This window comes from Megascapheus bottae, chromosome 5, assembly GCF_031878675.1.
Source record: "Megascapheus bottae isolate mThoBot1 chromosome 5, mThoBot2.hap1, whole genome shotgun sequence".
Classification (NCBI taxonomy): Eukaryota; Metazoa; Chordata; class Mammalia; order Rodentia; family Geomyidae; genus Megascapheus; species Megascapheus bottae.
The window spans coordinates 75,004,707-75,069,347 of NC_143513.1; the positions used below are offsets into that span (position 1 = coordinate 75,004,707).

The 64,641-nt window shown below is 43.9% G+C and overlaps 2 protein-coding genes and 1 non-coding gene across 4 annotated transcripts; 1 reads left to right on the forward strand and 2 right to left on the reverse strand.

Annotated features, from left to right (window-relative positions):
• Nucleotides 1-6,712: 6,712 nt before the first annotated feature.
• Nucleotides 6,713-10,569, reverse strand: Zc3hav1l (ZC3HAV1 like). Its single transcript, XM_090332407.1, has 4 exons — nucleotides 10,196-10,569; nucleotides 9,046-9,181; nucleotides 7,880-8,141; nucleotides 6,713-7,509 (listed from the first exon to the last, which is right to left on the reverse strand). The coding sequence occupies exons 1-4, from the start codon at nucleotides 10,567-10,569 to the stop codon at nucleotides 7,373-7,375; spliced, it is 909 nt and encodes a 302-aa protein (XP_090188533.1). The 3' UTR covers nucleotides 6,713-7,372.
• LOC150063645 (small nucleolar RNA SNORA33) lies at nucleotides 9,487-9,617 on the forward strand. The gene has a single exon (XR_016535755.1). It is a non-coding gene; the product is annotated as a small nucleolar RNA SNORA33 (small nucleolar RNA).
• Nucleotides 10,570-17,829: 7,260 nt separating the features above from the next.
• Zc3hav1 (zinc finger CCCH-type containing, antiviral 1) lies at nucleotides 17,830-54,751 on the reverse strand. Of its 2 annotated transcripts, XM_090333383.1 has the most exons (14): nucleotides 54,172-54,751; nucleotides 42,551-42,686; nucleotides 38,704-38,956; nucleotides 36,169-36,846; nucleotides 35,816-36,058; nucleotides 34,628-34,726; nucleotides 33,338-33,461; nucleotides 30,733-30,910; nucleotides 29,754-29,874; nucleotides 28,503-28,605; nucleotides 25,233-25,323; nucleotides 23,290-23,420; nucleotides 21,376-21,509; nucleotides 17,830-19,049 (listed from the first exon to the last, which is right to left on the reverse strand). In XM_090333383.1, exons 1-14 carry the CDS (start codon nucleotides 54,477-54,479, stop codon nucleotides 18,787-18,789), a joined length of 2,862 nt encoding a protein of 953 aa, XP_090189509.1. In that variant the 5' UTR covers nucleotides 54,480-54,751; the 3' UTR covers nucleotides 17,830-18,786. The 2 variants fall into 2 exon arrangements, with proteins under 2 accessions (XP_090189509.1, XP_090189510.1); XM_090333384.1 differs by lacking the exon at nucleotides 21,376-21,509 and having other exon boundaries at nucleotides 18,912-19,049.
• Nucleotides 54,752-64,641: the final 9,890 nt, after the last annotated feature.

Below are 64,641 nucleotides of genomic sequence, written 5' to 3' on the forward strand. Positions count from 1 at the left end.
CAGAACTCAAAAAGTTCTGCCAGGGGCTGGGAGTTTGGCCTAGTGTTAGAGTGCTTGCTTAGCATGCACGAAGACCCAGGTTCAATTCCTCTGTATCACATACATAGAAAAAAACCTGGAAGTGGTGCTGTGGCTCAAGTGGTAGAGCTCTAGCCTTGAGAAAGCCCAAGGACTGTGCTTAGACCTTTGAGTTCAAGCTGGGCTTGGTGGCTCATGCCTGTAATCCTAGCTATTCAGGAAGCTGAGATCTGAAGATTATGGTTCAAAGCCAGCCCAGATAGGAAAGTCAGACTCTTATCTTCAATTAACCACACTCTAAAAATAAAAATAAAAAATAAACCCATGGAAGTGGAGCTGTGGTAAGCACTCTACCACTAAGCCACATTCCCAGACTGTTACTTTTACTTTTGAAATAATATATCTATTAACAAATTCATTCCTAGTTATTGCCAGTTGCCATATACGGTTCTTTGAATTCTAGAAACCAGCTTTGACTTCTCACTGTTCTTTACATATGAGCTATAGGAAAATTCTTGGTTCTGAGTTGGAGGCTTGGCTCAGTTGGTAGAGCACTAGCCAATGAGTGGAAATGGCCACAGGTATTGAGTTTGAATCCTGGTCTCAGACCAAGAAAAAAAAAGAAATGTTCAAAAAGAAATATACTCATTACCTGATTTATGTAATTGTAACCTCTCTGTACATCACCTATACAATAAAAATAAATTTTTAAAAAGCAGCATGTATATATATTAAAATTGAAATGATTAGCATAGTGCCTGCACAGCAATAACACACAAATTCATGAAGCATTCCATATTTTTACAAGTTTAAGTTAATCCTTTTTCAAAAAGAAAGAAAGAAAAATCCTTGGCTCAGGTTCATTTTGTTTTTACCATTTTACTTAAATATTGCATTATAATGATATATTACACTTAGTTATATATAACATATAATTACTCAATTCAACTATAATTATTTATAATTGTATAATTACATTATAAATGTTGCAAATATATTATAAATATATAATCATTTTATAGCTATCACATAATTATATAGCATGTTATGTACAATGTAGTATTATGTGTATTATGATATATCATATGTGATGTATTAGTATTCTATTCTACAAAGTGATACTGCCAATTGAAGGCACAACCAGAACTCAAACTCAGATTCCAGTCCAGACTAGTTCTTCTGTAAGACTATACTGCCCCCTACCAACTAGTTTGCTTTATAGGTGTCAGTCTGAACTTGCACTTTGCCAAGTTTGCCCCACCAGAGTTGTGAATGAATAATCAGGTTCAAGCAGGAAAGGCCTGTTTGCCTGGCTGTGGCAGAGGCTGCACTGTTTCAGCATCTGCGGGGAGACAGCATGGTGGTGAAGAGCAGGTGGCAGATCAAAGTTGCTCACCTCACAGAGGCCAGGAGACAGAAGGGAGCAGGGGGCAGGGGACCAAGAGGTCAAAGTTGGGGATGGGTAGGGACCAGGAGCCAATATCCCCAGTGACCTTCTGCTTCCAGTAAGGCTCCACAGCCTCACGGTCCCATTCACCCTCAGTAGCCCACGAGTGTGAACCGGTAAGTGGCTTCCTGTTGGGAAGACCAATCTCTCCCAGAGGCCCCATCTTTCACCACCACTGCACTGGGCACAGAATCTGCCAACACTCACTAAGGTGGCTAGAGAATTCAGATGCGAACCTGCCAGCTGTATTTTCTAAAACTTACAAAATTATGTATTTTAGAGAAAAGTATTATATAATTCATAGCATTATATATTACTGTATTTAAAAAAAAACCTTTGGAAACACATTCCTCAATAATAACAAGGAAGCTTTAAAACAGAGAATATATTATTCTGAAAATAAGAATTGTATTCTGAATCAATTTACAATACTTCAAATACTGCTTAGAATACTATGCCCATCCATCAGTAAAAATTAAAAAGAGGGTGCCAGGAGTGTGGCCTGGTGATGGAGTGCTTGCCTAGCATGCATGAAGACCCAGGTTCAATTCCTTGGTACCACTTACATAGAAAAAAGCCAGAAGTGGTGCGGTGGCTCAAGTGTAGAGTTGGAGCCTTGAGAAAGCCCAAGGACACTGCTCAGGCCCTGAGCTCAAGGTCTGGGACTGGCAATAAATAAATAAAATAAATAAAAAGAGGGGCTGAAACAGGGCATCGTAGGTCACGCCTGTGATCCTAGCTACTCAGGAGGCTGAGATCTGAAGATCAAAGTTCAAAGCCAGCCCGGGCATTAAACTCCCTGAGATTCTTTTTTTTTCATTGTAATTAATAGAAGGGTTACATTATATTCACCAGATAGAAGGTGCATTACTTCACATACATTGATACCCTTTCTCATGTCTTGGTCCCCATTTCCCCCGAGATTCTTATCTCCAATTAACCACTAGAAAATCGGAAGTGGCTCCAGGAGTACAGCGGTAGCCTTGAGCTGAAGAGTTCAGGGATAGTGCCCAGGCCCAGAGTTCAAGCCCCATGACCAACAAAATAAATGAATAAATAAACAAATAAAGAGAGGGGCCGAAAGCGTAGCCTAGAGGTAGGGTGTTTGCCTTCCATGCATAAAGCCCTGGGTTTGATTCCTTGGTACCACATACATAGGAAAAGCCAGAAGTGGTGCTGTGGCTCAAATGGTAGAGTACTAGCTTTGAGAAAGTCCAAGGACACTTCTCAGACCCTGAGTTCAAGCCCCAGGACTGGCAAAAAAAAAAAATTAAAAAGACATTACTACAGATACTATAAAATACAAGTAAATTTTATTTATAAATGTATAAGAAAAAAACATCAAAAGTATACAATCAGGGAGATTAAATTTCAGGAATTTGAGGATGTTTTACTATCATGGATACCTTTAATATAATCAATCATATTAGTGATTTAAATATAAAAATGTTATTATATCAAGATACCAATTCATTTGATCAAACTTTTAGCTTTGAATAAACAAAAATAGTTATTATTTCTCTATTTTAAAATACCCATGTAAAACCAACTGACTTCATATTTAATGAAGAAATGCAAAAATAATCTTTCACCACATTGTATTTTAAGCAAAATAGCCAAAATACATGAGAGAAAACCCTTTCCACCTATAATTTTATATTAGAAAAATAAACTGGCCACCTACAAGTATAAGAACAAATATAAATTGCCAAAAGCTAAAAAATTAACAGCATTTTAAAGATAGACATAAAACACCCAAAAAAGCATAAACATAACAGATTATATGACAAAAGTAAGAAAACAAGCATTATGAAAATGAGTACAATAAAAAAGCCACATATTAGCAGAGACTTAAGCTTTAATAGAAAATAATTAGTATCTACAAACTTTAAAGAGTTCATTTTAGAACTAGACCATTCAACCAAAGTACTTTAAAAATATTTATATAATACATCAATAGGAGGAAAAATAGAATATTAAAAAAGTAAGTAGGAATGGAAGACCAATATGATTCTGATTCAAACATTCAAATACAGAGTTTAATTCAGTATTCATTTTTAAATTATTTTAAGTTAACCTCCAAGTATTAGAATTACCAAGAATAATACATGTTTTCACTCAAAGGTCAAGCATTGGAATAAAACAGGGTAAGTCCTATGCCGGTACTCTAAGAATTCTCAAATAGCCATCTCTAGAGGTCAGGAAAGGTTAATTATTACTTTAAAAACTGTAATTTTGCCAGGTTTTGAGGCAGGCAAAGAAATGGTATAATGGCACTTGTAAAAGCAGTAACACCACTTATAGAAACACAGAGTCACAAGACAAAATAGCACATTCCTCAAGTTGCAGATGGGTTAATAACAAACAGAACTGGTCTGTATTTTAAAGTCAATTTACCCTCCTTGAAAACTTGTTTGTTAAACTTGTCATTTAAAATATGAGGTAAAAATCAACATTAATAAATTCTTTAATTAAAAAAAGTCAATTTAATCATCAGAAAGCTTCTGACAAAATTCTGGATTTTCAGCTTCTTCAGAAAAACTAGACAGGATGAGAAACAGAGAAGGGAAATAAGGAAATCAATGAAATCCTCTCAATCTAATTACATTAAAATTTAAAGTGAAGCTACCATCATCAAAGTGGGGACTACCTAGCATTTCCTGCAAATGAAAAAAGAATCCCAAAGCACCTGACTCAAAAACCACTGAGTTAGGGCTGGGAGTGTGGCCTAGTGGTAGAGTGCTTGTATAGCATGCAAAAAGACCCAGGTTCGATCCCTTGGTACCACATACATAGAAAAAGCCAGAAGTGGTGCAGTGTCTCAAGTGGTAGCGTGTTAGCCTTGGGAAAGCCAGAGGACATTGCTGAGGTCCTGAGATTAAGCCCCAGGACTAGCACCCCCCCACACACACCAGTTATATCAGTACCTACAGTCCCCAGAACCAGTACCCAAACCAAACAAAATTCTTCTCTGCCTCACTCAACCCCTGGACGCTAGATATCACTAGCCCATTGCTGGGTAAGCAGCCAGACTTAGCCTCCTAACACTTAGATGAAGTCATTTTACAGAATACCAACAGAACTTTCCTTAAAGTGGAATATTATACAATTGAATAAATTTCAACAAAGATTATAGTGTACCAATAACTTCAGTATAACAAATAGAAGAGCAAACTCTAAAGAGACACAAAAGCACAAAATGCAAGTCTGCCAAGCCTTTTAATGTTAAGGATTCACTTTTATTTACCGTTACATAAGGGTTGCAACAGAAATGTATATGATAAAATGATAAAGTAAGCCGGGCGCAGTGGCTCACGCCTGTAATCCTAGCTACTCAGGAGACTGAGGTCTGTGGTTCAAAGCCAACTGGGTCACAAAAGACCATGAGACTCTTATCTCCAATTAACCACCAGAAAACCAGAAGTAGTTATTTGAGCAACAGCCTTGAAATGAAGAGCTCAGAGACAGCACCAGACCCAGAGTTTGAGCCCCACAACTGACCCCCCCAAAAAAAGATAAAGTAAATAATAATATGTAAAGACATATTTTTTAAGGAAGTTAACACCAAAGTTTGGGTACAGCTTAGTGGTAGAGCACTTTGTCTAGTATGCATTAAAGCCCTGGATTTGGCCAGGTGTGGTGTCTCACACCTACAATCCTAACTATTCAAGTGGCTGAGATCTGAGGATCATGGTTCAAAGCCAACCCAGGCACGAAAGAGTCTACGAGACTCTTATCTTCAATTAACCACCAGAAAACCAGAAGTGGCACTGTGGCTCAAGGGGTAGGGTGGTAGCCTTGAGCTGAAGAGCTCAGGGGCAATGCCCAGGCCCATAGTTCAAGTCCCACAACCTAACAAAAAAAAATAAAAACAAAACAACAACAAAAAGAAGCCCTGGGTTTGATCCCCAGTACCATTAAAATAAAAAAAGGAAATTAGCACCTGGAAAACTCAGAGTGAGGGAAAAAATAAACTACAGAAAATAGCCAGCACTGGTGGCTTACATCTGTAATCCTAGCTACTCAAGGAGGCTGAAATTTGAGGATGGTGATTCAAAGCCAACGTGGGAAGGAAAGTTTATTATGAGTCTCTTATCTCCAATGAACTACCAAAAAGCTGGAAATGGACCTATTGCTGGAGTGGTAGAATGCTAACTATCCTTCAGCAAAAAAGATAACAACCAAGCTGGTTGTGGTGGTTCATGCCCAGGCCCAGAATTCAAGCCCTACAAAAATAAAAAAATCCAGCAGTAGAACTTGAGCAGTGGCTCAAGTGGTAGAATGATAGTGAAAAAACTCAGGGACAGCACCTAGGCCCTGAGGAAAGAAAGAAAGAGAGAGAGAGAGAGAGAGAGAGAGAGAGAGAGAGAGAGAGAGAGAGAGAGAGAGGAAAGAAAGAAAGAAAGAAAGGGAAAGAAAAGAAAGAAAGAAGGAAAGAAAGAAGGAAGGAAAGCAAGCAAGCAAGCAAAAAAAAAAGGGGGGGGGGCCTGGAGTTTGGCCTAGTGGAAGAGTGGCTTGCCTAGCATGCACAAGGACCCGGGTCCAATTCCTTGGTACCATATACATAGAAAAAAGCCAGAAGTGGTGCTGAGGCTCAAGTAGTAGAGCTCTAGCCTTGAGAAAGTCCAAGGACAGGGCTCAGGCCCTAAGTTCATGGCCCAGGACTGGCAAAAAAAAAAACAAAAAAAAAAAAAAAAACAATAGGGATAGCAGCCTAGGTACTGAATTCAAGCCCTAGGATTAGTACCAAAATAAATAAAGTAAAATAAAATAAAAACCAAGGCATTGAGTCAGCAGTTACAGAGATCTAGCCATTCACACATATATTTAAAGAAATGCAAATTAAAAGACAGTATCATTTAGCATGTATAAGCTAAGCAAGAGTCGAAGAATGACTTTTACAATTCAATAATATGAAAATTTTACAAAGAGACCTATTCTAGGTCTTATTCAAAAGAACTGAAATCTTCCAGAATAAGGGAGATAGTTCAACTATGATAATATATATATATATATATATATTTTTTTTTTTTTTGCCAGTTTTGAGCTTTGAATTCAGAGCCTGAGCACTGTCCTTGGACTTTCTCAAGGCTAGAGCTCTACCACTTGAGCCACAGCACCATTTCTGGCTTTTTCTATGTATGTGGTACTGAGTAATCGAACCCAGGTCTTTGTGTATGCTAGGCAAGCACGCTACCTCTAGGCCAAACTCCTGGCCCCGATAATATTTTTAAGATGTGCAAAAAAAAAAAAGGATTGTGTATGACAAATGCTTATGAAACAGCTAAATAAAAACTGTGTAGAAAATGCATATGCATTGATGATCACAATGGAAACCAGCAAGCACTGGCAGGACCACAAAAGCCAGCCAGTCCTTCGCGTGGGGCAGGCACTCAGGAAGTACAGGTAGGAACGGCATGGCAGGATCTGCACTAGACTCTCCCCCTCTAGACTTAGTGCTTTGTGTTCTCTGTTTCTTGCCATCCTGGGGCTGGAACTCAGGGCCTGGGCACTGTCCCTGAGCTACTGTTGTTCAAGGCTAGCACTCTACCACTTGAGCCACAGCATCACTTCTGGCTTTTTCTGTGCATGTGGTACTGAGGAATCGAACCCAGGGCTTCATGTATGCTAGGCAAGCACTCTACCACTAAGCCATATTCCTAGGCCCTAAAATCAGAGTTTACCTTCTATTTGCTTGTTCCATGTCCAACTCCATGTCCAACTTTTTCCTCCCAGGCTGACATTTTCTCCTTTTCCATCTTTAATTTCCACAGGCTGTGAGGTAGGCATTATTATGAACATCGTTCATAAATGATGACATGAATAAACTGTTCTAAAGGAAAGCTCAGCAAAGCCGTGCTTTTGATGCTTCCAAGATGGCCGAACTTCTCACTTCTCCCTTTTCCTTTAAGGTTTACCTGAGCAGGGCTTGCTGGCTGACAGAGCCGGGACAGGGACAACAGGCCTGGCTTCTGCTGTCCCAGGCTTGTATGCTCCTTGTTTCTCAAGGCCCTGTGAATGCTCAGTAGAAGAAGCTGAGTTATCTAGAAGGAAGAATAAAGAAATGAACTTTCTGGGCCAGAGTTTAGCCTAGTGGTAGAGTGCTTGCCTAGCATGCATGAAGCCCTGGGTTCAATTCCTTGGTACCACATACACAGAAAAAGCCGAAAGTGGCTCCTACTTGAGTCATACTCCCACTTCCAGCTTTTTGCTGGTTAACTGGTGATTGCCTCTCAGGTTTGTGTGGCTGGGCTGGCTTCAAGCCAGGATTCTCAGATCTCAGCCTCAAATAGGATTACAGGCATGCGCCCCCACCAGTGCCTGGCTCTCAAGTGAGTTTTCCTTCCTTTTACAGTATAGACTCTCCGAAGTACCTCACTCCAGGTCATTCCCAGCCACCTCGGAGATACCTACCTTTACTCTCAACCATCTGGTGCAACTCCGCATGCTTATAGGCAGAGATGATCTGAAAATTCACAACACTTGAAACACTCAGTCCTTGGTCCTCCAGCCACTGGAGGGTGGCAGCATGGATGAGCTGATGGGACCGTTTGCAGGTCTGAAGTGTGCACTTTCCACGCACAAAGTTCTTGCACACGTGGAACTTGGTACATTTCTCCTTGAGGTTGCAGTACCCATAGGGGGGGTGACCGCCTTTGTTGTACAGCAAACAGACCTGGAGCAGAAAAGGGGGCGCATTTCAAGTCTGACAGTTCATTGCCTTGTTTTTATTTTTTTCATGTGGGTATAGGGACTTGAACTCACTATCTCATGCTTTCAGTGAGTTTCCTTGCTCATGGTTGGCTCACTACCACTTTGAGCTACATCTCTAGTTCACTTTTCTCCTTTTCCTTCCTTCCTTTCCCTCTGCTTTCTTTCTTTCTTTCTTTCCTCCTTTCTTTCTTTCTTTCTTTCTTTCTTTCTTTCTTTCTTTCTTTCTTTCTCTCAGGGCCTAGGTGCTGTCCCTGAGTTTTTTCACTATCATTCTACCACTTGAGCCACAGTTCCACTGCTGGATTTTTTATTTTCTTGCCAGTTCTGGGCTTGGGCTCGGGGCCTAAGCATTGTCCTTGGGATTTCTCAAGGCTAGAGCTCTACCACTTGAGCCACAGCACCATTTTCGGCTTTTTTCTATGTATGTGGTACTGAGGAATCGAACCCAGGTCTTTGTGCATGCTAGGCAAGCACTCTACCACTAGGCCAAACTCCCGGCCCTCACTGCTGGATTTTTGAGACTAGCCTGAGCAAAAAGTTCATGAGACCTCATCTCAATCAATGTGTGATGGCAGAGAGTACTATTATTTCTTCTGCATTGGAATAAAAAAGAAAAGGCTCTTCATTTTAGTAGAATAACTAAAGTGAAAAAGAAAAAAAAAAAGCTGGGGGTATGGGTTAAGTCAATGCATCTTTTTTTAACAAGAATGAGGCCCTACCTCCCTGGCAAACCCAAATAACCCATGCATACAAAACTGAACCCAACTCCCATAGCTTTGAAGCAACTAGAATTCTGATCTAAAGCCAAAGAGGCAAAGAGTAACCACCCTGTAAGAATGCAGTGGGGAGAGTTCAAGGTGACTCACCTCTGGTAAAAGGCCCGGGTCATTCTGCAAAAGCAGGATGCGAAGCTGGGCCTCATTGAGGCCAAAGAGCCCATGGTTTTTCAGGACTTGGATGTTGACCGGGGTGTGGATGTCATGGGAAAGGGTACACATGGACCTAGGAGAGTACAACAGCCTTGGTCAGACGCCCAAGTGAAGCAGGGGAGGTGAGTGCAAGTCCCTTACCAGGGTAGCTTCTAGCTACTGCAATGATAAAAATAAAAATGCTGACTTGGCCAGATATGGTGACTCATGCCTGTAAACCCAGTTACTGGGGATGATGAGATCTGATGATCTTGGTCTTGGGATAGGCATATCCAAAAGCCTCTTCATCTCCAATTAACCAGCAAAGAGCCAGACATGGAGGTGTGGCTTAAGTGGTAGAGCACTTGAGCAAAACGAAGCTAAGTAAAATCATAAGGCCGGCCAGCCACAGAGTCCGCTTACCTAAAAGTGTTTATGCAGGAATTTAGATAAAGCTGACAATAATAGCATTATGATAAGAGCCTAAAGGACAATCGAAGTCATCAAAGTCCCTGAGAATGGCTACAACTAATTTTATTATTGGGAAACATTTTTGCAAGACCTCACTCACAACAAATTATGCTAAGAATTTAAATGAAAATGTTAGCACATTGCACATCACCTTTTTTGAAGGACTATGGCCAAGGATATCCTGTAAAGACTACAAATAAACAAAAAAAAGTTGACGATTGGAAAGAAAAGTGCTCCAGGAAATGGAAACAAAAGGTGTGTGCTCCCTTTGTTGCAGTTTCCATCGTTTTTTTTGGTTTGTTTGTTGGTTGGTTGGTTGGTTTTTTTCTTGTTTGTTCCTTTATCAGTCTTTGGGAGGGTAAGAGGAGGCACAGCAAAAGAGAGGCCCTCTCGACTTATGTAACTGTAGCCCCCTGTATGTCACCTTAATAATTACCATAAAATAACTTTAAAAAAGTAAAATAAAGCGCAAGGCCCTGAGTTCAAGGACCAGGGTCTGAAGACACACACACACACACACACACACACACACACACACACACACACACACACACACACGCGTGCGTGCGCGCAGGGACCCCGCACCCCGCATGGGGCGGCCTCGGGGGGTCCCGGGCCCCCTCCCCGAGCCCCTCACCAGCAGTCGCGGTGAGGGCACCGGCCCAGCATGTGGCGGCGGCAGAGGTGCAGCTGGTCGCAGGCCGGGCACTCGCCGCGCTGGTAGCGGGCGCAGAGGCGCGCGGCGGTGACAGCCACCACCCTGCAGGCCTCGGCCGGGGCGTCCGCGCCGCCCCGCGCGCCGCCCGCCGCCGCCTCGGCCTCCGCGTCCCGGCCGCCCGGCCGCGCGTCCACCGCCTGCAGCAGGAAGCGCTCGGGCCCGGCCCGCAGCAGCACCGCCCGCAGCTGGGCCTCCGACAGCTCCACGTGGCCGCGCAGGTCCCGCAGGAGCATGCGGCCGCCGTGCGCGCACAGCACCTTGCTGAGGAACGAGCACAGCGTGGGGTCCGCCATGGCCCCGGCCCCGCGCCCCAGACTCCTCTCCGGCACATCCGCCCCAGCCGGCCGGGGGGCGGGCCAGGAGGCCCAGCCACGGGGTCTGGATCTCCTGGGGGGAAGCCGGGGACCCTGTGCCGCCCCTCCAGTGAGCTGGGGAGGGGTGTGGGGAGTCGTGGCTGAGCTCACCTGGCCGCAGAGCAGGCCAAACCGAGCTGTGCGCCTGTGTGTGTGTGTGTGTGAGTGTGTGTGTGTGTGTGTGCTGGCGCGCGTGTGTGGCTAGACGTGTGTGTGTGTGTGTGTGAGTGTGTGTGTGTGTGTGAGTGTGTGTGTGCACGCGCGCTCATCCTGGAGCTTGAACTCGGGGCCTAGGCCAGACCCCTGACCTCTACCACTTGCGAAAACAGCTCCATTTCCAGCTTTTTGGTGGCTCATTGGAGTTTCTGACCAGGCCGCCTTCAAACCGTAATCCTTAGATCTCAGCCCCTGGAGTAGCTAGGATTCTAGAGATGACCACAAGACCTTTTTGGTTGGCCAGAGGTGGGGCTTGCACCCAAAGTCTGAGCATTGTCCTTGGACTTTTCTCAAGGTCAGAGTTTTACCACTTGAGCCACAGCACCACTTCCAGCATTTTTTTTTCTTTTTTTCTTTTTTTGGCCAGTCCTGGGCTTGAGCTCAGGGCCTGAGCCCTGTCCTTGGATTTTCTCAAGGTTAGAGCTCTACCACTTGAGCCTCAGCACCACTTCTGGCTTTTTTCTATGTACGTGGTACCAAGGAATTGAACCAGAGTCTGAGTGCATGCTAGGCAAGCACTCTACCACTAGGCCAAACTCCCAGCCCCTACAAAACCTTTTTAAATCTTACTCATTACAGCATCTCATCACCTGTGTCCAGCCATTTGGCAGGACAGATGGGTGTGTCTGTGTGTGCACTTGAGTGTGCACGCGTGAGACAGAGACAGTGACAGAGAGAATGTTTGGAGGTCTTGTGGGTGCTAGTCAAGAAATGTACACTGTCCAGACAGTACAAGAGCGAGGACTCTATTTGCATACCCAATGCTATGGACATGGTACTGGAAATATAAACACAACTACATAGACATGAAAACTTATGACTCTATAGATATAATGTTTTATTACAAAAATTAATATGTATCTATGCCATACAAACCCTCGGCCTAATTTTGATTATGTTCTAAAATCTAAGTGCCAGTGATTGTATATAGAGATTCCCTTCTTGAATACTTGTTTGTTAAACACAGCATTTGAAATATGATGTAAAAATCAGTTAATAAATTCTTTAATAAAGTAACTGTATACTGACCTATATCCTTAACCCATAGCTATTTTAAAATAGCTAGCAGTAATGTTTCTAGAAAACAAGATAAGTAGTCAGGAAAAACAGGCTTGAGGAGCTAAAAGCCTGTATTTTATTGTGCTTGCAGTGAACATTCTAAGGTAAACGGCTCGTGCATAGTCACATTTTATGTAAGGTATAGTGGAGATTCAAAGCTACTCAAGCAAGATCCAGAGGCAGAACCTCAAGTTTGAGGCCAGGCAGGATGGACATTATTACAACCCTGTCACTGGTGGCAAGCCAGGGTTTGTGAAGATTCCTTTAAAAGAGGAAGGCCAGGCACTCACTGGTGGCTCAAGTCAGTAATCCTAGCTTCTCAGGAGGCTGAGACCTGAGGATCACAGTTGGAAGCCAGCCCTGTGAAGGCCTCATTTTCTCTGATCTATCTCCAAGCTCCAGGACTGATTCCATCCCCCACCCCACCCCCACTCACCCCAAAAGGACTCTCCATTCAGGGCTTTTGTCCTGGGACAAGTACAATGGTAAGAAAAGTTGACAGAACTTTTTTGTGCAAACATAAAAAGAGGCATGCTCTAGCAGGTAGCGCGGGGTGCTCACAGGAGACACCTCCAGTTGTTTTGACATCAGTGGTATTTATGGCTAAAAGAAAGTAGAATTGGGATCTGGTTCCTAGTCACCCCATGGGCACAAGTTTCTTTTTGTTCTAACACCTGGTAACATTTTCTCATCCTTGATGTTACAGCATTTATCACTTACACCAAGAGACCTCAAGGTTAGCCTGCTAGACTTGGTTGTGTTGCCCTTGAGTTTTTTAAACAAAAGCTTGAGTCACTGATGTCTGGAATTTTTTTTTTTTTTTTTTTGCAGATAAAGGGTAGGTTCTTCACACATTCCTGTCAAGACAGGTGTCTCTCCTGAAGATAAATATTAACAAATACTTTTTTGTGTGTGCCCCAAAGGGATCATTTTCCAAGAATAAGTGTCTGAAATTTTCTTGCTCAGTCAGGGAGCTTGCCAGTTAGCTGGACACTCAAGCAAGGTCAGAGGGAAAGAGCTGTTCTAGTTTTTCTTTTTTTCTTTTAACTGACTGCTGCTGTTTATGAGGGAACACAGGCTTAAGGCAAAAGTAGTGCTTCTGTGTCTTTGTTTTTAATCAAGCTCTTGACCAATGCAGTGTTTGTCTCTAAATTCCTGGCTGCTCAATCCAAGAACTCATTTTCTCTGATCTATCTTACCTCAACCCTATCTCAAAAAGAAAATAGTATGCCATAAGATTCAGTCCCTCAGGTGAGGCATGAGAAGAGAAAGGATATAGATAACTTTTGAGGGATAGAGTAGTAGGCAACAAAAGCTGTGAAATTTAAGTGCGAAGAACATTATTGGGGGCAGGGAAGGTGTCTCAGTGGTAATGTTTGTCTAGCATGCATGAAGCCCTGGGTCCAATTCCTTAGTACCACATATACAGAAAAAGACAAAAGTGGTGCTGTGGCTCTAGCAGTAGAGTGCTAGCCTTGAGCAAAAGCAGCTCAGGGTAGCTGGGTATGGTGCACGCCTGTAATCCAAGCTACTCAGGAGGCTGAGATCTGAGGTTCAAAGCCTTCTGGGCACAAAGGACCTGAGACTCTTCTCTCCAATTAACCTCTAGAAAACGGGAAGTGGGGCTTGGCTCAAGGGTAGCCTTCAGTTGAAGAGCTCAGGTACAGTGTCCAGGTTGAGTACAAGCCCCATGACCCCTCCCCAAAGAAAAAAAAAGGAAAAAAAAAAAAAGAGAGAAAGCTCAGGATGATGCCCAGGCCCTGAGTTTAATCCCTAGGACTGGCCAAATAAAAAACATCATTAAAGAAGCAGATGTTCGGGGCCTGGAGTTTGGCCTAGTGGTAGAGTGCTTGCCTTGCATGCACGAAGACCCAGGTTCAATTCCTCGATACCACATACATAGAAAAAAGCTGGAAGTGGTGCTGAGGCTCAAGTGGTAGAGCTCTAGCCTTGAGAAAGTCCAAGGACAGTGCTCAGGCCCTGAGCACAAGCCCAGGACTGGCAAAAAAAAAAAAAGCAGATGTTCACATCTGTAATGCTAGCTACTCAGGATCGATATCTGACAATCAACGTTTCCAAGCCAGTGAGGGCAGAAAAGTCCTACAGAGTCTTATCTCTGACTAGCAAAACTGGAAGTGGAGCTGTGGCTCAATGATAGAATTCCAGTCTGGAGAGAGAAAAAATGAAAGGACAGTGCCCGGACCCTGAGTTCAAGCCCCAGTACACATACACACACCATTTCCCCCCCCCCCAATAACTACTCAGTTAATTTTTTTTTGTTGTTTTTGCCAGTTCTGCCTGGCTCAAGCTCAGGGCCTGAGCACTGTCCTTGGGCTTTCTCAAGGCTAGAGCCTTACCACTTGAGCCACAGAACCACTTCCGGCTTTTTGCCTATGTATGTGGTACCAAGGAATAGAACCCGGGTCCCCCTGCATTCTAGGCAAGAACTCTACCACTAGGCTAAACTCCCAACCCTTTTTGTGTCACAGGGTTACCCTGCAGCCACCCCCGGGGCCAGAAGAAGGTATGTTAATTAATGGCTTCCAATCTTTCTCTTCCTAAGTCCATAAGTAAAGATGTGCCCATGCCCTTTCGGTCTCCAACATTACCAGTCCTGCCCTGCCCTGCCCTGGTAGTGTGCCAGGAATTAGGAAGCCAAGAGAGGCAAATCACATCATCTTTTTTTTTTTTTGCCCAGTCCTGGGACTTGAATTCAGAGCCTGGGCAGTGTCCCTGAGCTTCTCTAACTCAAGGCTAATACTCTATCATTTGAGCCACAGTGCCACTTCTGGTTTTTTCCGTTTATGGGGTACCAAAGAATTGAACCTTGAGCTTCATGCATGCTAGGCAAGCTTTCTACCACTAAGCCACATTCCCAGCCCAACATCTTCTTTTGAATAAACCAGTATCTATAGTCAATTATCTTTTTGAAGATACCAACAGAGCAAATAAATGCAGCCAAACCAAATCAATTATTTTTTTATTAAGCAATTTCTCAAATTAAGCAAATAAGAGAAAACATTAATAACAGTGTATTCAATAGAAATCAACCAACATTATCAGTAAATCAAGCGAAACTAACAGATTGGCTAATAAGAAAAGCTGACTATTTAATGCTGGATAGATGCTAAAAATAGACAAATGAAGGCATAAGAGTTTGTTTTTGTTTTGCCTTTTTTTTTTTTGGCTGGTCCTGAGACACAAACTCTGTCTGGGCCTACGTAACTGAGCTCCTTTTGCTCAAGGCTGGTGCTCTACTACTATGAGCCACAGTGCCCCTTCTGGCTTTTTCTGTGATTTAATTGGAAATAAAGAGTCTCACAGACTTTCCTGCCCAGGCTGGCTTCGAACCCTGATCCTCAGATCTCAGCCACCTGAGTAGCTGGGAATTATAGGCATGAACTACTGACACATAACTCACAAAAGCATTTTTAAAACCAGAGGTTTGACAGGTTGGAAAGGACCTGAAGGAATGGACAGTTGAGTTAAACTAAGGGTGCCGGATACCACTAGGGCAGTCGGTTCTGGTATATGGGAATTCGATCCCAAGATACAGAGAAACCACATTCTGCGAGGTTGAATCGGGACTCTTTATTACAAAGCCGGCAACTGAGAGCATATTCATGTCTCAAAGAAACTCAGTGCAGTTAATACAAAGCTTATAGAGACAAACACTACATGATTGGTTTAAGGAAGTAAACCTAGCAAAAGCGTTCACAGAAGCAAAACAAGCTAGGGGGAACAGTTAGATGCAATCGAGGGCAAGCATTCTCTATAGCAAGGCTTTCCTGGAGTCAAACAACCCAGAATACTGCTACAGTTCAAAGAATGACCCCATTTCACTGCTAGAAAGTTTTCCAAAGTGGGTGAAAAGTTCCCATCATTGATTAAGAAGCCACTATGGCATTATTTAGACCCGGTATCCACATTTTAGTTCTCACTGTAGAATATCAGAAAGTGATGGCTTGTTGGCTTTGTGGTAACTGAGAACTGTATGGGCACTGAGGAGATGCTGCCAGATACAGAACAGACATCCCCCAGGAGGAGGGATTGTTCTGCACCTGCACGACTGTCTAATGTCCTCCTGGACATTTACGTAGGATCTAGCACTTGTCTGAGAGATGTGCAATTCATTTGCTTTCTCTGAGACAATCCGTAATGTGTCCTGTGCTATTGTATTACCCTTGCTATAGGTACGGTAACTACAGACTTTCCTTTACCATGGACAGTTAAGGTATGTGGTGTGTTACGATTTACTCGAATACTGGTTTTCATTCTAATGTTATCCACATCTCTAATCTCTCACTTTCCATGAATGTCTTTACAGGAAGTTGGCCTTCCTTAACTCTTCAACAAAACACCCATTCAGAGCAAGAGTAAATGTCTGTCTCATGGCTTCTAACGGAGTCATACCTGAGCATTGATATATTGAATTTCATCTTATTTTCATTATAAATATGTATGTGTGTGTATGTGTGTGTGTGGGAACTCAGGCCTCACACTCTCTCATTTGGCTTTTTCACTGAAGGCTGGTGCTCTACCATTTAAGCCACAGCTCCATTTTTGGCTTTTTGCTCTTTAACTGGAGATTAAGGGTCTCTTGAATTTGTGTATCGGGGCTGGCTTCAAACTGTGATCCTCAGATCTTACCCACCCCTACCTTAGGAATAGGCATGAGCCGTGAGCATGCAGCTTTATTACAAATTTCTTCCCTTCCATGTTTCCGTTGTAATAGACTATTCAGTTGAATTTTTTAAAAAGATATTCATGTGTGCCAATTGTACTACCTATGAATCATCTCAGCATAGCAAAAGAGAGAATGCAAAACAGCTGTTTGGGGTAAAGGGTAAGCAGGTCTTGGGGTTTACGCTGGTCTCCTTAGAGACGGGGTTTCAGGGGGCTGGGTGCAATTAGCATTTTGCATGTGAGAATCAAGTATGCTGAACATCAAGCAATACACTGGATGTTTCCCACAAATAGCAATCATTTTGCACCCTATACGAATTTTGAATGTCTCTCTAGACATTCGTGTAAGACTCACAGCTTGTTCGACAACAGTATACTTCATTTTCTGTCTCGACAATCTGTAAATTCTCTTGTACAGAATATTTCAAAAGTTCTTTCGTTCCTATCATATATACATCAGTGCTATCATTTGCAAGCAAGTTATCTCATGACTTTCTATCCTAACTCTGTTCTCGTTGCTGGGTTTTCATGGTCTCTGCACACCATAGCTTTTGACTGCTCCTCCTCCTGAGTTACTATGTATTCACTATAAACAGGTATAGGCATCGGACGTCTTATATTTTCTAGTACTATAAACGTGTGCCCAAGCGGATGTGCCTTTTATTTCCCTTTCATTCTTTTGTTAGTTTTGTCAAATTTTCCATTTATTTCTAGAATGGCATGGGGTTAGTATATTTATCTCCGACTTGCATTTAAAGATTGCAAAGCAGATGTTGCTAAGGATGTGTCATTTAAACAGGGAAAAAGGCAGAAAGGAGCCATTGAGAACTACTGAACTAGGCCTAAAGGAACTATGAGAGAAGGAAGGAAGGAAGGAAGGAAGGAAGGAAGGAAGGAAGGAAGGAAGGAAGGAAGGAAGGAAGGAAGGAAGGGAGGGAAGACTGTTGTTGGGTCTAGGAAAACAAAAGAAAGAAGATCATCTTTTCATTTGTTGCATATTTCAACCAAGAAATTCAGAAGCTTTAAATACTAATGTAAAAATCTCACAAGTAGAAATACCAACTCAGGTGGAACTGGAACTGGAAATCTGGGCAACTGGCATGGGTTGGTGAGGAAGGAAAACACTTGAATCATAATAGAAAAGGACATATTGGGCCAGTCATCCATGTGCTCCTAAGATGAACTCTAATGCCATTTAATCTGCCCTACATACAAAAAGAAGACCCCAACAGGGACAAGGTGTTACACACAATTTTCATTTCTGCTTCTACATATACCAGAAAACAAAGCTGGTGCCCTAAAGGGTCTGAGGATGGCCCTTTTCATTTCTTTATATCACCAAAGCAAGCCACTATGGCAGCATTTGGGTTTATCAACCAGGCTTGTATGAATCTGGTTAGTGCAATTTAGCCCTCCTAAAATACTGACATTTCCATGAAATCTTGATCTGAGAAATCAGTCTCTGTATTCACACTAATTACAGCACAAATGGCTTCTTTGCCATACATAATCCAGTCAAAGACCCAAACGGGCAGGTTATTTCAGTTGTATCTCTTCATACTATTGCATCTGAGCCAAGCCCCTTGAGTTTTCTAATGAAATATAAAGACAGGGAGATGTGTAACTCACATCAGCTCACTAGGAAGACACTGAACCCTATTTAACTCTGTAGTAATACTTACATTTAACTCTTTTTAGTTTTGTTTGGGGCCTCAGCAAATATTCTACCCAAGATGCAATGTCTAAAGTCCTGATTTCAATGGATATAATTCCATGCCAGTGATTCATTTCAATGATTCCAATGGATATAATTTTCTTGCAACTAACCCCAAACAAAACCACCCTATGCTATCCAGTAAACTAAAGAAGTAGACAGAGAAACATTGATGGAATTGACAAAACTTAGCAATCAAGTTATGTCGAAGACAACGCAAATTCTCCAAAACATTGGAATTATGGGGAGACCTTTAAAAACTAGCTCTGCGAAATGATCACCCTCAGAAGGAATGACTCAACTGGGAAGGAGAGCAAGCTGGGCAGTGGAAATTTTGTATAGCAAAGCTTGGAAGCTACTAAGCTGCTACTTATTTTAAGGCCTTAGGTCAGCTGGCAAGGAAATACCAAAGTCTATTATCTGAGTCGATTTGGTCCTGTAAGAAAATAAAGTGGTTAGGTATCATTAATATTCGCCATTCCTTAACTAATCACACAAGCTTTATCTGATTCCACATATTCGATCAGGTATGCTGGGTAAATCTGACTTTTCTGGAAGATGACATAGACAGTAGGATTCAACTGTGTATCCACACAGCTGTCATACGTGGAAGGAGGGCTCGTGTACGTCATATTTCCTTCAATGGAATCTCCAACAAGGACTCTGGCTACAAACATCACGGTATTTTTGGCATCACATGCGTATCTCTTGTGGGAATAGATGGCTTCTTTTGTAAAGTAATTGCCTAGATATAATCAGAAAAAGATTGAGAATATGATTATAGCAAATCAGATGAGAGCCAGGAGTGTGGCCTAGTGGTAGAGTGTTCACCCAGCATGCATGAAGCCCTGGGTTTGATTCCTCGGTGCCACATACTCAGAAGAGACTGGAAATGGTGCTGTGGTTCAAGTGGTAGCACAATAGCCCTTAGCAAAAAGTGTCCAAGGACAGTGCCCAGGCCCTGAGTTCAAGCCCCAGGATTGGTAGAAAAGAAAGAGAGAGAGAGAGAGAGAGAGAGGGGGGGGGAGGAAAGGGAAATCAGATGATAAGGGACTGTGTCCCAATATCTTACAAATATTTAGGCTAATGCCTATAATCCTAGCTACTCAGTAGGCTGAGATCTGAGGATCATAGTTCAAAGCCAGTCTAGGCAAGAAAGTTCATGAGATCCTTATCTCCAATTGACCACCATAAAACCAGAAGTGACACTGTGACTCAAAGTGGTAGAGTGTTAGCCTTGAGCAGAAGAGCTCAGGAACAGTGCCCTGGCCCTGACTTCAAGCCCCACAGCTGAAAAAGAAAAAAAAAAAAAAAAAAGTGTCTGTATTTCATAGATTCTTTCCCCTATTACCCATGAAAAATCTATTATCATCCTCTAGCATAGCATCTAGGCTCCATTTCAAATCTGCTAGGCTCAGAAACAACAAACTTCTCTAAGATAATATTGCCAAAAATAATATGCCCTTAGTATGGTGATGTATGCCTGTAATTCCAACACTAAGTAGGTAGAGGCAAAAAGATCACAAGTTCAAGGTCAACCTGGGATACATAGTGTGATTCTTGATTCAAAAATAAACAAAGTAAAATTGCTTTTTTTCTAATTGGGGAGGGGAAGAGAACTCCTTATATATAACCACATATATAATTATTTAATTATTTATAACTATTCTTTTATTTAACCATATACATATACATATATATATATATAATTTTTTTATAGGTCACAGGGCCTGAACACGGCCTAGGCACTGTCCCTGAGCTCTTCCACCTACCCCTGAGCCAAGCTCCACTTCCCCTCTTTTCTAGAGGTTAACTGGAGATAAGAGTCTCTGGTCCTTTTGTGCCTGGGCTGGCTTTGAACCTTGATCCTCAGATCTCAGCCTCTGTAGTAGCTAGGATTACAGGTGTGAGCCACCATGCCGGCTTAGCCAGACATATTTAGAAGAGGCTAGTACCAGAACTTAAACTCAGGGCCTGGCCTCCAGCCTTAGCTGGATAGATTTTGCCTCAAGAATTATAATTATTGGAAGGAACATAAAAAGAAAGACAGAATCATGATCCAACTTATAATGATCAAAACAGGATTTGGCAATTCATTGCAGAAACCAACAGGCTTTGCCAACTAGAATAATGAAGGACATGGCTGTAATGGAGGAAGGAGCCCTTCCCAGGCTGAGTTCACATGGCCACAATGGCCGCTACCCCAGGCAGTCATCTGGGAACTCCAGGTCAAAGGCATAGCAAACTGCTATTGCATAGAGGCCAGGGAAGAGGAAGCACACAGGAAGCCAGGCCTATTTTCTGGGTAATATCAAAATTGAGTTCTTTATGGATTATTTTGGGTTTTCGTTTCTTTTCTTTCTTTCTTTTTTTTGCCAGTCCAAGGGCTTGAATTCAGGGCTTGAACACTGTTCTTGGCTTTCTCAAGGACAGAGCTCTACCACTTGAGCCACAGCACCATTTCCAGCTTTTTTCTATGCATGTGGTAACAAGGAATCAAACCTGGGTCTTTGTGCATGCTGGGCAAGCACTCTACCACTAGGCAAACTCCTGGCCCTTATTTTGGGTTTTCACCAGAGACATTTCTGTTACCTCCAGAAATGATCTTTATTATTATTATTATTTTTTTTAAATCTCTACCAAGAGGCCAGGAGCATAGCCTAGTGGTAGAGTGCTCACCTACCATACACGAAGCCCTGGTTCAATTCCTTGGTACCACATACACAGAAAAAGCCAGAACTGCCGGGTGCAGTGGTTCATGCCTGTAATCCTAGCTACTCAGGAGGCTGAGATCTGAGGATCAAAGTTCAAAGTCAACCGGGCTCAGGCCAAGTGTAAGGCGAGAGAGAGAGAGAGAGAGAGAGAGAGAGAGAGAGAGAGAGAGAGAGAGAGAGAGAGAGAGAGTGAGTGTCTTAACAAACAGAAATTCAGCCCTAGATCAGCGAGACCATTATAATACATGTCTTTAAAGGGGCTGTGAACTTATTTTCCCTACTTGTCTACTAACTCAGAAGCATGTATAGACCTAGACTGTGACTCTGCTAGTTAGCTTTCTCTGTTCCAGTACAAACCTTTTCCATATTTGATTTCATGAGCTCCTTGTAAGATGTAGTCAAAATTATTTTCACAGATAGAATCTACGTGGGCCTGGCTTGTGGCATAAAAGAGAAGTTTCTCTTCTCTCTTCTTCATCGTCCATTTCTTCCTAAGATAAGGAAATACAAGATTTAATACCAAGAACATTCCCTTTCCTCTAGTTAATAACATCAGTCCTGAATATGGTCTAATTATCTTGAAATCATCTTAAATCAGCTTCTTTCAAAATGGAAAAGTGAGAATGCAATCAAGAAATCATTGTAGGGCCAGAAGCGTGGCCTACTTGGTAGCGTGATCCATTAGCATACATGAAGCCCTGGGCTCAATTCCCCAGAACCACATACACAGAAAAGGCTGGAAGTGGTGCTGGGGCTCAACTGGCAGAGTGCTAGCCTTGAGCAAAAAGTGTCCAAGGACAGTGTCCAGGCCCTGAGTTCCAGCCCCAGGACTGGCAAAAAAAAAAAAAAAAAAAAAAAGACATCACTGTATACATTCTAAAATTAAAAGTAAGGAAAACCTGATGCCAATGGCTCACACCTATAATCCTACCTACTTAGGAGGTTGAGATCTAAGAATCAGGGTTCAAAGCCAGCCCACACAGTAAAGTCCATTGGACCACGGTCAAATTAACTCCCCAAAACAGCCAGACGTGGAACTGTGGGCTCACATGGTAGAATGCTAGCCTTGAACACGAAAGCTCAGGGATGTGTCCAGCTCCTGATTTCAAGCCATAGTTAGTACCAGCACCAAAAGAAAGAAAAGAAAACAAAGGGAAAAGGTAGGCTGAATCGGGGTAAGAATGTCAAAGGAGGTGACATGACACTGACCAAGACGTCTTGTAGTCACAAACTGCTTTGCTAAGTACACCTCCCATGGACAACTACTTGAACATAACTTAATAATATGAAAAAGTGGCTGGGTGCCAGTGGCTCACGCCTATAATCCTAGCTACTCAGGAGGCTGAGATCTGAGGATTGTGGTTCAAAGCCAGCCCAGGCAAGAAATTCCATGAAACTCTAATTTCCAATTAACCACCAGAAAACCACTGGAAGTGGCACTCTGGCTCAGTGTGGTAGAGCGTTAGCTCTAAGCTGAAGAGCTCAGGAAAACCACCTGGGCCCAGAGTTCAAGCCCCACGACCAAAAAAAAAAAAAAAGTAAAGACCATAGCTATAAAATAATAAAACTGTGGAAAAAATTTTTTTGCCGGTCCTGGGGCTTGGACTCAGGGCTTGGGCACTGTCCTTGGGTTTTCTCAAGGCTAGAGCTCTACCATTTGAGCCTCAGCACCACTTCTGGCTTTTTTCTACATATGTGGTATCGAGGAATGGATCCAGGGTCTTTGTACATGCTAGGCAAGCACTCTACCACTGGCCCAAACTCCCGGCCCAAAACTGAAAACTTTTTAAAGGCACATAAAAATCATTGACTTGTAAAGTTTACAAACTGACAGAGGGAAACTCAAATTCAAATTTATACAATGGAAAAACCACTAGAGGCAGAAAAAACTGTTGGCTACTCAAATAAAACAGTAAATATAAAATGAACAGATCTTAGCCAATCCCAACTTTCTGTAAAGAAATCCCATGATGTAGCTGGGCACTGGTGGCTCATGCTTGTAATCCTAGCTACTCAAAAGGCTGAGATCTGAAGATTACAGTTCAAAGCTGGCTCTGGCAGACCAATCTGGGAGGCTGATCTCCAGTTAACTAATTAACCACCAAAAGGTTCAAAGTGGAATTGTGGCAACTGGTAGAGTACCAGGTTTGAATAAAAAAGCTAAGTGAAATCATAAAGCCCTTAATTCAAGCCCCAGTGCCAGCACCAAAACAGTAAGAATAACTACAATAACAAACCAACAAAAACCCAACCCAAAACATGGCCACCAACCTTTCAAAAGCATCCAAGAGTTTTGCGTTCATGATCTTCTTTATCTTTGTAATCTTGAAATTTTTCATAGTCGTCTTAAAAGTCTCACTAATCATTATATATTCCTGACAGCAGCTATTGAGCTCCAACAACTAGAACAAATGGGAAGCGTGTGAATGGGAAGCAGGAAACTGAGCGAGCCTGAAGCATGCACATGTGTGCCCTTCCCCGTCCCTGCCAGGCTTGGGGCAGCAGGTAGAACAGGCTGACTTTGGGTGTCCAGAGCCTGATCTCTTCACATTTGTGGCTAACAAAGATTAGGCCTAAGGACAAAAGAACATCTCATGGCCAACCAGAGACCTGGCAAGTTATTTGCCTAAAGCGCCAAAACCAACACATGGACACAGGAAGCAGCGATACCACACAGCCATAGCAGATCTCCGTACAAGAGCTGAAGTAAGATGGTCTAGGCGTAGTCTTGCTACCACCAGGCTAGGTGAGATACACAAAGCCAAATCACTGTTACTTCTGAATTTTCTCATCTGTGAAACAGAGGTGTTCCGGGGTGTGCAGTGACTCACACCTGTACTCCTAGCTACTCAGGAGGCTGAGATCTGACAATCAAAGTTTGAAGCCAGCCTGGGCAGAAAAGTCCCTGTGAGATTCTTTTCTCCAGTAAACCACTCAAAAACTGGAAATAGTGTTGTGGCTCAAAGTAGTGAGTGCTACTCTTTTGTGTGTGTGTGTGTGTGTGTGTGTGTGTGTGTGTGTGTGTGTGTCTCTGCTCAAGGCTATATCGCCCTACCTTTTAAGCCACCGCATCACTTCCAAGAGTGCTAGTTTTGAGCAAAAGAGCTTAGGGATAGTGCTCAGGACCCAAGTTCAAGCCAACAACTGATCAAAAAAAAAGCTGAAGTGGATCAAGTGGTAGAGCACCAGACTTGAGTGGAAAAAGGCAAGAATTCAAGCACTAGTAGTGGCACAAAACAAAACAACTAAAGAAAACAAACAAATAATTAAAAACAAACAAACAGGGCTGGGAGTTTGGCCTAGTGGTTAAAGTGCTTGCCTAGCATGCACGAAGACCCAGGTTCGACTCCTTGGTACCACATACATACAAAAAAAGCCGCAAGTGGTGCTGAGGCTCAAGTGGTAGAGCTCTAGCCTTGAGAAAGTCCAAGGACAGTGCTCAGGCCCTGAGCTCAAGCCCAGGACTGGCAAAAGACAAAAAACAAAAAACAAAAAAACAAAGTCGGGAGCATGACCTAGTGGAAGAGTGCTTGCCTAGACTCAGGTTGAATTTCTCGGCACCACATACATAGAAAAAGCCAAAAGTGATGCTGTGGCTCAAATGGTAGAAATCTAGCCTTGAGAAAGCCCAAGGACAGGCCCTGAGTTCAGGCCCCAGGACTGCCAAACCAATAACACAAACAAATGGAAACATGGATTTTTGTTGGTGATGGTGGTAGTGCTGGTGTTTGTTTTAGCTTTTTTTTTCTCCTGGTGGGATAAAGGGGGTGAAAGAAAGGGAGGAAGGGAGGATGAACAAATTCAATCATGCTATTCAGTATGCATTAAGTGAAAAATGACCTGTGTAACTTGTAGGCAGGGATAGAACAAGGAAACTGGGTGAAAATAAAGGGATGACACTGTCCAAAAATAAAATGAAACATATTCATTATCTGACATAAAATATCAGTCCCTCTGTACAACACCTTAATAACACTAATAAAATTATTTTAAAAAATTATAACCCAGGATATGATAAGGACACCTGCTAGCTGTTCATGGAAAACCAACAGGTACATTTCAGGTCTGCCTTTGAGCAGACCTGTGCTCAAAAGTCTACATCCCAGTGATTTACAGAGTGCATTGACTCATTCAAACAGACAAGCACATGGGTATCAGGAAGTCCTTTCCCAATCTCACAGGATTCCTCCACCAATCAGAGAAAACCCACATACCTCATAAGCACTGGAGGGGAGGGAGTTAGCTGCCTGCTGAGGATGAGATTGCCAAGTTGAAGCTTCTGGCTTGCTCACCTGAGAATGATAGCTACAAAGAAGGTAGAGAGAATTCAGTTGGCTCCCATTCCATAATCCCAAATGATATTCTAACCTAACTTCCAGCCATGAAGCCAAAGTTTCCTAGAGAAAAGCACAAATTGTTGTATTCTTTATTTATGTATTTATTTTTGATTAAACATCCTTGCACATCCTGGTGGAATTATACCGGTAATCAGGTTGGTTTTGTTTTGGTTGTTTGTGCCAGTACTAGAGCTTGAACTTAGGGCCTCATGTTCTTGCTTGGCTTTTTTGCTCAAGGGTGGCACACTATTACCTGAGCCACTTCCACTTCTGGCTTTTCATCACTGGTTAACTGGACAGGAGAGAATAAGAGAGTCCCATGGCCTTTTCTGCCTAAACTGGCAGTCTTCAGATCCCAGTCTTCTGCGTAGCTAAGATGACAGGTGTGGGCTACCAGTGTCTTTTTCTTTTTTTTGTGTGAGCCTTGGGGCTTGAACTAAGGGTCTGGGCACTGTCCTGGGGCTTTTCTCAAGGCTGTGGTCTACAAGTTGAGTCATAGGAGTTCCTGCCTTTGTGTGTGTGTGTTTGGGGGGGGGGGATCATGGGGCTTAAACTTGGCCTGGGCGCTGCCCCTGAGCATTTCAGCTCAAGGTTACCACCCTACTCTTGAGCCAAATCCCACTTCTCATTTTCTAGAGGTTAATTGAAGATAAGAGTCTCAGGTCCTTTTGTGCCCGGGCTGGCTTTGGACCTTGATCCTCAGATCTCAGTCTCCTGAGTAGCTAGGATTACAGGCGTGAACCACTATACCCCAGCTGCAAATCAAAACAATTCTGAGATTTAGATTGGCCACCATCAAGAATTGCTGTACCAACAGTGCCCAGGCCCTCAGTTCAAGCTCTAGGAGTCACACGCACGCACGTACGCACACACACACACACACACACACATAAAACAACTGAAGGATGATTGTAAGTCCAAAGCTAGCCTGGGTTAAATAGTGAAGCTCTGTCTCAAACTCCTACCCCCCCCAAAAAAAAGTATAACAGGAAAAATCTGTCCTTGTATTAAAATAAGATTTCCTATTTATCTTGTTAAAAACCTGTGGTTTAAATTGTGGTTTTTTTTTTGTTGTTGTTGGCCAAGGAACATGAAACCCAGAGCAGGAGGTGTATGTCTGCTTTTCCTTTGGAGTTCTGTGAATGTGTTGCATGAATTGTTCTTAAGAAACTGTTGTTTCCTATTTTGAGATTTTTTTTATTATTTAAAGCTTTCTTTAATACATTAAATGGTGCTAAGTAAAAGAAAAAAAATTGCTATAGAAATGTGGGGGAAAAGGAACCCTATTACACTGTTGGCGAGAATGCAAACCAATACAAACCACTCTGGACAACAATCTGGTAATTCCTCAAAAAACTAAAGAACTTCCCAATGGCCCAGCCATCCCACTCCCGGGCATCTACCCAGAACATGACAAGTCAGGATATAGCAAAGACATCTGAACATCCATGTTCACGGCTACACTATTCACAATAGGCAAGTTATGAAAACAGCCCTACAATTGATGAGTAGATCAATACAATGTGATATACATACTGACATTTTACTCATCCATTTGAAAGAATGAGACTGTCATTTGAAGGGAAATGGCTGGACTTAGGATGGTTAGAACAAACCATCCTAAGTGAGGTAAGCCAAGCTCAGAGAAGCAAACAGCACAAGTTTTCTCTCATATGAGCAAGTTAGAGCTAAAATATAACTAACTGGACATGATCACCTATATAGAACTCCAAGCATTCACACACAGAGAAAAGGAGGGGAAGAACCCAAAGAGGTAACTCTCTACCATTTAAAATACTATTTATCAAGACAAATATCAAGAAGTAGAAACACGGGGGGTGGGAGTTTAGCCTACTGGTAGAATGCTTGCCTAGTATGCATGAAGACCCTGGTTCGATTCCTCAGTACCACATATGTAGAAAAGTCAGAGGTGGTATTGTGGCTCAAGTGGTAGAGTGTTAGACTTGAGGAAAGCCCCAGGACAGTGCTTAGGCCCTGAGTTCAAGCCCCAGAACTGGATAAAAAACAAAAACCCCTAAATTTGCCAGGAGCAGTGGCTCACGCCTGTAATCCTTCCTACTCCAAAGGCTGAGATCTGAGGATCACAGATCAAAGCCAGACTGAGCATGAAAGTCCGAAAGTCTGTGAGACTCTTATCTCCAGTTAACTACTAGTAAACCAGAAGTGCCACTGTGGCTCAAGGAGTAGGGCAGTAGCTTTGAGCTGAAGAGCTACAGAACAAAGCCAAGGCTCAGACTTCCCACAACTGACAAAAAAAAGCAAGCAAGCAAGCAAGACAGACATAGAAACTTGGGGGTTTTTTGTTGTTGGTTGTAATGGTGCTTATTTTTTGTTTTGTTTTCTTTTTCATTTTTTGGAGTTATAGAAAGGGAAAGAGGGAGGAAAGGTGAAGAAATGCAATCATGCAATTCAGTGTATACTATATGGGAATTGAACAATGTACCTTATGGCAGGGATGGAAGGGAGAAATTGAGGGGAAATGAAGGAAAGGGTGACAGTGTTCAAGCAAAGAAAGACAGTCATTACCTGACTTATGAAATGGTAGCACCTCCGTACAACACCTTAACAATAAAATTATATTTAAAAAAATTCAAGGGTTGGTTGGGCCAGGAGTTTGGCCTAGTGGTTAAAGTGCTTGCCTAGCATGCATGAAGACCCGGGTTCGATTCCTTGGTACCACATACATAGAAAAAAGCCGGAAGTGGTGCTGAGGCTCAAGTGGTAGAGCTCTAGCCTTGAGAAAGTCCAAGGACAGTGCTCAGGCCCTGAGCTCAAGCCCAGGACTGGCAAAAAAAAAAAAAAAAAAAAAATTCAAGGGTTGGGAGTTTGGCCTAGTGATAAAGTAATTGCTTGGCATTCATGAAGGCCGGGGTTTGATTCCTTGGTACCACATATACAGAAAAGGCCAGAAATGGTGCTGTGGTTCAAGTGGTAAAGTGCTAGCTTTGAGAAAGCTCAAGCACAATGCCCAAACCCTGAGTTCAAGCCCCAGGATTTGCAAAAAAAAAAAAAAAAAAAAGGAAATTATAGTGGAATGAAATCAGATTTCCCAGACCATAGGATGATCCAGATGCCAGAAGCACTTGATGACGAGGCCGCAGACATCACGAACTTCTGAAGACTTACACAGCTGCTCTTTTCATCCGTATCACATCCAGCGAAGAAACAAACACTGGCCTTCTGACCACGTCCGTTTGCGTCTTGGAAGCAACATTTGTTTGAATCATCCCTTAAGAAACAAAAATCAAAAATCAGTCTTAAAAAAATTAAAACTGGGCCAGGCATTGGTGGCTCATGCTTGTAATCCCAGCTACTCAAGAGGCTGAGATCTGACGATCGCAGTTCAAAGCCAGCCAGGGCACTAAAGACCGTGAAACTCTTATCTCCAATTAACCACCAGAAAACCAGTAGTGGTGCTATGGTTTAAGTGGCAGTGTGCTAGCCTTGAGCTAAAGAGCTCAGGGACAGCCCCCTAGCCCAGAGTTCAAGCCCTATGATGGGAACAACAAAAAAAAGGGCTGGGAATTTGGCTTTGTGACAGAGTCCTTGCCTAGCATGTATGAAGCCCTGGGTTCAACTCTTCAGTACCACATAAACACAAGAGGCTGGAATTGGCACTGTGGCTCAATTGGTAGAGTGCTAGCCTTACACTAAAGAAGCTCAGGGACAGTTTCCAGACCCTGAGTTTAAGCCCCAGGACTGGCAAGATAGGCAGATAGGCAGGTAGGCAGGTAGGTAGGCAGGCAGACAGGCAGACAGGCATGTAGACAGACATGCAGAGAGACAGACAGATGGTTCTTTTTTCAGAAGTTATTGTACAACTGTTCTCCAGGGCTACAATGTATTTACATAAGTAAATGAAAATTGTTGGTTAAGAACTTGTATCCTGGGCTGGGAATGTGGCTTAGTGATAGAATGCTTGCCTAACATTCATGAAGCCCTGGGTTTGATTCCTCAGTACCACATAAACAGAAAAAAACCAGAAGTGGCGCTGTGGTTCAAGTAATAGAATATGCTGGCCTTGAGCAAAAGCAGCTCTGGACAGTGCTCAGGCCCAGAGTTCAAGCCCCAAGACTGGCAAAAAAAAAAAAAAAAAAAAAGAACAAGAAGTGGTACGGCTCAAGTGGTGAAGTGTCAGCATTGAGTACATAAATATCAAGGGCAATGCTCAGGTCCTGAGTTCAAGCCCTAGGACTAATGTGAGTGTGAGTGTGTGGGTACGTGCACACGCATACACACACACACACGAACTTTTACACCCCATGTGTGCATGACCCTGAGTATGGCCAGGACCCTGGGTGTAGCCAGGACCATGAACCACCTGTTCGCTCTCCCACAGACACAGCATGTTCTGGTTTCCTATGATGCATAACTCACCTTGGAAACTCAGCTCGTAGTTCTCTGAACCCTTCTGAAATGGCAAAACTCCCCTGGGACAGGACTGATAAAAGGACTCCAGGTAGGAAGAGTCGATGTCCGAACTCGGCTGGTTGTCACACTGGTTTAATTAAATTAAACAGAAACAATGAAGGGGAAAGGTGAAGGATGGCATCTAGGCAATCTCCGCTGTTCTAGCTTGTAGTTTTATTTTTGCCAAAGGATTTGAACAGGAGTGTGTCTCACGTCCCAAGTCAGATTTTGAGGGCTTTTAGAAAGAAGAACATGCATCTATTTTTATTAGTGAATGTGTAGAGGCTCCCCACCCAGGACTGACATATGCCAAAAAAGTATTTTATAAGAAATATGACCTGGAGCTGGGCACTATGACTCAAGCCTGTAATCCTAGCTACTCAGGAGGCTGAGATCTGAGGATCAAGGTTCAAAGCCAGCCTGGGCACTAAAAAGTCTGAGAGACTCTTATCTCCAATTAATCACCAAAAACTAGAAGTGGCGCTGTGGCTCAAGGGGTATGGCAGTAGCCTTGAGCTGAAGAGCTCAGAGATAGCACCCAGGGCCAGAGTTCAAGCACCAGGACAGAGTTCAAGCACCATGACCCACACACAAAAAAAAAAAAAAAAAAAAAAAAAAAAGAAAAAAAAACGACCTGAGCTAGTCATGCCTGTAAAACCACCTACTCAGGAGGCTGGGATCTAAGTGAAAAAAGAGACAGTGTTTACAACTGCGTTAAAACACTAGTACCAGCCCGCGCGCACACGCACAGAGCAATTTACCTGTTTGTTTCCCAAGCCTACTGGAGTATAGGGAAAAAGACAAATATGTGTTTTCCTCCATGTCCACTTTCCAAGTGGAGGCATATTGACTTCAAATATTTTGTTAGTAGTTGCTTGGTTTCATTTATTTTTTCAAATGTTGGCAAGTGTAAACAAGGGCTTCTTGCAGTAGGAACGGCACTCACCACTTCTCCATATTGAATCCACTGACCCGATTTGTGCCTCCAATACCAAAGCCATTTGGTGGTAAGGATGGAATTGGCCAGTTCTGGAATGGCAGCAGAAGGTGTGGAAAGGCGCCGGATAGGATGAAAATCACAAAGCATCTTCTGGAAATCAATTTCACGGTTTCCTACTGAAATGCTGAGAGAAAAGCAGAAGATAATGAAAGATTCCACAGGCTGCACAGGCCTTACTTTTTCAGTCCTGTATTTTGCTCTCCTCTAATGGAATTAAATTTTTAGGGCTGAAAAAGATGTTTACATTTTCTGTCTTTTCTCTCTACTCTCTCTCTCTCTTTTTTTTTTTTTTGTATGTGCAAGGGCTTGAACTTGGGGCCTAGTTCTCAACTACCTGAGCTCCAATACTGACCCTTTTGGTGGTTTTCTTGAAGACTATTTACCATTTACTACTGGACTGGCCTGGACCATGATCCTCCAATTCAGGTTTTCCATGTAGCACAAATGACAGGTGTACACCACCACATTCAGCTTTTACTGGTTGAGATAAAGGGTTCACAATCCCACCCCAGGCTGGCTTTAAGCCAAGGATAACAGGTGTGAGACACAGTTTAATTTTTTTTTAACACAATAGCTATAATTCACATAAGTAGAAAATCATTGGGTTCTGCAGTACATTTTAAGAATGTTATAGGTTAGCACAGTGGTTTATACCTGTAAATCTTAGCACTCTAGAGTCCCAGGCAGGAAGATCTTAAGTTCAAGGCCAACCCAGGCTACAAACTATAGCTCTAGCTATCTTACAAACAAACCAAACAAGAAAGAAAGACAAAAAAAAGAGTTCGATGAAGAAGTCTGGGGATTACTGCTCTACTGAACATTGGGTACAGGGAAATAGGTACAGGGAGGATGACGCTTGCTAGGATAAGCAGATGCCAGCTCTCACCAGAGAGAGTGCAGCGGAGAGTCACACCTGTAATTCTAGCTACTCAGGAGACTGAGACCTAAGGGTTGTGGCTCAAAGTCAGCTCAGGCATGAAAGTCCGTGAGACTCTTATCTCCAGTTAACCACCAGAAAACCAGTGCTGTGGCTCAAAGTGGTAAGTATTAGCTTTGAGCTGCAGAGCTAAGGGTCAGCACCCAGGTCCTGAGTTCAAGCCCTACAGCTGAAACACACACACACACACACACACACATACACACACGCACGCACGCACAAATTGGAAGTAGAGTTGTGGTTCAAGTGGAAGAGCTTTTTTTTTTTTTTTTTTTTTGCCAGTCGTGGGTTTGAGCTCAGGGCCTGAGCACTGTCCTTGGATTTTCTCAAGGTTAGAGCTCTACCACTTGAGCCTCAGCATCATTTCTGGCTTTTTTCTATGTATGTGGTACCAAGGAATCGAATCTGGGTCTTCGTGCATGCTAGGCAAGCACTCTACCACTAGGCCAAACTCCCAGCCCCAAGTGGAAGAGCTTTGAGTGAAAAAGCTAAGGGGCAGTACAAGGCCCTGAATTCATGCCTCAAGATGATAGATAGATAGATAGATAGATAGATAGATAGATAGATAGCCTGGAAAGGAGAGCACATCCAATGCTACCCTCTACTGGTAACATTTGGCAACGTCTCTCTACCCAAAGTTGATTCAATTTTGTCAGACTGGTCCTGAAAATCAAAAACAAAATACAAAGGACTAGGGTTATAGTTTAAGAGGGAGAGGGAGAGGGAAAAGGAGAGGAAGAGGGAAAGGGGAAGGGCAAAGGGAAAGGGAAAAGGGAGGGGGAAGGGGAAGCCTGGCACAGTGGTTCACTCCTGTAATCCTAGCTACTCAGGAGGCTGAGATCTGAGGATCAAGGTTCAAAGCCAGCCTGGGCACACAAGGACCTGAGACTCTTATCTCCAATTTACCTCGAGAAAACAGGAAGTGGAGCTTGGCTCAAGGGTAGGGTGGTAGCCTTGAGCTGAGGAAGTAAGGACAGGGAAGAAAAGAGAGACAGGCAACAAATTCCTGTATTAGAACATGGAATTATTCAAATCATCTGCTCTTTATTTTGTGGAGGGGAGAGGAATACTAAGGTTTCAACTCAGGGTTTCTCACTTGTTTAGCGGGTGCTCTACCACTTGAGCCACATGTCCAACTCAAATCATGTTTTAAAAGTATGCAATTAAGTCAAAGGTTCTTTCATTCAAAATCACTCCGTAAGATTTTTTTCCCTTTCCTTTTTTAAATTTTTTCTTGCAGGACGTTTGAATTCTGGTCCTAATATACCACTTGAGACATGCCACTCCCCCACCTATTTTTTGCTTCAGCCATTTCTCAGATAAGGTCTTCTCTCCCGGGTCTTCTCTCCCAGGCCATCTTGGACTAAGCCCTACTGACATGATGGTTCTTGTCATCTCCGGTTCTCTTCCTCTACCTCCCACGTAGCTGGGATGAAGGGCAGACCACCTAAGCACAGTTGTTGACAGAGACAGGGTCTCTTTCTCTAACTTTTTTTTTGTGGGTCATGGGACTTGAACTCTGGGCCTGGGCACTGTCCCTGAGCTCGCTCTTTAGCTCAAAGGTAGGGCGCCATAAGCCTAGCACTATGCTTGGATTTCCAGTCACTAACTTACACGTGCTTTTGAGGGTCACAATAAGCCTCCTCAATCTGCTCCATGGCCTGGAAATCCACCCAGGTGTTGGAAACCAGCATCTGCCACTGGTAGGGCAGGTGAAAGTGGATTTTGTTGCAGTCGCCTAGAAAGAGACCAGAAGGAAGTCTGTAGGTGAAGACAAAATTCAACCAAGTTCACTGCTGGCTCCCAAAGGCGTGCCCTCCTCACTCTGCCAACATTTCCCTTCTTTCTGTGGCTTTGTGGCTCAGCTTGTATGCCCCATGGAATAGCAGCTAGCTTTGAAAGGAACAATAACTCAAAACTCAGGATCCTGCCATGGAAATTCATCAGAAAATAAAAATTCTGCTGGGCTCACACCTGTAAACCCCTGGCTACTCAGGAGGCTGAGATGGGAAGATCTCATTCCCCAATTTATAGTTACCTTTTCTGGCTCCCTCCCCCTCTCCCGCAGCCGCCCTGCCCTCCACCAAATCCCTCCCAGAACGATAGCTTAGAAAAAAGATCGCATCCTTGTCTAGCTTCTGTCCCCTTTGTGTGACCGGTATGGGTCCAGTCATGAGGGGTGGGGTTGGGGAATGCTATTCAATGAAACTAAAAAATGAGTTAGATGTTAGAGGCCCCTGGTATAGGAATATAGAAAGAAAGAAAAAAAAAAAAGCTCTTTGGGCAAAAGATACATGACTGATTACAAAAAGGTACTACGGGGAAACCCCCCAAACAGGCAGTTAAAGTGGGGGCTGGTTCAGTAGTACGTAAGTATCCATCCCTATAATTAGAAAATGGAGAGAGGCTAAGTAGAAGAGGGAGAAGAACAGGAAATAGGAAAGAAAAGGGGGAAGGGAAGAGAGAAAGGAAAAAGAGAAGAAAAGGGAGGACTAGGGGAGAGAGGGGGGAGGGGAAGAGGGGAAAAGAGAGGGAGAGAGAGGGGGACCGAGGGGGACAGAGGGAGAGGCCTATACTAAGTACGCTTTCTTCTTTTTCTTTCATTCCATCCAGGCCTAGCCCTGGGCAGCCTTTCCTCCCAAGTTAATCCTCTCTGGAAATGGCTTGCCATCTCAGGGGCAGAAGCAGAAGTGTGTCTTACTTCTCCTTGGTGCTCATAAGCAATGTGAACCCTGTACACTGTACGTGGGAATGAAGAATGCCTCATCCACTACGGAAAATGGGTTTCCTAAAATGAAATATCTAATTACCAATTACCTGTCTGGGTATTTACCTAAAAGATGTGAAAGCAAAGTCCTGAGGAAATACTGGCATACCTCTGGTCATAGCAGCTTTGTCACTTACCATGGAGTTTACAACCCATATACAGATGGTCTAGACAGATTTCCTTTGGTCCAACATTCTTCACTGCAGATGTGATACTTGAGACCCCAGACACAGAATCTGTACAGCAAGAGTATGAGTATTTTACATTTAAATAACAATAAAAAATACAACAAGGGGGCTGGGCTGGGAGCATGGCCTAGTGGTAGAGTGCATGCCTTGCATGCAGAAAGCCCTGGGGTCTATTCCTTGGCACCACATACACAGAAAAAGCCATAAGTGGTGTTGTGGTCCAAGGGTAGAGCAATAGCCTTGAGAAAGCTCAAGGACTGTGCCCAGACCCTGAGTTTAAGCCCCAGGGCTGGCAAAAACAAATACAAAAAAAAAAAAACCCAAGGTAACAAAAGAAAGAAAGAAAGAAACATTGATTCCCTGTTGCCTCTCACAACCTGGGACAGTACAATGGGATACTGGAGCCAAAGAAATAAGACCAAACAGAGAGAATGGAGCAAGCAGGGGCCAAGGCTCAAGGTTCAAGACTCATTGGCTCCTGACCAACCAATTCCCCAAAATAAGCCTACTTAGTTTAGTTAGTACACTAGGTATGTGCAGAAAATAAAACAACCATTTTGTGATTACAATCACTGACATATAACAGAGTTTGTGTACATATAAAGAACTGGCTTCCCTATTGCTTTGGGGGCAAAGACTGAAACTTAGACATAACTTGAGATGATATCTTACTTTATCTGTTTCAACCTTTCCAGGATCCAGCGCTCAGCCTTCTGTGTACTGATGAGGCCTTCCAACCTCTTAACCCTTTCCTGGTCTCATTGCTCAGCTTCAAAACTCTCTACAGTTCCTTAAAATGGGGACCATGTTCAAAAAAAAGTTCTGGGATTCATGTTGATACACAGCCCCTCCACACGGAACAGAAATGTAGGGCCAGTGATAAATAGGCCTATGTCTTATACTATGATTGTGCTAATCTGATTTCTAGTAAATGCAGCCATATTTCCATGTAGTTCCATGGTTTGGTCCTCCTCTGTCCTTGTACTTTGGTCTTTGACCACTACCACCCTTTTGTCCATGAGCTTCTAACTCTAGTGTGATTAAAGAAACTGCCATATTCCCTCGCCCTCTCCTGCCCCCCCCCCACACTCTGCTATAGACTCAAGACTTGGGAATCCCTCTGGTCCAGGGACTTACTCTGGGCAGAGACTGTAGAACTTGAGCGTTCATTGGTGGAGCTCACAGGAGTGTGGGTGGAGCCTTGGCCACCATAGTCTCCAATTCTGCCAATGGAGGAAGTCAGAGGTGATTGGGACAGCATGCTAACTGGTCCAGAAGCAGTGGCTTCCTCAGCTGAGGCCGGGATCTGGCTTTGTGGACCTTTACTTCTCAAATAGAATGCATCATTTTCTCCAACAACTGCTGTTTCTAAGCCCAAACCTGTGACACAAAATTGATTGGCATTAGTAACTTCATTCCCAGTGGGAGTAGCATTCTTTGGTGTGTTGTGCATAGCTCTGTCAGTCAAACTGTGTTTCCTCCATATTTACCATTCAAAAATGGCAATCCTGGGTCATAATCATCATCAGTAATTTTGCCAGTGGCCTGGAGATTCCACAAAACGCTCCCATTGTTCTGATGGTTGCTAGATAATGTTCTTTCTCTCTGCTCATTGGTGGTGGCAGCTCTGTAAGTGACAGATCTTGGGGAAGTTAGATCTGTGGCCCCTCCATCAGCCTTCTTTTTCAGAAGGACTTGCTGGATGTCTTGAGTTCCACTCTTGCCCTTGACATTCACATGATCTGATGAAACAATGTCCAGGCCTTTGCTGGAGGTTATGGCTTCAGGTGTTTTTGTAAAACCAAGGGGAAAACTAGAAACAACCTGAGTGGATGGTGAATCCGAATGGTTCCTGTAAAGGAAGTCATTGGGCCCATCATCCTTTGATGCCATCTGGCTTCCTCCAGCTTGAGCTGCTCCTCCAAGACTGGCAACCTTAGATGAGGCCTTGGAAAGCTGAGCCAGATCTTCCCTCCCCAGATAGTTGAACTCATTCACAAGATCATTAACGCCATCCTCAAGAGAAGCCGAAAACCCAGTGACACCCAGGCTGGATATGCAGGATGCATAAGTGGATGAAACGAATTCTTGGCTGTCCTGAAAAAATCGGTCTCTACTTTTGCTTCGAGCCCGTGATGTTGGTGGGGCTCTACGATTCGAGAGAGGAGCTGAGAAGAGGAAAAAAAAATAACTAAGTAATGACGATAAAGAGTTTACATCAATCAGTTTCTACCACTGTGTCTCCTTTGCTATTCCAACCTTGCTGTCCAAGTGCTGTTATTTGTTTGTCCTGCCAGGCACTACTAGCTATTCAGGAGACTGAGATCTGAGGACTGGCGTTTGAAGCCAGCCAAGACAGACAAATGCAAAACTTTCTTCTCCAATTAACCAGCAAAAAGCTGGAAGTGGAGGTGTGACTCAACTAGTTGAATGTCAACTCTGAGTGAAAAAGTTAAGAAACAATGAACACCTAGACTCGGAGTGTGAGTACTAGTACACACACACATATACACAGGGTTTATTTCCTTGTTTGAAGGAAAAAAAAACAAAAAACAGGGCCGGAGCTGGGTGCAGTGGCTCACACCTGTAATCCTAGCTACTCAGGAGGCTGAGATCTGAGGATCAAGGTTCAAAGCCAACCCGGGCACAAAAGGACCTGAGATTCTTATCTCCAATTAACCTCTGGAAAATGGGAAGTGGGGCTTAGCTCAAGGATAGGGTAGTAGTCTTGAGCTGAAGAGCTCACGGACAATGCCTAGGCCCAGGAGTAGGATAGTAGCCTTGAGCCAAAGAGCTCAGGGACAGCACCCATGCCTACTAGTTCAAGACTGATGAATCACCAAAAAAAAAACCCAAAAAACAAAAACAGGGCTTGGAATATGGCTTAGTGGTAGCATGCTTGCCTAGCATGCATGAAACCGTAGGTTCAATTCCTCAGTACCATATCCAGAGAAAAAGCCAGAAGTGGTACTGTGGCTCAAGTGGTAGAGTGCTAACCTTAAGCAAAAGAAACTCAGGTACATTGCCTAGGCCCTGAGTTCAAGCCCCAGGACTGGTGTAAAAAAAAAAAAGCCAGACATAGGTGGATCATACCTATAATCCTAACTACTCCGGAAGGAGCTCATGTCCCAGACTGAAGAAAAACAGCATTAGCAATTAGCTCTGGAAAAATTTAAACTTTTTTTCTAATCTGAGGGAAACACTGCCAAGCAAAAAATATCAAATTGCAAACTCACATATATACTAATGATTGCAATTAGATTAAATGGTGCATTCATACAAAGTTTGGAAGGCAAAAATGTAGAAAATTGAATGTAGACAGGTACAGTAATTATAAGGGTGGTTCTTTCAGTTCCTAGGATATTTTTTATGGAGTTACTAGGGTTTGACTCAGAGCCTGGGCATTTTTCCAAGGCTGGCACTCTATCACTTGAGCCACAATTCTAATTCCAGCTTCTTGGTTGATTAATGACAATAAAAAATCTCAGTGACTTTTCTGCCTAAGTTGGCTTGGAACTGGAATCAGATCTCAGATTCCCGAGTAGCTAGTATGAGAAAAAAAACAATCTTTGCTGTCACACCAAAGTGACTTTATCTTGTAACCAGTCACCAGTACGCGCTGACATTTCCTGGAATTATTTGCTTCTTGACTTCTAATTATCATCTGTGTTGTTTGTGACCAGCCATCCATGTTAAGATGAGTCCTTACCCACGAAGTTACAGACCGCACCTGCTTCTTGAGTGGGAACTTTCCACTGACTTTACCAACCTCCTCCAATTGTAAACGTGACTCCTTACCAAGGAGAAGAGACAATGTCACCCTTTGAGTTAAGATAAAAAACCAAGCAGACCATCCTGCCCGGTATGTCATTCTGGGGAGAAGAAATAAATTCCCTTGATGAAATCTCCTATATCGCTTGTGTTTGTATTTATTTTCTGACACCTGGGGGTTGTTTGTTTCTAACCCTGGGATTGTCACAGGACTGCTTCCTTGGAACCTGTGTGTTTGGCAGCTCGTGGGTTACCTCTGGGGCGGGGCGGGTTCCTGCGCATGTGCTTGTTGTTGCAGATGTCCTGGATGTTCTGAACCATGTCTGGGCTCAGGCCATGCTCTCTCATGACGGCCAGCACCTTTTTGTCCATCAAGTTGTGAGACCTGTTGCAGTTGAGGTATCGGCAGTTCCCCCGGGTGAAGTGCTCACAGATGTGCAGTCTTTCACAGGGGTTGTGCTCGCTACACACCTGTTTGCGCCCCTCTCCTTTGTAATTTTTGCAGATCTGCGGAAGAAATGGAACATTCAATTGCAGTTTGAAGCAAGCCCAGGTGCAGGAAAGTCCATGAGATTCTTTATCCCCAATTGACCACTAGAAAACTGTGACTCAAAACAGTAGAGTGCTAGTCTTGAGCAAGAGAGCTCAGAGACAGCACCCTGGCCCTGAAGCATCGAGCTCTCAAGCCCCACAATTGACCAAACCCCCCACCCCCCTCAAAATCCAGGAAACAAAAACAGCCAACTTCTTTTAATTTAAAAAACTTATTTTAATAAAAAAAAAACTTTTTTTTTTCTGGCCAGTCCTGGGGCTTGAACTCAGGGCCTGTCCCTAGGCTTTCTCAAGTCTAGAGCTCTACCGCTTGAGCCACAGCACAACTCCCGGCTTTTTTTCTATGTATGTGGTACTGAGGGATCGAACCCAGGTCTTCATGCATACTAGGTAAGCATTCTACCACTAGGCTACTCGCCCAGCCCCCACTGCCCATCATTTTCAAACGGAAACTTCAGCTACACATACTATTAGCTACCTAACTACAGGGACCAGCTGTTCACATCTAGTTCAGGAAACAATGACCTTCCCAGACTGGGGTCTCCATCCCGATCACAGGCAAGTGGAAATTCCATTACTAGCTGAAAGCAAGCTTTAGACAGGTACTTTCCAGCCCATTCACTAAACATGGGTGCTACTTGGCCTGGGCACTGTCCCTGAGCTCCTCAGCTCCAGGCTACCTCCCTACTCCTGGAGCCACAGCCCTACTTCCCATTTTCTAGTGATTACTTGGAAATACGAGTCTCATGTTCTTTAGTGCCCGGGCTGGCTTTGAACCTTGATCTTCAGATCTCAGGCTCCTGAGTAGCTAGGATTACAGACATGAGCCACTGCACCCAGCACTCCCTAGATTCTTATAGGATGTTTCACATATCTGTCTTGACGTCAGTGTTCCGCTCAAAATCATCTCTCAATTTGTGTGTGTGTGTGTGTGTGTGTGTGTAAAGCTGTGATCTTTTTCTTTTTTTGGAGAGGTGGGCATGGGGCTTGAACTCAGTCTGGGGGCTGTCCCTGAGCTCTTCAGCTCAAGGCTACCACTCTACCTCTGGACCTTCGTGTTGTCGCTGAGCTTTTCAGCTTAAGGCTACTGCCTTACCCTTAAGCCAAGCCCCATTTTCCATTTTCTGGAGGTTAATTGAGGCTGACTTTGAACCTTAATCCTCAGATCTCAGCCTCTTAGTGTTAAGATTACAGGCATGAGCCACCACGCATGGCAAGCTGTGACTTTTTTCTAATAGTTAAGTAGTTGCACAAATGGGTTCCAATTCCTTAAGTCTGGTTATGAGTGCAGAGTGCAATGCTTCTTATTCAATATAAACCTTTCCTTTGTTCTCCATTTCACCCTCCATTCCTGCAATTTTTTTATGTTGTAAGCCACAGCTCCACAGCTCCACATCCAGCTTTTTTTTTTTTTTTTTGGCAGTTACCTGGAGATGTCATGGACTTCCCTGCCTGAGCAGGCTTCAAATCATGATCCTCACATCTCAGCATTCTGCATCTCTCAGTTTTTAGGTCATGAGGGAAATACATTGAGGAGTCAATAAGTGAAGCCCTCAATAGCTGCCTTCTCCTATGGGGCAATGCTTCTGAATTCTCTGCTGTGCTTTTCTTTCAGAAGATAACTGTGAGATAAAACTTCTCTACTGCAGGATTTCTCTCAAGCCAGATACTATGTTTTGAATGAATCCTCTGATTCTGAAGTCTACATGAGGAAATTTAATTATCCACCATTGCCAGGTGCTGTGGCTCATGCCTGAAATTCTAGCTACACAACAGACTGAGAGATCTGAGGATCCCAGTTCAAAGCCAGCCAGGGCAGACAGATTTCTGACACTCATCTCTCCACAGCAAAAAGCTCTAAGCAGAAATGTATCTCAAATCGTAGAGCATTAGCCTTGAGCAAAAAGCTGGGAATAGGGCCAGGAGTTTGGCCTAGTGGTAGAGTGCTTACCTAGCATTACACAAAGACCCGTGTTCAATTCCTCAGTACCACATACATAGAAAAAAGCTGGAAATGGTGCTGAGGCTCAAGTGGTAGAGCTCTAGCTTTGAGAAAGTCCAAGGACAGTGCTCAGGCCCTGAGCTCAAGTCCAAAACTGGCAAAAAAAAAAAGCTAGTACCACATACACAGAAGAAAAAAAAAAAAACCTGGAAATGGTTCTGTGGCTCAAGTGGTAGAGCTCTGGCCTTGAGAAAGTTCAAGGACAGTGGCTCAGGCCCTGAGCTCAAGCCTAGCACAACAAACAAACAATAATTATCTACTACTATTGTCTTCATCTTTTTTCTAGTAATAGAAGTTCCCAGATTTAGGTAGACAAATGGGGGCATCAAACAAGAAACTACATTTCCCAAGCTCCCTTTCAGCTAACATCTGCCCATATATTAAGCTCTGATCAATGAGATGTGAGCAGATATACCATGTCCATGTCACTTTTTTTTTTTTGCCGGGGGGGGGGGGGGGGGGAGTACTTCTCTGATGTAAACACAAGCAAGCGTTCCAGCCTTGCTGGGCAGGCAATTTATTGCTGAGTTATATATACCTCACATCCTTTTTTCACTATTTTATGACCTGCCTCCTCAAGCCCAGGTCATATGTTAAAAGGAAACTGCTGGAATTTTATTAACTTCCTCTTTACATTCCTGCTGCCTAATAACTTGTACCTAGAGAAGGAAGACATATTTCAGAGGTAACTGAGATGATCTACTGGCATGAGCCCTGGATGAAATCATAGGGTTTAGCTGCCTGACCATACAACCTACTTGCCTGCCCTAACCCAGGCATAAGTTGGCCAACTTTTCTATAACAGATCAGACAGTAAATACTATAGACTTTGCAAGCAATTTGGCCCCTGTTCCAACTACTTAACTGGCCCTGGTAGTGTATGTAAATGGATGTGGCTGTGTTTTCATTTATGAAAACAGATGGCATGGGGCTGGGAATTTGGCCTAGTGGTAGAGTGCTTGCCTAGCATGCACAAAGACCCGGGTTCAATTCTTCGGTACCACATACATAGATAAAACCAGAAATGGCGCTGTGGCTCAAGTGGTAGATTTCTAGTCTTGAGAAAACTCAAGAACAGTGCTTAGGTCCTGAGCTCAAGCCCAGGACTGGCAAAAAAAATAAATAAATAAATAAAATAGATGGTAGGCCAGATTTGGCCTGTACATTATAGGTTACTGACCTCTGATCTATACTAATACATAAATGAATAGATTTTATTTGAATCACTATATTTAGGGTGGGGCAGTCCATTACACAACACCCAATCTGTATTCTCACCTTCCCCTGTTCTCTTTTAAACACTTTTGAAGGCTACCTCTACCAGGAGGTCACCTTGAAGTAATGTATAGCTGTTTCTACTATTATGTCTTCCACTCTTGTTTGCTCACACTGGGTTCCTGGCAGGCTGGCAGAGGAGATGGCATCCCAGACATCTCAGCAAAGCCTTGACTGCCACTTTCAGAGCCCTGGTGCCGACTTTGGAGGGTTTTCTGTGCCTTTTCCAACGTACAACACTCTATTATCTCAATTGAGAAGCCATGACTTACCTCGGGAATAAAAAAGGGGTCACTCTGGACAAGGAGTACGGCTAGTTCCTCTTGGTTAAGTCCAGAGAGCTCATAATTTTTCAGGACTATAAAGTTCTCCTCTGAGAGAACATCGTGAGAATATTTGCATAATTTCCTAGAAGAAAGGGAACAATTGTCAGTGTTTCCATGTCACAGAAACCTTCACTCAGCAAAGATCAGAATCCTCTGGTCCCAAGCACAGGCTGACCCCACTTAAAGAATACTATAAAGAGTTGGGAGGGGCCAGGATTTTGGCCTAGTAGTAGAGTGCTTGCTTAGCATGTATGAAGAACCAGTTTCAGTTTCTCAGTACCATATACATAGAAAAAGCCGGAAGTGGTGCTGTGGCCCAAGTGGTAGAGCTCTAGCCTTGAGAAAGCCCAAGGACAGCACTCAGGCCCTGAGCTCAAGCTCAAGTACTGACCCCAAAAGAAAAAAAGTTGGACATGAAAGGCTCAGTTGCACCTGTATTCCTAGCTACTCAGGAGGCTGGGATAGGAGTTTGAAGCCAGCCTAGGCAGGAAATTGCCACTAAATTACCAGAAAAGCAAGAAATAGAGCAATTATTCAAGTGGCAGAGCACTACCCTTGAGTAAAAGAAACTCAGGAACAGTGGGTGTTTAGTTCAAACCCCTGGATCAGTGCACATGTGCACACGCACACCCACACACACAACTCCTATTTAAACCAAAAAAAACTAAGCAAGGTGCTAATGGCTCACACCTGCAACCCTAGCTACCCAAAGCTGAGAATCTAGATTCAAAGCCACCTCCAATTAACCATCGAAGAGCCAGAAATGAGCCAGGTGGCTCACACCTGTAATCCTAGCTACTCAGGAGGCTGAGATCTGAGACTCACAGTTCAAAGTTAGCCCAGACACAAAAGTCCCTGAAACTCTTATCCCCAATTCACTACCAGAAAACAGAAAATGGTACTGTGACTCAAAGTAGTAGAATGCTAGCCTTGAGTTGAAGCGCGTAGGGACAGCACCCAGGCTCAGGCCCAGAATTCAAGTCCCACAACTGACATGATCCCATGTGTCAACTTCCAGAATAACTGTAGTTACAGGTGTGAGCCACAGATGCTTGGCAGAGACTGAGTTTTCCTAACAGGTTTCCAGGTAGGTGATACATGGGTCTCAAGGCTGCTTCCCCTAAGGAAACAATGGGTCTGGCAGAAGGTTGGTTAGAGCCATGCAAGTACTCTCTACTTGTCAATTCAAAAAGAATTTGACTACAAATCGTTCTTATTTCCTGTAACAGAGCAAACATTTGGAGAAAGCTGCCCCCGCTCAGAGCAGACAAACCGCAAGCCATCAGCTTGGTGAGAACAGGAAATGGTAACTTAAAAAAAAAAAACAAAAAACCAAGATGGTCTTGAAAGAAGCAGCATTATCTCTCTTTCAGGAATCCCAGGCCCAAAGCCTAAAAAAAAAAGCTTTTCCATTCCAGACCTAGAATAAAAGGTAGACATGGTGCTGTGGCTCAAGTAGCAGAGCACTAGCCTTGAGCAAAAAGTGTCCAAGAACAGTGCCCAGGTCCTGAGTTCAAGGACTGGCAAAACAAATGAAAATGAAAGTCCATAATATTAGAACCTCTGGGACATAGCAAAAGCAGGATGAGAGGAAAGTTCATAGGTATGAGTTCCTACATAAAAGAACAGAATATTTCTGAATAAATAAGTTTACAATGCAACTAAAAAACTTCTAGAAAAACAAGAGCAAACTAAACCCCAAACTACAAGATGCAGAAGAATAATAAAAATCGGGGCAGAAATGGATGAAATAGAAATTTTAAACTTACACACACACACACACACGTCAATAAAATAAAAATGTGGTTATTTAGGGAAGAAGGAACAGGAAGCAGCTCACATAACATAATCTAGTAGGCCGGGAGTTTGGCCTAGTGGTAAAGTGCCTGCCTAGCAATCACAAAGACCTAGGTTTGATTCCAGAAATGGTGCTGTGGCTCGAGTGGTAGAGCTCTGGCCTTGAGAAAGTCCAAAAACAGCACTCAGGCCCTGGGCTCTAAGCCCGGGATTGGCAAAAAAAAAAAAAGTGTGTGTGAGGGGGGTGTTGAAATGACCAGGATATGTCAAAAGATAGAATCTAAACAGTGGTCTAAAGAACAAAAGATGAGCCATCAAAAACAGCCCAAATAAAGTAGTATTTGAAAGTCACAAGTATTTTGTGCTGCTGATATACGAGAAAGATTAAGTCTGGTGGCTCACAGCTGTAACCTTAGCTCCTCGGGAGTCTGAGATCTGATGACGGCAGCTGGGGCAGCTTAACTCCTATTAACCACCAACAGCTGAAAGTAGAGCTGTGGCTCAAGTGGTAGAGGACTAGCCTTGAGCAAAAAAAAGTTCAGAGTCAATGCCTAGCCTAGACCCTGAGTTCAAGACCTACAACTGGCACCAAAAAAAGAAAAAAAATTAAGTAAGTGGGTTCGGAGAGGGTATGGACGGGTTATTGGGTCTAAGACTTCTAGAACAGTGGGGAGAAACAAGACCAAAAGAGATGGCATGAGCAGACAGCAGTGGGTGGGAGAGGAAGGGTGGAGCTGGCAGAGCAGATGACTTTAACCACAGCTTCATTACCCAGAGCAAGCAGGACAGAAATCTTGCAGGTGACTGCAAGATGGCTGAGCCTCAGCTGGCTGCTGGCCTCAGTATAGAGAAACAACCACACTCAAGCAGCCCAAGTCTGCAGAGCCCTCATAAACCAGGGCCCTTTAAGATGGGCTAGGGACAGATGCCAAATGCTGAAGATCCGTACATATTCTACAGATATATCAAAAGTGATACGAAAAAACCCGAATCCCCATGCCCAGACTGGAAAGACAACTCAGTGCTAGATGGCTTGCTTAGCATGGGTGAGGCCCTGGGTTCCATCTATAACACTGCAAACCTTTTTTTTTTTTTAATTTAAAAAGTAAAAAAAAAAAAAAAAAATCCCCAGGCTTAATTCAGACCCCGACTAAGTCTTTAAGGCTATCTAGGGATAAGATTTTTGAAAGATTCTCTAAGGATTCTACCATGCAGCAAAGTTTTGGACGCATCACCCCACAGCTGATCTAAAGAAAAGCAGAGTAAGACAAGAGAGTAAAAGGTAGGAGGTGGCAGTGGTATTACCAAAACAATGATTAGAGAAAGTGAGTCACCCAGTCTTCTCTTCTCCCAACATAAAATTCCTTTGAAAGTTAAGTTGAGCAGTGTGATGCATACCTGAAATCCCAACTGCTCCTGGAATCAGAAAGGAAAGACTGAGGCTCTAGGTCAGAATGCATAAAGGCTGGGCAAAAGTGAACAAGACTCTATCCCAAGAATAGCTCAATAGCATATACTGGGCATGGTGCTCGCTCACACCTGCGGTTCCAGCTACCCAGGAGACAGTCTTAGGTAGTGAGTTGGTCTGAAATGTATTAAATGCTCTTATCTGTGTGGAAGAGTTGAAAGATGATGCAAAGGGCCTCTATTCTCTCTTCAGTCCAACTCCCCTGCTCTAACTTGATTAAACTCACTTCTGATTTGTACTGGCCTGAAATCCTTGGTCTTCCTGGGTCTTTTCCTCTGCCCCACCCATCTCAGGCCATGCCTACTCCAAAGTAGCAGATTTCTGTTTGGTGATGAATATGGCCAGGGACACAAAGCAAGTCAGAACCATTTAACACTAGGAAAACTAATCTATACTTATTTTTGCCATCCCTGTATTACTAAAACTTAGAACGTATTTGTCTCTTTAAGATTCCCATCACCAGGCCCTCGTGGCTCATGTTTGTCATCTTAGCTACTCAGGAGGCTGAGATCATGGTTCAAAGCCAGCCTGGACAGGAAAGTCTGTGAGACTTTCATCTCCAATAAACTACTCAGAAGGCCAGAAGTGGCACTGTGGTTCAAATGGTGGAACGCTAGCCTTAAGCACAAAGGCTCAGGACAGTGTCCGGGACTTCAGTTCAAGCCCCAAGACTAGCTAAATAAATAAATAAATAAAATTCTGATCATGGTTCCCTGGAACCTCAGAATCTCACCAAGTTTCTTCCCTTAATTTCTTCATAACACTGAAGACATGAAAAAGTCACATTTGATCAAATTAAAATGAAGCAAATACAAAAAGAACAGAAATTCCCAAATGTCTTGACTACAAGGTACACCCCTTTGTGTCATGAGGATGGAGAAACTGCATGTCCTCAGGGCTACAGCCTGACTACGTGACTCCTGGGACAAAGCTCAGATGACTAGGAGAAGGAACTTCTGGCAAGAGTGTTTCCCGGGTAGGTTCACCCCCCCCCACACACACACATAAATGCTTGAAAATGTCCTACTGTGCTCAAACCCCAACCACTGTATCATATAGGATTCCACTTCAAGGAAATGTCCAGTACAGACAAATCCATACAGAGACAGCAGATTAGAGATGTAGAGATTCCTTTTTTTTTTTTTTAGAGATTTCTAGAAGTGAGGAAAGAGCTGACAGAGGAGTGACTATTGCTGGGTGTGGGGTTCTCTGGAAGGTGATGAAAACATTCTGGAATCTGATAGTGATAATAGTTGCACAACATCATGAATATGCTTGCTAACTCTGAAATATACACTTCTTTTTTTTGCCAGTCTTGATTTCAGGGCCTGTGCACTGTCCCTGAGCTTCTTTTGCTCAAGGCTACAATACCACAATGCCACTTCTGGCTTTTTCTGTTTATGTGGTACTGAGGCTTCATGTAAGCTAGGCAAGCAAGCTACCACTAAGACCTGACCTGAAGTGTACACTTTTAAGTGGGTTTTTTGCTCTTTTAAATAATAGTCAAATAGTGAGCCTGTGGCTCGTACTTGTAATCCTATCTCAGAAAGGAGGGTGAGATCTGAGGATAACAATTCAAAGCCTGGGCAGGAAAGCCCATGTAAGACTTTTATCATCAACTAACCAACAAAAAGCTGGAAATGCAGCTGTGGTCCAAATGGTAGAGCAAATAGACAAGTGCCCGGTTGCTGAGTTAAAGCTTTAGTACCATAAAATAATTATGAAACATTTATAGTAAAATGCTCTATTTTGTTATTTTATAGTAAAGTAAAGGGTACTATAAACAAAAAATAAGCTGTGAAAATGACCCTCAAAAGTCAAATCAAGTAAGACAAACTCAGTTGATAACTGAGAATCTGGTATTGTGTTTTATGCCTGTAATCCCAGCTACTTAGAAGATAGAAATAGGAGGATCTGCAGAGACCAGGTTGGGCAAAAACTCAAGAGTCTATTTGAAAAATGGCCTAAAGCAAAAAGGGCTAGAGTAATGATGCAAGTGTAAGAGCACCTACTTAGCAAGTAGCCCCAAGTACACAGGAGAGTAGCTGGAAGCAAGCCTGTGCTATGCCTCAAAAACCTAAAACAATAAAAACAAGGGGCCAGGAACATGGCCTACTGGTAGATTGCTTGCTTAGCATGCAGGAAGTGCTGAGCCAATTCCTCAGTACCACAAACAGAAAAAGTGGTAGAGTGCTAGCCTTGAGAAAGCTCAGAATCAGTGACCAGGTCGTGAGTTCAAGTCCCAGGACTTGCAAATAAATAATGCTGAGATCCAATTTCATATTTCTTTTCTTTTCTTTTCTTTTTTGCCAGTCCTGGGCTTGAGCTCAGGACCTGAGCACTGTCCTTGGACTTTTTCTCAAGACTAGAGCTCTACCACTTGAGCCTCAGCACCACTTCTGTCTTTTTTCTATGTATGTGGTATTGAGGAATCGAACCCAGGTCTTCGTGCATACTAGGCCAAACTCGGAGTCTTTCTTTTTTTTTTTTATTGTTGGGATCATGTAGAGGGGTTAGTTAGACTGATCAGGTGGTAGATGCATTACTTCTCACACATTGATACTCCTTGTATTTCAAAAGAAACCTCGTGGCAGGGACTAGGTGTGGGAATGTTGTCTGTCATCTGGGTGTAGTACAACTTGGAAAACACTCTTTAGAAAGCAATTTGGAGTGATCATCTCATAACACTTAGGGTAAGCATGAAAATTAACTGTTAGTTAATAATGTGCACAAAGAAACACATGCCCAAAGATTCTAAGCATGGAGGCATAGTAGCAAAAAAAGCAAAGGCAATCATAATTTCAATAAGAAAAAAGAGATGCATTTATGCAAAAGAAAGCTGTCTGGCAGGCACAGGTGGCTCAAGCCTAGCTACTCGAGAGGTTGAGATGAGGATCTCAGTTTGAAGTCAGCCCAGGTAGAAAAGTCCCCATAAGACTCTTAACTCTAATTAATCATTCAAAAACGAGAAGTAGCACTATGGCTCAAAGCAGTAAAGCAATCGCCTTAAGCACACAGAGGCTCTGGGAAAGCACCTAGGCCTTGAGCTCAAGTTCCACAACCAATCCAAAAAAAAAAAAAAGGAAGCAAGCAAGCAGTCTGTTTTAATAAATCAGAGCAGTTTTGGTCTAAAACTTGTAGGACCACAGAAGGGGAGGGGAAGGGAAAATCCAGGAAAGGAGGGGAGGAAAGGGGAAAGGAGAAAAAAGTTAGGGAGGAGAGAGAATGATAGGGGAGGGAAGAAGGGGAAAAGGAAATGAGAGAAGGGAAAAAGAAACGACAGGGAAGAGGAGCCGGGGATAGGAGGGAAGGAGAGAAAAAGTGGTAGTACCTAACTAATATCAACATGACTAGATCTTCAAAACAGCATTGAATAAAAGTTCTAAAACACAGGCTGGGAGTTTGGCCTAGTGGTAGGGTGCTTGCCTAACATGCATGAAGATCCAGGCTCTCTGTTTCCCTGTAGCACATACACAGAAAAAGCCTGAAATGGTGCTGTGTTTCAAGTGGTAGAGTTCTAGCTTTGAGAAAGCTCAAGACAGTGCTCACACCCTGAGTTCAAGCCCCAGGACAGGCAAAAAAAAAAAAACAAAAAAAAAAAACAAAAAAACCAAACTAAAACACATTAATACTTCATTTTGTATATAGATATAAATGTTCTAAAAGAGCAGGGTGCCAAGATCAAAATAGAAGTTTCTCCTAGACAAAAAGGGGAATGAGACTAAGGGAATTAAAAAAAAAAAAAAAAGGGGGGTGGGGGGGGCAAGGCCTATTGTATTTTTATTTACATATTTATTTATTTTACTTATTTATTTGGCAGTACTGGGATTTGAACCAGAGTCTGGTAGACTAGACACTGTGCCACTTTTTTTTAAATTGTAATTCATAGAAGGATTACATTATATTTGCCAGATAGGAGGTGCACTTTTTTTTTTGCCTTATTTTTGAGATAGGCCTTAAGCTTATATACCCGGTCTGAGCCATAATCCTTCTATTTGTGTTTCCGGCACAGCTGGAATGAGAGCTGTAAACAGTTCACTTGCTGCCTGGGCTGGCCTTGAACCACAATCCTTCCTACCTCCATGACCCAAGAAGTTGTTTATTTCACTTAAGCTAAGAAACAAAAATTAAAAAGGAAGGTAAACATTAATTCTGAGAGGTGAGTCACAAGTGTATTCTCTATCCTTTCTGGTATATATTCAGAGTAACATATTTAATGTATGTTCTCTTATTCTTCCTGCATTTCAGTATTTTTCCTCTCAATAAATGAACCAGCTACTCTCCTCATTTACCCACCCCCACCTAAAGTTTCAATTAACTGAAAGAGAAAGACAAAGGCATATAAACAGGAAAGCGCAGGGAGGAAACACCCATATTGGCATAAGCCACAGAGCCAGCGACAGCTGACTTGAAACAGTTAAACAGCAATGGTGCTTGCAAAAAGAATAACCTGAACTGATGGGCAATCACACTTCCTAGAACTACTGTTCAAGAGAAATGAGTAGTTAGGAAGCTGTGAAAATCTGGTTCAAATGTCAGTCAACTCTGCTAGCTACCAGCTATGGGGCATCAAGCAAATTTTTAAATACTCGATGCCAGGTTCCATTTGATTAAGTTGGGGTTTATAATTCTAACCTCGGGAGCTATAGGGAAAAAAAAGATGAATTTAGATAACATCTCTAAAAAGCTTATCTCAGAACTTGGCATTTAATGATTTGTTCAAAAAATGGTACTTGTTGTTGATGTCAAAGCTGGAATATGATTTCCGTGTGTGGGAATATTATTTCAGCAATATTAATAACCAAATTAATGTGCCAAGAGAAACACTTCTATAACACCTAAGCACGCCTGATTACCAATTGAAAGGTATAGGTTAAAGTATTACAAAGACAAAAAAGAAAAGAAAAAGAAAAGACAGAACAAAATCTCATTTAAATCCAGGAGCTGGTAGCTTGCACCTGTAATCCTAACTACTCAGGAGGTTGAGATCTGAGGATTGAGATTCAGTCACCCTCAGTGGGGAAAGTCCATGAGACTCCTATCTCCAATTAAACACCTAAATACAGAAAGCAGAGCTGTGGCTCTAGTGATAGAGCACCAACCTGGAGCAAAAAAAGCTTAGAAACAGCACCAAGTCCCTGAATTCAAGCCCCAGGATCAAAAACAACAACAACAAAAAAGTTGTTGTACTGTGATGACTCTAATAAAAATAGATTTTACCTGTTAGCGATAATTACCAAAGTAATTATGAAGCAAAGGACTGCTATGGTTTAAAATAACTCACTGGAATTGGGGATCGTTGTGCAGAAGGCAAAATAAAGCAAACCAGCTGTAATTTGAAAACTGATGAGTCAAAATGATAGTTATATGAAAGCTCATCAATCACTCTTCTCTACATTTTTTAAGAGTTTTGTTTTGTTTTTTTTTTGGTCAGTCATGGGGCTTGAACTCAGGGCCTGAGCACTGTCCTTGGACTTTTCTCAAGGCTAGAGCTCTACCACTTCAGCCACAGCACCACTTTCAGCTTTTTTCTATGTATGTGGAACTGTGGAATAGAACCCGGGTCTTCGTGCACGCTAGGCAAGCACTTTAACCACTAGGCCAAACTCCCCGCCCTGGAGTAAGTTTTTTTAAAAAACTGAGCAAAAGTTGAAACTTTTAAAATCAAAGGTCAACACTTGCAAAACAACAGAAAAAAAAAAAAAGATCAGGAAACCTCAGAAGGGTTAGACAATGTTAGACTATTCTTTCCTTTTCTCTCTACACACTCTCCTTTTCTTGCTTAATGAAGCTACTGGTAACTTAGTTGCCTTCTAGATACAAGTTCTGGCAATTCAGAACCACACTTTTTTTTTTTTTTATAGGGGATTTTTTTTTTTATATATAGGGGAGAGCTGCTTGAATTCAGGATCTGAGTGCTGTCACTGAGGTTTTGTGCTCAAGACCAGTACTCTACCACTTGGAGCAACAGCTCCACTTCCATTTCTCTGATGATTATTTGAAGATGAGTCTCCAGACTCTCCTGCCTGGGCTGGCTTTGAACCCCGATCTTCAGATCTCAGCTTCCTTAGTAACTAGGATTTGCAGGCCTGAGTCACTAGTGCCCTGCATAGAAGCACACTTTTAAATAGTTACTTCATAACATGTTAAATAAATACTTTATTAAGGAAGTCCATCCAAGCAGTTTAAAAAAATTAAGAGTTCTTTTTCGTTTTATGCGTTCTAAATCAGGAAGTTTCCTGGGGGATTACCTTACCATTTAAAACTCTCCATCCATTTAAACTCTTCTTATGTTTTATTACACACCTATTAAGTTGAGTGGCGAGGTTTTTGCTAGTAAATTAATTGACCAAATGTTTGATGACCATCTTTTTGAACACTGAACATCACCTAAAGCTGCTTCTTTTTGTTTGTTTTACATTTTTTGTGAGTTTCTTTTGTTGTTGTTGATTTGTTTAGTCGACTAGGGTTTTAACTGGAGACCTTACACTTGCTAGCAAAACACTCTATGCTAAGCCAGACCCCTAGCACTTTTTGTAAAGCTGCTTCTTTTTTTTGTTGCCTGTCCTGAGCCTTGAACTTGGGTCCTGGGCACTGCCCCTGGGCCTCTTTGTGCTCAAGGCTAGCGCCTGGCTTTTTTTTTTTTTTTTTTAATTTATTGGAGATGAGAATCTCACGGGGATGTTTCTGCAGGGGCTGGCTTCTAACCCCAATCCTCAGATCTCAGTCTCCTGAGTAGCTGAGATTACAGGTGTGAACCACCTAAAGCTTTTAAGGACAAACTTTTTTTTTTTTAACCTATATGGGAGTCTGTTGTTTTTCTTTTCGAATAGATAGAACCTCTGGACAGAAAAGATGTGAAGAACTGAGACACAGTCATCAGCCTTTCATTAATGAGCCTTTAGATCTCAAGAAAGATGGAAAGGAGGATCAGGGTAGAGGAAGACACTTCTCAGCAGGGCTGGGTGACTAATGGGGGGAGGTGAGAGGAGGAGAAGAGGAGGAGGGAAGAGGAAGGAGAAAGGAGAGGGAGGAGAAGGAGAGTGGGGAGAGCCAAGGGGAAGAAAGAGGAGGGGAGGGGAAAGGAAAGACCAGGGGAGAAGGAGAGGAGGGGGAGGTGGAAGAGAGGGGGGAGGGGAAGGCAGGGAGAAGGAGAGGATGGAGTGGAAGATAGGAGGGGAAGGAGGAAGAGGAGGGGGGAGAGGGAAGACTGGGGAAGAAGAGGGGGGAATAGAACCAGAAGAAGCTGGAAGATAGGTGAGAGGGCCTGCCTGGAGGTAGTTGACCTATGTGGTCACTAGATTGCCCAACTCCTCAGACCCCGGAATCCAGAGACCAGGCCTGAGCAGGCCGGGTCTACACCATCTTGCCACCACCATCTATTTGTGCCACCATGGTAGGTGCCACCGTCATAGGTGTGACCAGAACCAGAAGGTGTTTTGTTCCTTCTTTTTGTGGTTTTTCTTAAGGCCTTGCGCACGTTTAAACTTCCTAGCCCTGAGCTACTCACTGGGAATGGAGAAAACAACTAAATCAAAACGGCACCAGCGGCTCTGTAATCTTAGCCACTCAGGAGACGCCACTTAACCACCAGCAAAAAGCTCGGAGCCGAAGCGTGGATCAGAGCGATAGTGCTCCAGCCTTTTTTTTTGGGGGGGGGGGCGGGGACAAGCCAAGCAACATCTCCAGGCCCTGAGTTCAAGCCCTGGGAGCAGCCCAAAATAAACAAATACAGCTAAAAACTTAAAGAGCCAATGGATCCACCGGCAGTAGCTTCGGCTGGAGTGAGCGCGCTAACTGGGGATGGTCCTTGGAGGGGCGGATGGGCCGGTCAGCCTCGCTGGGTGTGTGTGTGGGGGGGGTAACCCCGAGAAGGGCCCTGCTGGCCTGGTGGTGTGGGCTGCCCCCATCTTGCCGCTGCCAGTTGCCAGGCGCGGTGATGACCGAGGCGGGGCTGGGTGCCGCTGGAGCGTCCGGGGACCAGAGTACCCGGGAGACCACGCAAGCTACCCCGGGCGTCGCTCCCAGGTCTGCCCCCAGCTTCCCCGGGCTCTGGCTCCCCGCCCCCCAATACTTGATCCTTCGGACTCCAATGAGAGGACCGGCAGGGTAGAAGCTGCCCGGGTTCCCCCCCTCCCCCTGCCCACCCATGGACCACGGGCGCTCTAACGGTATCACCAGGAGCGATCTCCGGGCGCTCATAGGCGGGGGACCCGCAGACACAAAAAGCGCGGGCGAAGGCGAGGCCGGCAGCGAGGTCCCCGGTTCTCCCGGTCCCCGCGGCCCCCCAGGGCGCACTCACCGATCCGACTGCGAGTAGTGGCACCGGCCCAGCAGGTTGAGCTTGCAGAGATGCAGGCTGTCGCAGCCCCTGGCGCAGAACTTGCGACGGCAGACCCGGGCTCGAGTGTTGGCCACCACGGACCAGGTGCTGCCGGTGCTGCTGGGGGTCTGGAGCAGCACGAAGCGGTCGGGCCCGGCCTCCTCCAGCACCTGGCGGAGCTGCCCCTGGGAGAGCTTGATCTCCAGCAGCAGCGCGTCCAGGGTCATGCGGCCTCCGTGGGCGCACAGGACCTTGACGATGAAGCTGCACACCCCGGGGTCCGCCATGGCGACGCTCGCCCGGGCACAGCGCGGGGCTCTCGGGGGGTGGGGAGGGAAACGGAGAATCGAAAGTCAGCCGCGTCCCGGGGCGGGCGGGGCTGGGCGCTTTCGGTTTCCAATTCGTCCGAGGTCAGGGCTCGGCGACCTCGCTTAAAGCCAGGCACGATGGCGAGCGGACAAACAGATCGCGCACCCGCCAACGTGCCCGCGATCGCGGCTACGGCTGGACGACGCCTTCCGCTCCCAGCCTCGACGATCGTCAGGTTTCCCCAGCTGCGCCCCGCGACGCCTGCCCGGTGATAAGAGGAAGTTGAAAATGGTCCCGGGGCTCCCGGGAGGAGGTCTGATAAAGCCACCCCAGAAGCGACGTCCCGCCCCCGGGGCCCCACTGGAGCCGCCCCACCCCTCCCCGGAAAGAGCTGACCCTAGGGAGCGCTCCTTCCGACCCGGAAAGTCGGTTTTCCCCTCCCTCCCCTCCGCCCCTTCTCGGTCAGCGCGCCCTGGTTCCGCACTCGAGGAAGGAGCCTGAGCGATCGCGCCCCCGCGGGCCGCCGCCGGCCCGGCCCCCGCCGGGCTCCCGGCCCCCAGGTCGCGACGCGCCTGCTCTTCGGGTCTCAGCGCGCCCCCTCTGAACACTGGCTGCCTGCGGCGGCCAACTTGGGCGCCCCCTCCCCCGAAACCGCCGCCTTTTCGGTCTCCTGATTGTGAGACGTTTCAAGGTGTCTGACCGGTTCCTTCCACCGTCTCCCCTCCACTCACCGTGAGGATGTTTATTCTAAAAGCAAACCTAGGTGTGAAATCTTAGCCTCAGAAAACAAAACAGTGCCCTGATCCCCACCTCCGCCCCCCGTGTTTTCCTTCTCATTCACCTGGGTAGGAGGGGGGGGGTGGTCCTATCCTTTGTTATCATTAAAAAACAGAAAAAAAGCCCAGTGCATCCACATGCAGAAAACTAACAGGGGATCTTTGTGAGTCGCCCTGCGGTAATCCCAGGTCCCAGAGGATCCCCGAGCCCCGGGAGACGTCAGACGCGAAACCGAAACTACGCCCGGAGCCGTGCGCAGAGCCACAGCTTCCAGGTGTGCGGGTCCCGGGACGCCGAGCGAGCGCAGAGCCTGGGCAGACGGAGCGCCGCCGAGGGACGGTGCAGAGCTGGTGGTGCTTCATGTTTGTTCCTGAAATGGGACATTTCCTACAGAGCAAATAATGGTAAAATACTAGAAAGGAGGCATATGCTATTTGATTACTTGTTATTTTGCGGGATGGTGGAGGAAAGAAACATGGTATGCTTGGGACTGTGCTCCTCCTCCTCCTTCTCCTTATCCTCTTCCTCCTTTTCTTTGGCAATATGACTATTTTTTTGTTATAAGTTGGTTTGACGGTTTTTATGCTGCTCTTGACTATTCTTTATATTTAAAGGTATTTTGTGCAGATGTCTATATCTGAATTCTTTTATCCAAGGTCATAGATTAATTAATACCTTTTCTTTTTTAAGAGGCGAAGGTTTATGGAGAGAGAGAAAGGGAAAACAGACCTACAGCCGCACAAGATCTACCTTTTATTTTTTCAAAAAATGTGACATACAGGTGATAGATTAAAAGACATATAATTAGTGGAAGCTTTCATCAATTAAAAAATAACCCAAAACAGAATGCAAACATTGGATGGATCTTGGTTTTTTGATCCAATCTGCTCTTCTTCTTTTGATCGGAGAAGTGAGTTTATTAAAGTTTAGGGTTATTTGGGGCTGGGAGCATGGTCTAGTGGAGAGTGCTTGCCTAGCATGCACCAAGCCATGGGTTGGATTCCTGGATACCACATACATAGAAAAAGCCAGGAGTGGTGCTGTGACTCAAGTGCTAGCCTTGAAAAGGCTCAAAGACAGTGCTGAGGTCCTGAATTCAAGCCCCAGAACTTCCAAAAAAAACATGTTCAGGCTTATTATAGAGATATCTGTCATGTTTCCTACCACTTTCTTGATTTCCTGTATTTTGTTTTTTATTTTCCCTTTTCAGTGCTTACTTTACCAGTATACCACTAGGCCACGTTCCCAGCTCTCCGCTCCCCCACTCCCCTCTTTTTTTTAAAGCCTGATGGGGGACTCAGAATGTGGCTTAGTGGTACAGTGCCTGCCTAGCTTTCTTAAATCTTTTTCAAATAATAAAAATCATAGTTACTCAGGATGCTGAGATCTGAGGATTCAGGTTAGGATTTCTTGCCTATTCTGGGCCTCTTATCTCCAATTACCTAGCAAAAACAAAAGGAAGTGAGCTACTGGCTCAAGTGTTAGAATGCCAGCCAGCCTTGAGAGAAAAAGCTAAAGGGATAGTGCCCTGAGTTCAAGCCCAGTACCAACACACACACACACACACACAAAGAAATAGAAATGGAATACTTTGGGATGAAAACCAGCCAGGCCTGGGTCCACAACATTACCTGATTCTTTGTTGGCTGTGCCTGCTACATCTATAATTGGCCTTGTTTACGGTCTAACAGGTTCCCAGGGACCTTTTACTATTAAATCACTTGAGTCCAATGACTTCATTGTATTTACTGATATTTTTTTTGGCCAGTCTTGAGACTTGAACTCAGATCCTGGGCACTGTCCCTGAGCTTCTCTGTGCTCAAGACTAGTATTCTACTACTTGAGCCACAGCACCACTTCCAGCTTTTTCTGTTTATGTGGTGCTGAGGAATCAACCCCAGGGTTTCATGCATGCTAGGCAAGCAGTCTACCATTAAACCACATTCCCAGCCTTCCTACAATCTTCTATGCAGCCATAGATTAGTCCCTCTGAACATGTAGATGTCTAAGAAACTGTCTTCCATATTCAATGAACGTTTAGAGGAAACACAAATAAGTGTTAAAGTATAAGGGAATCTGGCTGAATGCTACAGCAGACACTCAAGAGGTTAGAGGTGATAATAATACAGGTAATAAATAATTTCCTTCTATTTCAAGTCATGGAAATCAATTTGAGGGCTGGGAATATAGCTCAGTGGTAGAGTTCTTGCTCACTTTGCATGAGGCCTTGAGTTCTTCCTATTCCCATATACACAAACACAGGCCTGTATGTAATCATATATCATGTTGGCTGGGGTGAAGTCTCTCTCTGAGGACTGATATTCCAGCAGCCAAAATTCTGCCTGGCTGTCTGTGTCTCAAGGTCCCTGTGGCCCAGCCTGGCTGCTAGGCCTGGCCACTAACGTTAACCCCACCTCCCATTCACAAGACACTCTCCCATCTTCTTTCAGAGTCCCTTTCTATAAATACCCCTCCCTAGCTTAAAGGCAGCGGCTACTCTCTGTGCTGATGGAGACAGTATGCCAGTCTTGATGGTATTAAACTTTTCTCCCCTCTGGGGGGATATGTTTGGTGTCAAGGCATCTAACGTGTGTGTGTGTAGATAAGACATTTACCAAGGAAACAATTTTAGTTGTTGAAAGGAAGGGCAAAGAAGATATTTAGGGAATTTTAGAAATATGGCCAGCCTCTCAGGAAGGAGCTACTGACAGGAACATAAGATGCTGAAGTGGCCAGGTTTGGTGGTACCTACCTATAACCTCAATAGCAGAAGGCTAAGACAGGAGGATCAAGATGGAAAAGAGAGAGAGAGAGAGAGAGAGAGAGAGAGAGAGAGAGAGAGAGAGAGAGAGAGAGAGAGAGAGAGGAGGGGAGGGGTAGAAGAGTCCAGAGGGAGCACCAGAAAAAGTCAAAGGTGGTAGTCTGTGTCAGATTGGAACTCCAGAGCAGGAGTTAGCCCTTGGGCAAGGGGAAAAATAAAAGCTAGCTCCCAGTACCTTGCTTTGGAGTCACTGGTAGGGCCATCAGGAAAATACGAGTTTGGCTAGAAGGTGACTCCATAATAGTTAAGCCTGGAGGCTATCCGCTTAACACACTTCTGGAAGCCAAACAACTAGAACAACCCGAGTGAACATGGCGTAAGCTACAGTCCAACCTTGACAAATGGAGAAGGAGGGCCACAGGGTGTCAGTCAGTCATGGATTGTAGCTAGCACCACCCGCCCAACCCTCCCTTCTCCATTTGTACTCTGGAAGTGGCTCTTTCCTGGGTTTGGGCTCAGGGCCTGAGCACTATTCTTGGGTTTTCTACCCCTAGAGCTCTACCACTTGAGCCACAGCACCACTTCTGGCTTTTTCTATGTATGTGGTACCCAGGAATTGAGCCAGGGTTTTGGTGCATGCTAGGCGAGCGCTCACCACTAGGCAAAACTCCCAGCCCCTGGAAGCAGCTCTTTTAGAACCCTCTTCCTACAAGAAACAGTACAGGGAAGCAAATGCAATGATCCCTATTCTATCTACCACCCACTAGGAATGCCAATACCCTTACCCTGGTCTAGCACTTAGCCGATCTTCATAGCTGACTAGGTTGGGAGCCCAGTGCTCATTCCTCAGGGGTCTAGGCACATTCTTCAGCCAAAGGTGTGGTTCTTGTCTTAGTCATTCAATCACAGTTGAGCCAATAAGAACCAAGAGACACTTAAATGCATCCCTGGGGTTCCAGACACATTCCATTCTGCCCCAGCATGGAACCACCTTACCTCCCTTAGCTGACCTTTCCTGAGAAGACCTTTCCTTTTCTTACCTCCTAGGCTCTGACCATTAGCTAGCAGCCAGCTCGTGTGAACCTCTGTTGTGTCTATGGGCCAAACTATGTCCATTTGGAGGTTCTGGGCCTCTAACTATAGAGTTCTGACTTGGGGGAATAGAAATACCCACTTACTCCAGGGTCCATACTGGCAAGGTAAACAGAGATATAGCATACTTAAGAGTGGCACCAAGGGCCGGAAGTTTGGCCTTGTGGTAGAGTGCTTGCCTAGCATGCACGAAGACCTGGGTTTGATTCCTCGGTACCACATACATAGAAAAAAGCTGGAAGTGGTGCTGAAGCTCAAGTGGTAGAGCGCTAGCCTTGAGAAAGTCCAAGGACAGTGCTCAGGCTCTGAATTTAAGCCCTGGACAGGAAAAAAAAAAGTGGCACCAGCCACTGCCATATTCTCCATCCTACAATGCAGTCACTATAAATTGTGACTATTTCATAGTGGCTTAGAGAGCAGGATGCAATATCAGATGGTTCTACATCAACTTCTCTCTGCTCGTTGAGGGGCTTGAACTCTGGGCTTGGGCACTGTCCCTGAGCTCTTTTGCTCAATGCTACTGCTCTACCACTTTAAGACACAGCTCCCCTACCCATTTTTGAGCAGTTAATTAGATATAAGAGTCTCACAGGGACTTTTCTGTTCAGGTTGGCTTTGAACTGCAATTCTCTCATCTCAGCTTCCTGAGCCACCAGTGCCTAGCACTATTTGTTTTAGTGCCAGTCTAGTGGCTTGAACTGAGCAAGCACATGGGCACTGTCCCTGAGCTTCTTTTTGCTCCAAATTGTTGTTCTACTACTTGAAACACATCTCTGCTTTCAGCTTTAATTGGAGATAAGAGGGTCATGGATTTTCCTGCCCAAGATAGCCTTACTTGAATCCTTATATTTCAGCCTTCTGAGTAGCTATGATTACAGGTATGAGCTCCAGCACCCAGCTTAACTCCTGTTTTACAGGACCAGAATGAATGGGATTAGCCTAACTTCTAAATACGACAGTCCCAAATAGTTGACAAGCGGTAGAGCCAAGGCCTCAGGATATCAATCAAGACTTCATTTGCCTCATTCTCCCATGGATTTAAGAAGATGCTTCCAGTTTCTCTGAACACTAGCTGACCTCTAACCCTGCTTTTCTTCTTCTTTCAGTGTTTCATCATTGCAGTGAATGCTGTCAGTCTGTCTGGGGAAAGATTGGAAGAGCTATTATAGTGCATTGCTGCCACAGGCTTGCAGGTTCTTTACCTGAGGGGACAAGTCACTTCTTCAATTCACCGGCGTCTGAGTTCAAGCATGGAGACTGGGTTAAGAATTATGATTATATGGAGTAGCTATTCTTCTTCTCCTCCTCCTCCTCCTCCTTCTCCTCCTTATTCTTCTTGTTTTGTTTCTTAAATCTTAATTCTTTGAGGAGTGGGTATAGTGCTGGAGTTTGAACTCAGGGCCTGGTGTGTCCTATGCAAGTATTCTGTCACTGTGCCAAAGCCTCAGCCCTTTTTGCATTAGTTTGTTTTTAGAGTAGGTTTTGCATTATTCACTTGGTTCAATCTTAGACCATGATTCTCCTTTTTTGCCTTTAAAAGATGTTGGGATTTGGGGCAGGAGTTTGGCCTAGTGCTAGAGTGCTTGCCTAGCATGCACAAAGACCCGGGTTTGATTCCTCGGTACCACATACATAGAAAAAAGCTGGAAGTGGTGCTGAGGCTCAACTGATAGAGCTCTAGCCTTGAGAAAGTCCAAGGACAGTGCTCAGGCCCTGAGCTAAAGCCCAGGACTGGCAAAGAAAAAAAAAAAAAAAAGATGTTGGGATTATAAGTGATGGCTCCTCATTTATTACTCATGTCTGTTAGCATTATTGAGCTTTTTGTTTTTCTTTTTTTTTTGCACCAGTCCTAGGGCTTGAACACAGGGCCTGAGCACTGTCGTTAGGCTTTCTTAAGGCTAGAGCTCTACCACTTGAACCACAGCACCACTTCTGGCTTTTTCTATGTATGTATGAATCGAATCCGGGTCTTTACACATGCTAGGCAAACACTTTACCCCTAGGCCAAACTCCCGGCCCCCTTCTCTTTTTTTTCTCTTGTCAGAGAACTTGAATTCTGGGTCCGGGAGCTATCCCTAAGCTTTTCTCCTCAAGGCCAGTGATCTACCACTTTGAGGTAGAGCACTATTTCCAATCTCTCTGGTAGTTAATTGATGATAAGGATCTCATAGGCTTTCTTGCCCTGGCTGTCTTTAAACCGTGATGCTTAGATCTCAGCCTCCTAAGTAGCTAGGATTACAGGTGTCCGCTCCAGCGCCTGGCTTTGGATCTCAATTATTATGAACTAACACTTTCACACTCTAGGGAAACATCTTGGCAACAATCTTTAGCATCTGATCTTTGCCAGAATGTGATGCATTATATCCTGAAAGTGGGCACTGAAGCCAATAAATTCTTCCATATACAGTCATATTTCCATTTATTTAACAGCCTTTTCAGAATGGTAATGTTGGAAATTGGTGTCTATAGTTTAGTTTAAAACAACAACAACAGGAGTTTGGCCTAGTGGTTAAAGTGCTTGCCTAGCATGCATGAAGACCCGGGTTCGATTCCTCAGTACCACATACATAGAAAAAAAAAAAAAAAAGCCAGAAGTGGTGCTGAGGCTCAAGTGGCAGAGCTCTAGCATTGAGAAAGTCCAAGGACAGTGCTCAGGCCCTGAGCTCAACCCAGGACTGGCAAAAAAAAAAAAAAAACAACAAAACACAAGGGCTGGGAGTTTGGTCTAGTGATAGTTTGCCTGGCATGCATGAAGACCTGGGTTCAATTCCTCAGTACCACATACATAGAAAAAAGCTGGAAGTGGTGCCAAGGCTCAAGTGGTAGAGCTCTAGCCTTGAGGAAGTCCAAGAACAGTGCTCAGGCCCTGAGCTCAAGCTCCAGGACTGGCAGAAAAAGAAAGAAAGAAAGAGAGAGAGAGAGAGAGAGAGAGAGAGAGAGAGAGAGAGAGAGAGAGAAAGAAAGAAAGAAAGAAAGAAAGAGAGAAAGAAAGAAGAAAGAGGGGGGTGGGGGGGGAGGGAAATGGGTACCAAGACATGTGAAAGGGTATCAATGTATGTGAATTATTGCACCTTCTATCTGGCAAATATCATGTAACCCTTTTACTAATTACAATAAAAAAATCAACATTAATAAATTCTTTAATAAAAAAAGAAAGAAGAAAGACAAACGGAACAATTGACTGATAAAGGAAAAGAAAGAACTGTTAAGTAATCAAAGGAAGAATTTTTGTTTGATTTTTTTTTTTAATTGTGCCTGTCTTTTTATGTCTTTTATCATATTATTCTACTGGAGCATCTGAGCACATGTGGGAATTACAAGGAAATAAATTAGAAGAGAGTGCAAAATTCGAGCTGACAGGGCACATTGGTATGAAATTAAGCTATATGAACTACACCATTCAGGGAGAAGCAAAACAAATGTTGGCTACTACGAGTCTTCTACGCCATGTCATAAAAATGAAAAGTATATAAACATTAGAGGTTGAGTCAGATGGAATATCCAAAGTCCATGTCAACAGATGTTTGACAGGAGATACGGAAGTAGACGGAGGCTGCAGTCTAGAGATCAGACAAAAGGAGAGTGGAAGAGGGTGGGGGTGGGTGGAGGAGCAGGCATAGGGGTTTTCCCTAAGGTCTTGATAAAGTAGTCTACTGGCCCTCAATGACTGTAGCCTCCAGACATTTTCACTCGTGGGCAGGTCCTTACTGCACTGAATAGGTCCAATTTTGGCAATTAATGAGATAATATAGAAGTAACTGTGGGTTTCTTCATTGCTTCTTTGGGATCCTTTGCTCCGAGGAAGCTGAACATTAGGGTTGTGCTCAGAAGAAATCTAAGTTGCATATAAAGTAAGCTCTCCCCACTACAACCAGCATGAAGATGCACAGCATGTGATAAGCCACATAGAAAGCGACCTTCCTTCCATCCTTTTTTCCTTCCTTCCTTCCTTCTTTCCTTTCCTCCTTTCTTCCTTTCCTTTCCCTTTTTGTAGGGTACTGGGACTTGAACTCAGGGCCTTGAACTCTTTATTAGCTTTTTCTCTCAAGGCTGGCCTCTACCACTTGAACCGCATCTTCACTTCAGTGGTAAACTGGAGGTGATAGTCTTGAGGCACGAAAGGCTAGGGAAAATGAGGCATGGTAAATGGCTGCCAGGAATTCAAAATTATTAAGTTGAAAACACATATCGTCATTCTACTTTCATTAACTCATTTACTTATTTTAAAATTAAGGGACAGAAGTCATTTAGGGGAAAATGAAGCAACTCAGATACAAAGTATTTAAAAACATAGAAATGGAAGGTTTGCTTCTAAGAGAAACAACAGGAAGTCGTCTTTATCCCAAGGATAACTATCTGTTTTATGGCTGGATGCATTCTTACCTATAAGAAATACTTACTTCTAAGAAATACATCCAGTAAAACACTGGGAGTGATTAAAGATAAAACACCTTTCATAATTTGAAATCAGACCCCCCTCCTTCATCATATAACTACCCCATGCCAAAGAGCTGTGTGCCTCTCCCTTCAAGAGCATCCATATTGTTAAAAGTGGGCCTCCTTTCTTCTTGTCTGTTTGTCTGCTTGCCTGCTTGTTTTTTTTTTTGTTTTGTTTTGTTTGCCAGTCCTGGGCTTGAGCTCAGGGCCTGAGCACTGTCCTTGGACTTTCTCAAGGCTAGAGCTCTACCACTTGAGCCTCAGCACCACTTCTGGCTTTTTTCTATGTATGTGGTACTGAGGAATCGAACCCGGGTCTTCATGCATGCGAGGCAAGCACTCTACCACTAGGCCAAACTCCCAGCCCTTGCCTGCTTGTTTACTTACTCACTTAATAAAGCAATACTATTCTTACCATTGTGACTTGTTCAGAAATTCATATTCTGGGATCAAAGTCAAGGACCCAAAGTGAAGAGTCTGTATTTTTTTTTTTTTTTTTTTTTTTTGGTTGTGGGACTTGAATTCTGGGTCTGGGTGTTGGCCCTAAGCTCTTCATCTCAAGGCTACCGCCCTACCCCTTGAGCTAAAGTACCACTCCCAGTTTTCTGGGGGGTAATTGGAGAGAAGAGTCTCATGGATTTTAGTGTCTGGGCTGTCTTAGAACTGTGATCCTCAGATCTCAGCCTTCTGAGTAGCTAGGATTACAGGCATAAACCACTGGATTACAGGCATAAGCCACTGTGCCCAGCTGAGAGTCCGTACTTTTAAAGGGAAACTGAAAAACTTTTATCTGCATCCAGTGACAATCTCATGGACTTTCCTACTTGGGAAGGATCTGTAATCTTCTGATCCCAGCCTCCTGAGTACCTAGGATTACAGGCATGAGCCACCAGTACCCAGTTTATTAACACTTCTTAATGTTTTGATGTTCCCTCAGCAACCCATGGCCTGGTGAAAGACCAAGTGAGATTTACACAGTGGTTTCTAAGGTCTAAAGGTCAGTATAACTATTCATCAGGGTGAAACTGGAGAAAGAGATTCAAGGCTATCAGTCTAAGCTGAAAACTGGATTG

Excerpts from the sequence above, each read along its gene's own strand:
- Zc3hav1l (XM_090332407.1), bottom strand. The coding sequence starts at position 10,569 with ATGGCGGACCCCACGCTGTGCTCGTTCCTCAGCAAGGTGCTGTGCGCG. Across the intron at positions 9,182-10,195 it reads TGCCCTCACCGCGACTGCTG|GTCCATGTGTACCCTTTCCC; the intron begins GTGAGGGGCTCG and ends GTACTCTCCTAG. Across the intron at positions 7,510-7,879 it reads CCAGATGGTTGAGAGTAAAG|ATAACTCAGCTTCTTCTACT; the intron begins GTAGGTATCTCC and ends TCTTCCTTCTAG.
- Zc3hav1 (XM_090333383.1), bottom strand. The coding sequence starts at position 54,479 with ATGGCGGACCCCGGGGTGTGCAGCTTCATCGTCAAGGTCCTGTGCGCC. Across the intron at positions 38,957-42,550 it reads ACCCCTTTTTTATTCCCGAG|ATCTGCAAAAATTACAAAGG; the intron begins GTAAGTCATGGC and ends TTTCTTCCGCAG. Across the intron at positions 23,421-25,232 it reads TCCCCTCCAGTGCTTATGAG|TTGTTGGAGCTCAATAGCTG; the intron begins GTATGTGGGTTT and ends CATTTGTTCTAG.